Source organism: Budorcas taxicolor, chromosome 4 (genome assembly GCF_023091745.1).
Source record: "Budorcas taxicolor isolate Tak-1 chromosome 4, Takin1.1, whole genome shotgun sequence".
In the NCBI taxonomy this organism is placed as follows: Eukaryota; Metazoa; Chordata; class Mammalia; order Artiodactyla; family Bovidae; genus Budorcas; species Budorcas taxicolor.
In genome coordinates this window covers 95889389-95949750 of record NC_068913.1, presented here as the reverse complement: position 1 = coordinate 95949750, position 60362 = coordinate 95889389, and the positions used below count along the sequence as shown (strand labels likewise).

At 47.2% G+C, this 60362-nt stretch overlaps 2 protein-coding genes across 2 annotated transcripts; both read right to left on the bottom strand.

Moving 5' to 3' along the window:
- Positions 1–812: 812 nt before the first annotated feature.
- LOC128046716 (carboxypeptidase A1) lies at positions 813–7379 on the bottom strand. The gene is made up of 10 exons (XM_052638889.1): positions 7315–7379; positions 6789–6870; positions 6088–6321; positions 5741–5842; positions 4896–4997; positions 4556–4666; positions 3885–3972; positions 3167–3366; positions 2575–2659; positions 813–1000 (listed from the first exon to the last, which is right to left on the bottom strand). Exons 1-10 carry the CDS (start codon positions 7377–7379, stop codon positions 813–815), a joined length of 1257 nt encoding a protein of 418 aa, XP_052494849.1.
- A 10668-nt stretch (positions 7380–18047) lies between these two features.
- On the bottom strand, positions 18048–38384 carry LOC128046673 (carboxypeptidase A5). Its single transcript, XM_052638835.1, has 11 exons — positions 38269–38384; positions 37069–37150; positions 35951–36085; positions 25478–25576; positions 24801–24902; positions 23489–23590; positions 23032–23142; positions 22518–22608; positions 19063–19262; positions 18720–18804; positions 18048–18235 (listed from the first exon to the last, which is right to left on the bottom strand). The coding sequence occupies exons 1-11, from the start codon at positions 38382–38384 to the stop codon at positions 18048–18050; spliced, it is 1311 nt and encodes a 436-aa protein (XP_052494795.1).
- Positions 38385–60362: the final 21978 nt, after the last annotated feature.

The following is a 60362-nucleotide window of genomic DNA, read 5'->3' as shown; positions in this document are numbered from 1 at the left end:
GGAAGCCAGATTCTAGGAGCTGAGGAGGTGATGTATCAAGAGGAGAGTCTTCCGTTTGAGAAATTTTGCAAATGGTAAGGAGCGGCAGTAGGTGGGAGAGGAGAGGGGGCGCAGACAGTGTACTAGGAGATGCTAGAAAGCGTGTGGCCATGAGAAGTAAACTACTTCTGTCTCTAAAGGCAAAGTCTTTGCGATAAACTTCAATTAATAAAAATGCCTGGGATTGGTGTTTGTTCTTTATCTTTAAATGATTCCGTTTAATGCAATTGTTTTATTCCAATTTAGTTCAGGAGTGGGAGACCATATTTTGCTGTATAGAAAGCTTTGCCTGACTGTGACATCCATCTGGGAAAGCAGTGACCACCAGGATTATTCTATTTCATACTCAGGGTTATTGCTTTTGTAGATGAATGGATCCAACTAGCTAGACTATTGTACAAGCTGAATTCCTTACCACGGCAGGGTGCTGGGCATTTGGTTAGCAGCTGTGGCTGCTGCTTGCTCCTAAGGTATGAACAAATCACCCCACTGACGAGCTGAGCTCAGGGTGGTCTCATTAAAACAGATGCCACTTGGATACAACTTCACAGGACCTTGGAATGCAGGGAAGTTTAAGGGTCATCTAGTCCAGCCACCCACACATTTCCACTGCGATCTGCAGGAACTAAATGACTTCTGCCCCAGCTTGAAAAGGCAGGCATGCCACCTGCACCCCCACACGAGAGTCCACTCTGTTCCATGTACTCTCAGACTTTATTCAGTTGATTGGGTGGGGCTGAAGAGGAGGAGGAAGAGAGTGCTGAAGGGCTGGGTCAGTAAGGGTTATTCAGCGTGTGCTCCATGATGGTCAGAAGCCCCAGCCATGTCTCCTGGGCCGTGGGGATGATCTGGGAGGCTGGCAGCAGGAAGCCATAGCGCCCCGTGTCCCGGAGTTCAAAGGTGAAGGAGTACTTGATGCCTTGGTTGTAGGACCAGTCAATGCTGCCTCCACTGGCTTGGTCTGTGGCAGGAGCAGAACCGGCAGAACAAGGTCACTCCCTTGAAAACATTTGCGTGGGCCAAGCTAACGGTCCCAAGCCGAGAGCCTCATGCAGTGTCGACTGGAGTCAGCCTCTGCTACCTTCCCACTCTTGACCAAGCAGCCTGGCTTCCTCCCAAGATGCTCCCCTGAAAGACTGCAGTCCAAGAGGGCCAGAGAGGCAGACCAGCAATGGTTTTCCTCTCACTAGGGCGTGCAAGGAAGCTCCCATGATTTTGAAAGCCGCCTCCGTCTAACAGTGGCTTGGGTCAAGCCCCCACATATTGGTAACCAGGATTGTCCCCCAGGGTCCTGCTCTGCAGGGGGAAAGTGCAAAGGGCCAGAGTCATAGCAGGAGCCCTCGGCTGTCTTTGGCAGACAGCTCTGCAGTAAATAAACAAAGCTCCTGAGGAACTGGGCTGGGGAGGAGGAGGTGGCTCCAGATCAGAACTGAACCCCATAACACTCTGAACAAAGCAAAAACCTTTTCATTCAGGGTTGAAACAGTCTCCAAACAAACTTCAAACAGTCCAAAAGCAAGGCCAGCCAGAGGTGAGATTGCAACCCCACTTGCCCCCCAAAACCGGGCAATCAGGGCAGGAAGTCAGAAGTGTGCCCCTGTGCTCTGCTTCTTTAGGACTCTTCCCTGAAGAGTGAACCCCAAATTTGCTGTATCCCCTCAGGACCCTATGGAACCTCCTCCACCCCACACCTGTCTCTGCTGCAGCCAGTGAGTCTCTGCTCTTCCTGCTGTTCCCAAAGTACATCAAGCCAGAGCACGTGGTAGGGACTTTGTTCTAGAAGATTTCTCTGCCTAGAATCTCTTCCTCAAATAGCCTCTTGGCTCCATCCCTCATTTCCTTCAACACTTGCCCAAATTTTGCTCTCACTGAGGCTCATGCTTCGGTCCCACTTCCACCCCCATTACTTGAGTCCCCTCACCCTGTCCTGGGAGTTCTTTTTCTCCTTAGCATCGATCACTTAACACACCATATCATTTCCTTATTCATGTTTATTGTCTAGAATAAATGGTCTGTCCCTGACTAGAATAGAAGTCTGCTTATTTTATTCCCAACTGTGTCTCAAGCACACAAAACAAGCCCTAGTGTATCACAGGTATCCAATAAACATTTGTTGACTTAATTCCATTTGATGCATTGCATGGATAAGTAAGCTGAGAAAAGATAAGATATATTCTATAATAGAAGGGCATTGGAGGAGAAGTATTTTTTAAGTTGAATTTCTTGGGGGATCTACAAGGCCAGCAGAACTCTCTACCTGCTCCATGTATGAAGCTGGATTTAACCCCAAGATAAGGGGACAAGAGTTCTCAGAGGAACTGAAGTGTTTGTCTGAAGGTATCAAGGAAGGCAGAGTTCACATCAGGAAAGGGCCCTCTGCCCACCAAGCCAACAGTCAGCCGGGGCCATTCTCCTTGTCCATGCTCCCCACATTGGGGTACCCCTGGCTACTTCCTCTGGGAGAGACACTCCCGTAGGCAGGAAAAGTCAACTGAGCTTCCACCCAGGACCACCCACAAGACCGTGCACACTTACAAATTGTTGTGATGATGCTGCCATACTTATAGCTGGTCCCATACAGAGAGCTCAGGGCCTCAACAGCAGACTTAGCCACCTGATTCTGGAGAAAACGCCAAGCAGGATGACTTGTCACGGCCAGCAACCCCAGATCCCCATAACCTAGGGCCAGGGTATCCTGGGGGCTGGCAGGGTGACCCAGGAGCACACGCCCTGCAGAAGCCCACCCCCAGCAGACAGCATGGAGCCCACTGGGCCTTGCAGGGTCAGTCTCAGGAACTCAGAAGCCCTATAATTCTGAGCTTGTGGGCTGTCTGGCTGGTACTTCGCCGCCCTTTGGTCATTCTGCAGCCCCAAGTGTGAACTTGTGGTACTAGCTCAATGTCCAGCCCTGCCCTTTGCTCTGTCGTGTGACAAGAGTGACCAAAGCACTCTGTGCCTCAGCTTCCCAGGCGGAGAGTCTAATTGGCCTTGCTTGTCTTCCCAAGCCATCAGGAGTCCATGGGAGAAAGGGGTGCTAGGCACAGTGTAGGCCCTCACTAAGCACGTTTGATAGGCCCGCCCAAAGCTGCCTTTGGGATGCGAGGACAAGCAGGCATCAGGTACATACCAGCTCATTCTTGTCAGAGACTGATTGTGTTGTGTAGCCATAGGGATAGAGGAGGAGCTGGGAGTAGCTGTGGATGGAGAGGAAGGCCTTGAAGTTCCCATGGTCTTTCACAAAGTCCACAATGGACTTGACCTCCACTTCGGAATTGGCATACTTGCCGTGATAAGTCTCTGAGCAGGGGTTGCTGCTGGCTCCTGCCTCTGTGGGAGGGGAGAGAGGAGAGCTGGCATTCTTTACACCCAAGTAGTTGGTTTCCAGGGGCCTCTGGTCTTTGCAGGAGGTGAGATGTACGAGGCCTCACCCCCACCCCAGATAAGGAAAGGGCAGAGAGGCCTTTTATAACCTGGGGGTCCTGGGCCTCCCTCCCCAGCCAAGCTTGGACAGAGCTGACGAACACACCCAGAGAGGTAGGAAGGGTCCCCGTGTGAGCCTGCTCCCTGCAGTGCAGTGACCACGGAGGGAAGGGGCTGAAGTTATACTAGAAAACCCCTGGATGGGCTTCAGACCTCAGATCCATCGGGAAGGCTTTCCTTTTACTGGCAAGGAACAAGCAGGTCTCAGAGGCCACCTTCCTCACTGAGTACCTTGGAGGAGGGGCCAGCATTCCCCACATGCCCCCATGGCAGGGGCAGGAGTCGGGTGGGGCAACAGAACAAAGGATGGTAAAAAACCATTCTGGGGGTCCCACCCCTGCTCCCCAAACCACACTGGGCCTTACTCCCAAAGCCGGCGTCCCAGTTCCGGTTGGCGTCCACCCCAACACAGAGGGAGCTTGTGACAGATCGCGTCTTGCGCCACAATCGATTCTGAGAGAGGAGAATGGTTAGCCACCCCATAGGGGCCACAATCAACACAGAGCCTGGGTGTGGACACAGTAGGGGATCAGAAACCATTTTCAGCTGGTTTTCAGGGAGGAAGATCTGCAGAGGAGGCTCTTGGCTGAAGAAAGATGGAGGAGATGATAGATGGCACTTGGCAGAGGGTTCTACTGGTGGAAAGTAAAGAAGGCATGTGGCATTCCCCCAACCCCATACATAGTTGATTGCAAGTTGTCCCATAGAAATAAAATAGAACCAGGAAATAATTTCTGGGGAGTATGTCTCCACCGGGGACAGTTCTGTCCCCCACAAGCTGGAGATGTTTGCAGTCGTCTCATCTGGGGGCTTGAGGAGGTCAGAAAGATGTTTACACAGGACAGCTCCCGACACACCAAGAATTATCTGCCCAAACTGTCAAGAATGCCAAGGTCAAGAATCCGTACTCAAGGAGAAAAGGTCTGTTTGTCCTTCCCTCAACTTCTGGGGGCTGAGATTAGGGGAGAGTAGCTTGTGGGGGGCGGACAGAGGACAGAGGCTTGCCCCGCTTCCCCCAAGAACAGAAGGGCTATACCTGGCTGTGAGTGAAGACAAAACCATCAGGGTTGGTGACAATCTCCAAGAATATGTCCATGCTGTCAAGAATGGCAGTGAAAGTCGGGTCCTGGCCGTAGTCTTCTGTGAACTGGGGTTGGGGGGAGGGCGGTGTTAGGGAGCAGAGGGGCAGAGCAGGCCAAGCCAGGCATCTGCTGCGCTGGGCCAATGGATGCCTGCCCTTAGCCTCCTTCTGTGGTCACTGCTTCCGGATGGGAGGCAGGGGCCAGGGCTCCTGTGGGCCGTGGATACCAGTGCTCCCCCAGGTGAGAGCACCCTCACCCCCCCAGGTGAGAGCACCCTCACCTCCCCAGGCTCACCTTCTTTGCAAACCAGACCCCAGTGGCCTGGGTGATCCACTCCCTGGAATGGATGCCTAAGTCGATCCAGATGGCTGGACGGTTGCTTCCCCCAGTGCTGAACTGGATAAGAGCAGGAAATAGTTCAGCTGGGGCCCCATCTCATCCCCTGGAAAGGGAGTGCACCCTAGGCTGTCTGGTCTCTGTACCCCAGGTTGACACTCTGTCTGAGGGACCGTCACTCAGGTGGGAGGCAGAGGTGGGTCTGGACAGGGATCCTGCAGAGCCTAGCTTCCTGCCCTCAGCTCAAGCGAAAGTGAAAGTCGCTCAGTCGCGTCCAGCTCTTTGCGATGCCAAGGACTGTAGCTTGCCAGGCTCCTCGGTCCATGGAACCCTCCAGGCCAGTATACTGGAGTGGGCAAGCCATTTCCTTTTCCAGGGGACCTTCCCGACCCAGGAATCAAACCCAGGTCTCCCACGTTGCAGGTGGATTCTTTACCGTCTGAGCCACCAAGGAAGCCCAAGAATACTGGAGTGGGTAGCATGGGGCAAACATGACTTGGCCAGACTTCCGGGCCCCACCGTGTTCCCAGACCCACACATAGTTCTGTCGAAGGTCATGAGCATTTTATCTGGACTACCCAACTCTGGGATACTTTGCACAATGTGACACTTGACTAGGAGCAGGGAGTCACCTAAAAGTTTAAATTGTGTGTACAGGTATGTGTACACCTGTGCTACACACGGAGTCTGTATAACAGTGTGTTTTCTGTCACCCTGGGCTCACCCCGGGAGCCCTATTCACAAATGCGGGCGTCCATTCTTGCAGAAGTGCCCATGTACATGCACTGGCAGGCACCGGTTACCTTCAGCACGTAGATGGGACGGCCTTCATAGCTGCTGCCGATCTGGAGCTTGCTGACAAGCTGCGGGTGCTCGGCCACCAGCAGGTCCATGAAGTCATAGATCTGAAGGGGCAGAGGAGGGAAGGCCACCTTCGTGGCTTCCGAGGGGAGCCTGGATGCCTCCCTTAGCAGCTCCCTGAGCGAGCCTGCTGTGGGCCCTGAGTGCGGAGCAGCTGCCACCCCGAGCCTCCAGGCAGCGTGGAGACGGGGCAGAATCCACACACTTCCAGGCTGGCCCTGACACCATCTGCCGGTCTGACCAAGAGCTTGGCGCTCGTCGGGGGCAGCGCCCTCCCGGGGCCCCTCACCTCGTCCAGGGTGTGGTAGGTGGCATAGTTAAATGAGTTGGTGCTGCGGGCCCAGCTCTGGGAGGCGAACATCTGCTCCTGCTCCTCGTCTAGCAGCGACTGCACATCCTCGATCATGATCCTGTATCTGATGCCATGGGCTTCCAGGAAGACTTTAACAGCCTGGAGGCTGGGGAAGGGCACTCGGACGTCGATGGGGGAGCCTGGCTGGGCAGGGCCCCTCCAGAAGTCCAACTGGGGAAGACAAGAGCCACTGTCACTGCGGGCTGGGGAAGGGCACCCATGGGAGGGGGTGCTGGCGCCAGAATTTCCCATATAACTGGGGATAGGGCATGAATATGACAGGAAGAGGATGAGGGGAACCCCTGGGCACTGCACAAAGTCCAGTTTGGTCGGGTGAATGGCCCAGGAAGTGGAGTGGAGGGGCTCGGAGGCAGCAAGGGAGAGACGAGAGCTAGAAGCTGGGACAGGGGGAGGGTGGGGGAGGCCCTTTTCTCAGATGCACAAACGCAGCAAGATTCCGAAATTGGGAGGTTTAAGTCACATCCTAACAGGGATCATCAGTCCCGTAGCGCATTCCTGGGTAGCTGGGGAGAAAGAGCCCGGGTCCCAGGTGGCCCCGGGTGGGTGGAGGTCTGGGGCAAGCCCGTCTGCTCTCAGAGGTACCCTGGGGCCTTGGGGCTGCTCCCACGTCCTCTGACCTGCAGGTGCTCCAGGTCCTCCAGCTCCTTCACCGTCTGCACCTCGGCCTCATCGGCGGCAGAGATTCGGAGCACCTGGTGCCTGGGCAGAGCGGGAGGGGCGGCTGAGGGCCTGAGCAACTCCTACTGGCCATGCACGCTCCCCGGGTGGGAGCAGGGGGGCGGGGCCAAGTAGGGAAAGCACAGGGGATCCCAGCAATGGGAGCCCTGGGCCCCCTGGAAACTTCTAGACACTGCTGCCGTCACCGCCCCAGCTTCGACTCTTTCTCTCTCCAAAGACCGCCAGGCCTCCTCCTGCCTCCGCTTTTGAAAATTCCTCTACAGGGCTCAGATTCTCTAGGGCTCACGAGGCTGTCCTGAGAGACTGGACCCTTTCTCAGTCCTGGTCCCCGGTCAGCCTGCCTTCTGGGATGTGCTAATTTGCTGCCCTCTGGCCATCTTCCCATGTATCTCCCCCAGGTGCTGGCTGGCGGATGAGTGCTCCCCCATCTCTCCTCTGAGCACCCCCTCCTCTCCATGCTCCTACCCCACAAAGTCCTCTTTGCCGAGGGCAGCCCCCAGCAGCACACTCAAAATCAGCAGCCCCTGCATGCTGCAGTCAGTTGGGAAGGTCAGCAGATGCAGAGAAGGTCCTGGGGCCTTTTAAACTCTCCCAGGACAGATGTCTCCTGGCTGAGCCCAAGAGTAGTCCTTCTGCTCACACCTGGGCCCTCTCCCACGGGCAGTGGGGAGGGGAGTTCCGGGCTCTGACACCGGCCCACCCTCCATGATAAAGTGGCAGGGAACAGGGCAGCTGGAGAGATAAGCCAGGCCTCAACCTCTGGCCATGAGGGCCCAGCCTGGGCCTGACGGTCAGCTAGGGCTTGAGGCCTCCCAACTGGAAGCCTGCTTGCCCACAGATCCTCCAGTCCTATTACTGACCCGGCAATGGAGAAGAAGCTGGGACCCTGTAGCCTGGCTGCACCAGCTGGGGCCTTGTGTGGGGTGTCCCCTTCTCCCACGTTCCTGAACACCAGCTCTTTTGTTCCCACGAGAGAGCAAGCTGGGAGCCAGACTTGCTGGCTCCTCAACCACCCTGGTTTTGTCTAGGGTCGCCTGACCTGTAAGGGCACAGCCCTGGGAAGGAAACTTCCCAGCCCCACTCCCACCAGTCTCAGCGGCCTTGTGGGAATCAGGCCACAGCACAGGAACAGAAGTTCCCCTCCCTCCCTGCTGCTCTAGGGCTTTGGGAATCAAGGGTTGCCCTCGGTGGGAGCTGTAATCAGATGTCCTCTGAGCAGAAAGTGTGATGGTGGGAACCAGGGCCAGACCCCTATGGGGACTGCACAGTGTACAGGATGCTGACCTCACTGAAGAGACATCTAACACAAATCCACCCTAATCCACAGGGGTCAAGCGGTTCCCTCGCGGCATCTGGGGGCCCTGCTCTGCGTCAGGGCCTCAGGCTCGGGCACTGATGAAACAGCCAAGGCGGCCCTTTCTGGTTTCCATCTGTTCCTTCTGCCTCTCCAGCCTACCCCCTCCCTACCTGGGCAAACTTCCTAGGCCGAGGCAGAGTGACCCATTGTGTTTACCCACAACTCTCCTGAACATAGCTCCGGGAAGGTGATAAGACGCTGAATTCATCCTCAACAGATGCTGAGCCTCCATGAAGACTGTTCCTTTCTATACTCTGGCACCCTTGCCTGCCCTCCACACCCCAGGGAAATCTTACCTCCTTCCTGAAGCTTCCTCTGGCTTTTCTCCCACCTCTCTGTCCCACCTCTGAATGAACGCTCATCTCTTTGCTCATTCATCCTTCTGGGCCTGGTCCTCCGCTCCACCCTGACATGATGCCCAAGATAGATGGGCCCCTGATCTCATGGAACTTGGTCTGATGGGGCACACAGAAGTAACCAACTTGGTTGTGTTCTCTCAAGTTTTCCTAGATGCTGTCAGTCACCAAGACAGAATTAAACATGCATGACATTCACAGGGAGACATAGCCATGAGAGAGAAAGGGGAGGGGAGAAGAGCCTTCAGCTCGCCGCAGGACCGACACCTGGGAGGGGAGCAGGGAGAACGCAGACTGGGTGGGAGGAATTCGGGCAGCAGCACAGTCCTGAGGACATTTCAGCCAGGCCGATGCAGAACCTTGGGGCCAACACGGCAGCTCAGGGAGGCCTGCCTCCGACAGGAACGCTGCTGCCAGTGCAGTGCTATGCTCAGTCACCAGCTGAGAACAGCCCAGGGGACACGTGGCCTCGTCACACCTCAGCCATGGGGCCATCGGGCCCCTAGGCTCCCCAGTGACTTGTTAGGACGCTGACAGAGTTCTAGTGGGAAAGACAGAAATAACCAGCCAACGTGTTGGTTCTGCAATAGGTCTCCAAGAAGCCGTCATCAAGATAGGGTGACACATGCAAGATGCTCCTCGGGCCGCTCCCCTTGCTATAGGAGACCTGTACGCATTTTCCGTAACGTGGTGTGAGAGACATCGGTAGGGCTGCAGGCTCAGAACTGTGGACCCAGCCAAGAGTGTCCAGCGAAGACTTCACCGAGAAAGTGAAATCTGACCTGGGTCTTAATGACTGGATTTTGCCAGGTAGGGCAGGGAAGTGATGTTTATCACACTGTTTGGTGCTTGAACATAAACACAGTTATTTCTCCTTAATCATTCCTAAAGTGTTATTTCTGTCTCCCCAGTGAGACTATACACTTCCTGAGACCAGGAACCATGTCTACCCATCCCTCATAGTCCCCCTCATCTCTTAAGTGTCCTACAGGGCTCTCGAGCTGCTCTAATCAGTGCCCCCCCCGACCCCAGGAAAGTTTTGTAGGGCCTTTCTTTAGTTTGCATTATGAAAACAGTATTTCTCTTTCTAAGTCAAAAGCTGCCCTATAGTTTTTAATGTTTCATGCACACTACCCATGTTGAAGGGGGTGCTGGCTAATTCTTGGTCTTTTGTGAATTCCTTTCAGAAAAGACAAGCCCGTTGGAAAAGGGGGAGCAGAAAGGGAGGGTGCCACAAGCCGAAATTAGGGTCAGCACTGAGCAGCAAGCTGAGAGCACCGTGGCAGAGGAACGTGGGTCTCAAGTAGAGGTTAAGCCTAATTTCTGGGGTCCCTCCAAATGCTGAACATTGCCTTTTGGTAAAGACCAATTTGCTGGACTGGAACCAGGGGCAGAGGGCCGCAGCTCTGCCTTTCTACCCATGGGCATGCTTCACATCAGTCCAGAGTAAGGGCAAAGATGAGGGCCACTGGGCTGAAAGCTGGGGGAACAGGCAGAGCACCAAGACCTGGTCACATGAGAAAGAAACAGGCTGGCATCTAGATACAAGGACAAGCCACTGGGCAAGCGCCCGAGTGCAAACAGACAGCCCTGCTGTCACCACATCGACCAGTTCAGTGTCCCTCCCTCCTTCCTGCTGCTGAGCTGGCTGAGCTAACCCAGAGTATATGCGGGTGCCACCCCTCAGCAAAGTCACCCCATTCCCAGCTTAGGGATGAAGTCTAAGATTGAAAGTGAAAATCACTCAGTCGTGTCCGACTCTGCGAATTCTCCAGGCCAGAATACTGGAGTGGGCAGCCTTTGCCTTCTCCAGGGAATCTTCCCAACCCAGGAATCGAACCCAGGTCTCCCACATTGCAGGCAGATTCTTTACCAGCTAAGCCACAAGGGAAGCCCAAATTCTAAGATTGGTCTAAGACAGTCTTCAAAGGATCTCATTCTATTTTGCAAGTGATTGGTTAGAGGTAGGCATGTGACCCAGTTTTGTCAATGAGATATGAGGGGAAACCAGCAAGGAAACTTCTAGAAAACATTTCCCTATTCTTGAGAAGGAGATACATTTCTCTGGACATTGTCCAGTCTGTTGCCCCACCTTTGGACTATATAATATGAAAGAATATACATTTTGTTTTTATTAATTGGGATTTCTGTTGTTCCTGTAAAAAGCATTCTAACTGATGCACTTACTAAGGTAAGCATACAGCTATTTTTAAAGTACCTGTATTGTCAGAAGACAATAAATTTTGGCCCAGGAGAGCCTTTATGGGAAATGGAGAAAGACACCCCTCCCGCTCTGGACAGACATCATTCCTTGTCCTAAGCAGAATACCTTTGTGCAGTGCATAAGCTGGACACACATCCATGGCAGCCCTGTTGCCAGAAAACACCCAAGCATGGCCAATAGGAGCCCTAAGACAGTGCTTAGAGATCCCCACGGCAAAACCTGGAAAACGGGCTGGTGACGCAGCATAAGGAGATGCAGCCCCCCACGTCCACATTAGAGGTCCAAGGGGCACAGTGACGAGGGAGACCTTGGAAGAGGACAGATGGGCGCAGTCAGAGCGGCTAGAGGCAGAAAAGGACTGAGACATCAGCCGTCCCGCCTTGGCAGCTGTGTTTAAGGCTGTCGGTGCTACATACAGTGTGCATGGGAAGAGACGTCTGTGGGAATCTGGGGCAGCCAAGTGGTGGACTGTAAAGGACATCTCTTATTTGCCCACCCAGTATCCTCCTCCTTCTGATAACAGCACCTTCATTTTCCCTTAAGGTCCACCCTTCCCAACTCTGAGGCCATGTGACTCAGGCAGGGTGGATGGAGCCACCCTGCCCCCACCCCAGCTTTAGGGACGAGCCAACAAATTCTACTTCTTTCCCACAAGCTTTTTCAGGTTGGTTTTCTGTCACACGTGATTGAAAAATGTATCTAGCTATAAAATAGATAACTAATAAAACCCCACTGTATAGCACAGGGAAATTTACCCAATACTCTGCAATGGTCTGTACTGGAAACGAGTCTAAAAAGAGTGGAGATATATATATATATATACTGATTCACTTTTCTGTGTACCTGAAACTAACACAACATTGTAAATCAACTATACTCCAATAAATTTTGGTTTTAAAAAAGAACCCACCGAACACAGATACTGCCTAACTTCAGAAGAGAGAAAAATGGGACAGCAATGCCTTGTACAGTGATTGCCACAAACCCAGCATATGGTTTAGGGCAGCTCCCTGCACATTCCTGGACCTCAGTCTCTTCATCTATGAAATGAGGGAGTTGGTCAAAATGATCTCCACAGTCCCTCACAGCTGTGACCCTTTATGATTCTAAGACATTTATATTTTTACCCTGGGCAGAGTGGAGAGAGGTTTGCCAGGTTTGTGGGAAGGTCAGAATAGAGACAGAGGGGCCCTGGAGTTCTCAGTGGGTAAGTGCTCCCAGAGCAGTGTAGGTTGAGAGGGACCACATCCTGCTAAGGCTGTATTAGGGAGGGCGGTCTTGGTGGGGGGGCATGGAAGCCAAGGAGAAGAAGGTCCATCAGCAGCCCTCCTTGAGTTCTGCTTTCAGAACCGAGTGCCCAGTAGAGACTATTTGTTTGCTTTCAAGTTATGGAGCTGTCACTTTACCATAGCTAGCAGTGTTCATCCTCAGAATGGAGGCAGAAATTTTCTTTGGAATAAGAGTCACCTACAGAAAGAAGCACTCCAGTGGGTTTCTGGGAAAAATCAGAAGAAAAAAAAAAAAAGTCAAGATCAGAGCCCAAATCTCAGGACAGAGATGCAGAAGAGAGGGACAGTGAGCGGGGGTGCCCCGTGTGCACGAGGGAAAATGTTCCTGACCGAGCCTGAGAGAGAAGCTGGGGAGCACTTGAGGGTGCATTCCTACCCTTGGAGCCAGGATGGGCTGCCCCAGCAAAATAGGAACAGGCAGAGGAAACCACCTCTGAACCACCAACTCCAGTGGCAGCAATCTCCAGCATCCAATTTAGGTGTTTTATTTTCTACATTGCATTTCCCTTCTGTGTTCCCAAGTAAAATTTCGTGAGATGTTACCCCTGGTTTTGACTCTGTCTGGGGGAATTGAGGGAGGTGGGCTGATGGGTAAGGAGGTGAGGTGCAAATGGAGAATCACAGAACTTGGTGAAGCTAGTTAGGACAGAGCAAGAGGCCGAGCGCAGACCCTGGGGAGAGGTTAGCAATGGACAAACCAAATGAATAGATTTGCAACCGTGTCATCATTCTCAAGGATGGCCCCGAATCCTGGGGGGTGGACCCTCCAAAGGCAAACAGGCTGGAGTTGTTATTCAGGACACACACCCCACCAGCAAGAGGAACATGGCCTCGCCAGTTTATCAAGCACTGACAGATCCCACGTCAACTGGGTTCTCCCTCAGTTTGTACTGTGTGGCTGCCTGGGCCTTCTTGTTTTTCTAAGGAAGCTTTTTAAATTTTTACTTTATCTTTCAGTAAAGTCATTTTCTCTCTGACACTGTCGGGGGCATGCAGAGGTGAGAGGGAGGAGGAGGGGGGAAGTGGACAGCACCTCCCTGGACTCCCAGGACCCCAGCCATTAGCCCATCACCCTCGGCCCCTGCTGCCTGCCCTGCCCTCACACAGGACTCTTTCACATTCCAAACTGCCTGCCTAGTTTGTTTTTCTAAGAAAGCAATAACCACAGCACATTCACTGTGGTTCTTTATAGCTTTCCATATGTATAATCGCTCTTTCTCCCTTCAGTTTTTCCAATGTTTTTTTTCTTTCAAATAAATGCTCATAAATTTTTCTGGTGAAAAGGATGAAAAACATACCAAAAAAGGACAGTCTGTTGGGAGAAAAAAACAAGCAAAATGCAGGGGGAAAAAAGGTCTTGTTTAGTATTATATACCTAAGAAATGGGGCAGGGTGCGGGGGGTGGAGTTCAAGCTTTATGAAAAAGAGATTATTCTGTAATAGCTCCCAAACTTGCATGTCTAAGTCTTGAGCTTTTGCTTGATAAACCTAAACCGCACCCCCACCCCGCCATCACGCCCCAGGGCTTGCTAGAAGAGACCCCGCAGTCCCAGGGGGAGGATCCCTGGCTTCTCTCAGCCATTAGGTTTATGTGGAGCCTTGCATAAGTCGGATGATCCAAGGGCCTCCAATCTTTATAACTGCAAAGTGTTGGATTAGAAACTTTCAAAGGACTCCTTAAGCTGGAAAGTTCTATGGCTTTATGATTAAGTCAGTCACTTGATGAGCTAGAGCAAAGAAATGGATTCAGAGGCCCCTGAAAATCCTCTGCCCTCTCAGAGAAGCTGCAGCAGAGTCTGCCGGCCGCTTTTCCAATATCCATACTCCCCTTCCTCCTTGCCAGCAGAACTCCAAATCTGGGGGGAGGGTCAGCAATATCACCAGCTAGAAAGCAACTTTCCAGCCTCTCTTGCAGGTGGGCATGGCCACCTGACTGTCCCAGCCAATAAGACGTACATTTAAGTTCATGGACAGTCAGCTCAGCCCCTTACACTTTCTGTCTGGAATTCAGTCCTATGATGGCTACAGACCAGCGGTCAAGAGGATGACAGAGTGACAAGATGGAACAGGCCAGAGGGGTCAGTGTCCCCAGTACATCATGGATGCACTGAACTAGCCCTGGACTGCCCAGCTCAGATGACTTGTTAGGAGAAACAAAACCTTCATCTGGTTAAGCCACAGTAAGATGAGTTTGGAGAAGGAAATGGCAACCCACTCCAGTACTCTTGCCTAGAGAATTCTGTGGACAGAAGAGCCTGGTGGGCTGCTGTCCATGGGGTCACATAGAGTTGGACACGACTGAAGTGACTTAGCATGCATGCATGCATTAGAGAAGGAAATGGCAACCCACTCCAGTATCCCTGCCTGGAGAATCCCAGGGACAGGGGAGCCTGGTGGGCTGCTGTCTATGGGGTTGCCCAGAGTTGGACAAGACTGAAGTGACTTAGCAGCAGCAGCAGCAAGATGGGTTTCTGTCACCTATGCTAAACCTACACTAGGCAGAGAAAAAGAAACACCCCTTCAATACTGAGTACCTACCGTGTGCCTGACAGGAGCCGAGCGAGAGGGAAAAACCCAGACATGGTCAGTACCCTCATAGGCTCTCAAATAGCAGTAGACAGAACCACAGATAAAGAAGTCAACTAGTATCACTGCTGTCAAAGAAATTAATCAGTTCAGTTCAGTCACTCAGTCATGTCCGACTCTTTGCAACCCCATGGACTGCAGCATGCCAGGCCTCCCTGTCCATCACCAAGTCCCGGAGTTTACCCAAAGAAATAAGTAAGGTTTGAGAAAAGGAAACGATAGATCTACTTCCAGTGGGTGGTCTAAGGAGGACTAGTGAGGAAATTATACTGAAGGGGAAATCTTAAGGAGTGGGACACTTGAGGGAAGAAGAAGAGGACATAGTATTGCAGACAAGGAGGAGCAACACGTGCAAGGCCTCTGGTTGGGAAGGAGCTGAAGGAACGGAGAGAAAACTGGCGAGGTTCGGGCTGATGAACGAGGCATTAAAACAAAGGCGAGACATGGCTGGCCACTCGCAGGGCCTGGCAGGGCCTGCCAAGCAATACCTTGGGTGGGTTTTAAGTCATTGAAGGATTTTTAAGGGAAAAGTTACCTTTTAAGAAGACCACCCTCTGGAAAGCCGTTTCAGCGTCAACTTCGGAGGGCCTGTTGGCTGCACAGAGATCTCGCCAACGTGGCTATGAGAATGAGTTCCTGGCCCGGGTCCTGAAGAGCTTTGAGCATGACCAGGGTGACCTGCAGGCCTGTCTCAGGCCTGCCACTCAGTAGCTGTGTGCCTTTTAAAAGCCAACGTCCAGTCTGAGTCTGAGCTTCCTCTTCTGGAAAATGAAAGACAATACTAGTCCTACCTCTTGGAGCTGCGAGGAGGCAATGGGTTGAATCCTTGGAAACATGCCTGGTGCGTAGTGCGTGCCAGAAGAGAGCTGATTATTGTCACTGTTACTGGGAAGCCCATCAGCGTCCAGATCTGCTGCCTCTAGGACAGTGCTTCTCTGACTAGGCTTTAGCATCACCTGGGTCCCCTCCTCAGAGATCCTGATTCAGGACAGCTAAGGTGGCCAGAGAATCTGCCGTTCCAACAAGCTCCCAGGTGATGCTGATGCTCATGGTCTGCAGACTACTCTGCACTAGGCTAGGGTCAAGGCAGTCCCTGGGAAATATTTGGGAGAAGGGTGGCTGGATCCCCAGTGTTGTAGCCACCTTCAGCCCTAATAGCAGCAGAGGGTAGGAGGCCCAAAGCCCCAGGAGTCCCTGGGAGACTTGAACATGTTCCTTCAAGTCAGGGGAGCAGGGATCAGAGGTCCTCAGCCTTTTAGAAACCTCAGACCTCCTGGGCAGGATGGTAAAAAGGTGGATTTGGGGGCCCACCCTAGAGAGTCTGTTTCAGTCTGGAGATGGAATCTAGCCATCTTTATGTTAAATGACTCCCTACAGATTCTGCCCCGAGCCACACTAAGACAAATGGTGACATGGTGGGTTTGGAGTTAGACAAACCCAAGTTCAAATCTCCAACTTTCCATCTGTGTGGCCTTTTATGATCTTTAAAACCTCTCCAAATCATGTTCTCCTTATCTGAGCTTATTAATGAGTCTATACACCAGGAATATCCTCCCCTCAAGGCTGAAATAAAAATATTTGTGCAAAGGGCATAAAAGTTATAATCACAGACTCCAGTGTGCAAAAGTATGACTTGCTTTATTTATCTATAGCTTATATTAACTTAGCCCACAGCCTCGGGTTTCTGTTAATAGCAGAAAAATTCAGCTTGGAAATTCTAGGCCGCTTCCAGCTTTGAAAAACACACACACACACACACACAAAAACTCAAGTCTCTTTTAGGAAACTCTAGCCCAAGTCAGGATTCTTTCCACCTTTGTCGCTGGCCTTTTTCCTGGAGATGATCTAGGTACAGCTGGCCCTGGACACAGGTATGCCCACCATGCCATCACGGCCACTGGCTGTATGGCCCATCAGCTCAGCCTTCTCGCCTCTACCTTAGGCCTTCTCTCATGCCAACCTTCTCATTTCTTTGCTCAGAGCTCTCAACAGCTGCTTTACTGATGTGTACCCAGCCACATGGCTGCCTCTAACCACCTGTCCAGACTTCCTATCAGCCACTGTTAATCTTTGGCTCAGGCACCACATTGGACATGGCCCGTACCTAGAGCTTTGATCACCACTGATGCTGTCTTTCCACTAACTGGTCCAGCTTCTGTCTTCTTCTACAGGTTGGGTGGGAAGCAGAACTTGTTCTTGTTCCCACCATCCCCCCTTTTCTTCCCTGTCTGTAAAACCCTGCACTCTTTGTGTCCTGCAGGGGCTAATTCATGGGTACCCACAATTCTGGTTTTTTTTTACTTTTTATTTTATATTGGAGTTGTGAAAGTTTCAGCAGCATAGCAGAGTGACTCAGCCATACACATACATGTATCCATTCTTTGGTACCCACAATCCTTTAGCAACAACAATAACAAAAGTCTGACCCTTGCAAATGAAGGTCTTGCTTTCTGCCTCAGACTTACACAAGCCCACTCAGCTCTCTAGTTGACCTCCTGTTCTTGGGGATACCTACTTGCCCCTGAAGGCAGGGCAGACAGACCCACTATCCCTGCTCCCCAGTGATGGGGTAATACAAAAGGGACAAGGCAGCCTGAGGATGGGAGAAGGCAGCTCATTTGTGTCTTAGAATCTGTCCTTGAGATAAAGTTCTTTCTTAGTAAATGGCCTTGCCTGGACTAACTTCTCAGTGCGTGACGACTATGGTGAGGAGCTAACCTCTCTCTCTGGAAGTGCAGCACTTTGCTATACTGGCTCTGACGGACTGCAGCTCTGCTCCCAAGACCAAGGGAGCCTCTGAGGGTGCCCAGGAAGAGTAGGTCACAAACCAGCGACTTGTTCACTTTTGTTATCTGGGTGACGAAAGGGGGGACTCTGAACAGGTCTCTCCAATATAGGCAACTCCTCCCTACCCAGGATGGGAAATGCGGCAGGAAGAGGAGGTCACCTGTCTGTACCCACCTCTCACTCAGGGTGCCAGAAACGGCACCCCTGGAGATCCACTCCTTCAGATCGACCACTGCCCCTTCCAGGGTCCTCTTAACAGTTAAGTGCCAAAAGGATGATGTGGATATTAGTAGCTCCAAGGAGTGTGTTATCTGTTTTGGGCCCCGAGACCATTGTAAGAGGAGAAAAGGGAATGCCTGCTAGTCTCGCCTTTCTCCTGGGTACCTAGGAGGCCAAGAGGCATTTTCAAGGCCCCTGTCCCTTCCTGAACCCAAAGGAGTGGCAGCCAGCACCAGAAGCTACCAAGCCTCTTCAAATTTGTTTTTATTTCCTAAGGAGTCAGGGCAGGGATGGGGAAGGGATCCATAACTTGGATTTCAGGAGGAGCCCAGGCCTCAGAAAAGAAAACCACTCCCCTGGCTCTCCCCTCCGCAGTTCTGTCAGTAGGGATGATGCAGTGTGTGCTCCATGATGGTCCGAATGGCCATCCACGTCTCCTGGGCCGTGGGGATGATCTGCACGGCTGGCAGCAGGAAGCCATAGCGCCCCGTGTCCCGGAGCTCGAAGCTGAAGGAGTACTTGATGCCACTGTCATAGGCCCAGTCAACTGTGATCCCACTGGCCACATCTGGGGACAAAAGGGCAAAGAAATGCCCCCCAAAAGGAAGAACAGGGTGTGGTCACAAGGTACAGAGGCTTCCTGCAAAGACAATGTGCCTTGGAGACCAAACCCTCACTCATCCCAGACCACACCAAGCTTCCTGGCCCAGGCTTCAACCTGGGCCACACCCTGCTCACCCAGTGCATGCTCTGCTCTAGCAAAATGAAAGCTCCTGGAGGCCACCAGACTTGGGATATGTATGCCTAAGGGGCATCGCAGTGAGCCAGCCATCAGGGGCTGTGCACTAATTAACAGAGAAGTGGGTGCTGGGTCTAGGTACCACTATTCACCCTTGTACTCAGATGTGGAAATCAGCTCTGGCCCAGCCCCGCTGGATCTGTGGCACAGCCCTGTGGCCAACCAGGCCTGCCAGCCAGCAGAGCCTGCACCTGCCTGAGCCCAGGTGGATGTGGCGCCCGCAGGAGCAGCAGCCAGGGGACGGCTCACTCACAGAGGGTGGTACTGATGCTGCCATAAATGTACTCGATCCCGTGAACCTCATACAGGGCCTGCACTGCATCCTTGGCGAGATGGTACTGCAAGATTCAATCCAGGGAGTGAGAGGCAGTGGGTCCCCACTCCCCCATATCCTCACCAGCTTCTGCAAACCAAGGACTTAGGAGTCTTGGAAGTTGAATGTGTAGATGGCTCTTGCGGGAAGGAAGCACAGCATCTCCAGCTGTGAACTGGATCACATGTGAGAACAAGCCCCTCACCCCCACCCTGCTCCCTACCAGGGGGCCAGTTGAGAGTCTGCGGGATGCCTCCCCCAAGCCCTAAGCAGCCAATCTTACCAACTCCTCCTGGTTTGAAACAGGCTCCAGAGAGTGGCCATACGGGTACATGAGCATCTGAGAGTAGCTGTGGATGGAGATCAGAGCCTTGACGTTCCCATGGGACATGATAAAGTCCACGACGGCAGCCACTTCTGGCTCTGACTGAGGGGAGGGCCCATGATAAGTCTCTGAGCAGGGGTTGTTGTTAGAACCGTTTCCTGGAAGTAGAATAAAGACACCCACAGGGTTCAAATTCCCAGGCGTGGGAAAGACTCTCACAAAATATTCTGTATTCCTCTCTAATCCTAGTCTTCTTTGCAGTTTGGTTGAGATCATGTGGCTACTTTTGACCAATGAGAATGTGAGCAGTAATGATGGGTCACCTCTAGTTTGAGGCTAAGAGCAAGTATGACTTCTTGATACTCTCTTCTGTGTCATTAAAGCAAAAAAAAAAAAAAAAAAAAACCCTCTAAATGGAGAAGTGTCCTGGATCTCTCTGTCACCAATGGAAGACAGCTATCAAGGAGGGTCACCTACCCATAGTGGACTTTACGTACATGAAAAATAAATTTTTTACTGTGTTAGGCCACTGAGACTTGGAGGGATGCTTGTTACTGCTACATACCCTGGTCTAATACATCAGAGGAGTGTTGCCACACCACAACTCAGCAACTCTGTGCCCTGCAGAGTGCTCCCTTAGCTTGTCTTTTGGTTAAGTCCTGACTGTGGTTCCATTAGAAAGTCAGGCCTGCCTCAGCAGTTGCCGCTAGGTCTCCAACCTGGCTTCCCCTATGAGCAGTGACCCCTGTGAGCTGACCCTTCTCTGCCGACCCTCCACTTCCATGGGGAAGGCTTGGGTCAGTTGAGTGCTCAGATATAGTGTCTGCACAAGCTGTGCCAACCCAAGGGCAGCATGGACTTGGAGCTGGGAAAAGAGAGAATAGATCACCATAGTTGCCCAAGACTGCTCTGGGAAGCACAGATGCAAAAAATCCTTGAAAATTCTTCTGAATGGGTACCTAAGTCGGAAGGAGGGCAAAGAGTAACTGTTCCTCTACTTTGCTCACAAACTTAATTTGTTCCCATCTCCTACTAGATTCTTTGCTCCTCATCTCTTTTCTTCCTCTCCTGTTTTCCTCTCTTCCCCAGTGGCCAGTTGGTAGAGGGCTAGGCTGGGCTGGTCAAGATTTGGGGGTCAGGAACACATGAAAGAAGCATCCCAGGCCCTGCTCTCACTTCTCCCTGAAATGACTGCACAGAAGCCCGGTCAGAAGCCAGGGGCTGCCCAACTTCTGAAGCCTCCTGAGGATGCCAGAGCAGCCCCCTGACCAATGAGGGCAATGAGCTGGATGCAGACCTAGGTGGCTGGCCCATGGACTGGTTCAGATGTTGTCCTAGGACTGCAGCGAACAGGTCCTCCCCAAGGGTGCAGGTGAGGGCGGTATAGGTGGGAAGGATGATCTACAGATTACTCATTATGCAGAAATCAAATTCAGGCAATAATAAAGTCATAAACAAAATCTTCCCGCCTGAGTCACTAAGCAGATACTCGCTACTTCTGGCCACAGGCAGGCCCAGAGGCAATTCTGTCACCTGGAAGCGCATCCCCTCTTGGTCTGCACAACCTCACCAGGGGTGAGGACTGACCCTAGTTGGAAGGGGGTATGCCTGCAGGGAATGAAGGGGTAGGAGCAGCCTGGTGGGCTGGAGCTGGCCCAGCTAACAGCGGCCCTGTTTGTTGTGTCTGCTGGGAGCTTCTGCACCTGCTACACTTGATGAATGACAAATAGCAACAGATGAGCAGAGCGGGGGAGGCTGCAAGCTTTGTCTGCTTTTGCAGCCCACGCATGGAAAGCGGTTCCCCTGCCAACGACCAGGTGGCTTTGCCCAAATATGGAGAAACACTTCAGGCCATTAGTTCTGGTTTGAGCTAAGCAGAATAAACTAATCTTCCCCTGACCAAATGGGAATTAGCTGCCTGCCTCTCTCTGACGTTCACAAAGTCCTCCGAGCCTGCCTGTTTCACAAGTACCTGCTAATGGATTCATTAGCTATTTATTTTTCCTTCTCAAAAATGTAATTTGTAGCAAGGGGAACTCGCTGGAAGGACACGGTAAATTATTAAAAGCAGTAATCTTTGGGCAGTGGGATTATGGGAGCTTTTTGTCCCCTCTGGGCTTTTTTTTTTTTTCCACTTTTTTTTTCCACATTGTGTATATACTGATTTTTTCCCCCCTGTGGTGAAACCCACAAAAGATATTTTCTTTAAGAGGTAATTTGTCTTTCTTCTAGCCAGTGTGTCTCAGGGTAGATAGGCACTCACTTCAGCCAGTTCTAAGGGGCCCACGTGGATGCTTTCTTGGGACAAATGTCTGGTTATTTGGAGATGGAAATGCCTAATTTTACACAGCTGTGTTTCCTTACACAAGCAGTTACAAGTACAACCCAGATTCTCAGGCAACCCCTACACTGTGGGCTGATTGGCTTTGCTCTGTAGACTTCAGAGCTATCCTTATTTGCAAAGAACGGATTCAAAGAAGCCAGATTTTCGAAACAATGGGCATCTGGATCTAGAATGTTCTGCCTTGTCGGATTAGCCAACAAACAGGTCTGCAGATTTGTTTTTCAATAGCACTGTCTCCTGTGGAGCTAAACTCTGACTCCTGGTATAGTGTGGCAGCCACATCTGGAGGCCAAGGGCTATGCCTATTCAACCCTCTGCTTTGGAGACTGTCCTGGTTAGACCCAGCATCCCACCCATCAAGCTGCTGCATTCCCAGGGTTCACATACTGGTCTCTGTTTCAGTTTCCCCATGTGGTCCTTACGCCCCTGGCATGCCAAGGGAGATAATAAGGAAGAACACCAAGGGAACTCAGGAGGAAGCTGCCCACTCCTCCCTAGGATCACGGGGCCCTGTGGATACACAACAGCCGAGGGTCACAAAGTAATTGGACCGAAAATAAAAGCCAGGCTTAAGTCAGTGTTGATGATAAGAAACTAGCTTATTCTATATTTAAACCTTTGTCCCGGCCTCCCCAGAGGGCAAAATTCGGGTCACAGTTCTCAAGGAATGAGTTTTGAGACATTTTCCTGTGGCGTGCTCCCTTCAAGGAAGGGCTAGAGATATTCAGGGGGCACCATAAATCCTGGGTTTTAAATAACAAGCAAGACTACTTTGGACCTCCTTAAGCCTTTCTCTGCCATATTTAGGATCGGATGCCGTTAGTCCCCATTCAAGGAGCTGTTTCCCACGAAGGCTTAGCATATGCATACATTTAACAGACATATGCAACCTCTCCCCATAGACCACAGCCAATCCTAGGCACGTGCCCGCCTGTCCCTGGCCATGACTCACTCGCATTAGCTAAGTGCTCCGCCTCCCCGGTTATGCGTCAGCATAATCTGTGTGGGAGATGTGCCAAGGACCAAGTTCTCCCCAGCCCTGCCCTCGGGGTGCAGCAGACTGAGGTACCTCCAAAGCCTGACTTCCAGTTCCTGTTAAGATCCACACCAATGCAGAAGGTTCCCGGTCTGCTGGACTTGTTCTTCCGCCACAAGCGGTTCTGAAAAAGTGCAGGGCAGGTGACTGAGCCCTTTCTGGGTGGGAGCCTCTGACATCCTCGTCTAGGAAGCGGGTCTGCTGGGACAGGGAGGGATGCAAGGAAGGAATCTCTAGGGCAGGATGGGGCTGGCATACTGAGCCACGGCTGCAGATCAAATGCTTTCTGGTTAAAGCTGGGGTACGGCGAGAGGCGTGAGCACAGCCAAATAACAGTGGACTTCCCTGGGCAGTTGGAGGGCAACAGTTGCAACCACAGTACCTGAGCAGCCCGCCTGCCTCACGGAGACTCTGCAAGGAGCTCCCAAAGGCTCTGTCCCCAGGGAACCTCAGCAGAGCATCCCAAAGCCACCGTGACCTTTCTTTCCTCCATTACCCCCAGAGCTGACCCCTGATTCCTAAGCCCCTCCCTCTCAGGTGCTCTCACCATACTGTGGGTATAAGCAAACCCATCAGGATTAGAGACAATCTCCAGGAAGACGTCCATGGCGTTCAGTACATCTGTTACGATGCGGTCTTTGCCATATTCACTGACAATCTGCAAGAAAGGGCCGAGTAGGTACAGACTGAGGGACAGGAGGTCCTGGCGGGCTCTCCTCCAGAGTAGAGCAGGACATCGGTACAGCCACTGGCTACAGGCAGGGATGGCATCAGGTCATCAGGTTCATCCTTGTGCAGAACTGAAGGCTTGGATTTTCAACAACTAGAAGGTGGGGGCTCTGGGCTGCAAATGGCCAGAGCACATGGCAGCTGTTCCACAGGGCAGGTGTGCAGAAAGCACCCCAAGTCAGATGAACCAAGTAAGTTTTCAACTGGAGGTGCCCTTAAATAGTTGAGCAGCTCCAACCCTCCACCCCATCCCAGCCCCTACGGTCCATGCTGACCTTCCTGGCAATCCAGATGCCGGTGGCATGGGTGATCCACTCCCGGGAATGGATTCCAGAATCAATCCAGATGGCCGGACGCCGAGAACCTCCGGTGCTGAACTGGGGAAAAGCACCAGGCCCCACACAAGTTTGAACCACAACAGCTACAGGGCTGTCCCCAGACTGCCTAGAAGGAGGCCCCAGATATATCTTCAGTGCCTGGGGTGGCTCCCTGTTCCTGAGAGGGGGGTTATATGTGTGGGTACCTGTGTAGGAGCCCATGGAAAGTGCACACATGTGGGGACCTTGGCAACATAGTGATGCTCTTGCGGGGCAAAGTGATCTAGTTAGAAGCACAAAATTGCCCAGGTCTGCAAGTGTTTTAGACTAGTGCTTCGCAAACTTTCAAGGGCACGTGAATCCTCCAGGAATGTTACTAAAATTCAGATTCTGACGCAGTAGATCTGGAAGGTGAGGTTGGTAATTTCTAACAAACTCAGAAATGCTGTTCCTGTGGGTCCAGGGACCACCCTGAGTAGCAACAGCTTAGACAACATTAAAGAGAGAACACAGGCAGCCCTTATGAGAAATCAAAGCAGGCACAGGTGAAGTCAAGTCCCACGTTAGCCGAGGCCAAATGACCCTTCAGAAGAGTCCCCCAGGGCACTTCTGAGGACAGCTGAGTCTGTCTTCTCTGAGAGCTGCGTGTCAAATGACCTGCGAGGTCCACGCTCTCGAGTGCCCTCAGAGCACATACAAAGAATTGTTTTCCAGTATGCTTCACACTTCCACCTCTCCTGCTGCCTCCATGGCCAAGGGCACTGCTGCCGCCAAGTTTACTGGAACCCTGTTTCCAGTGGGCTCTGTGAAGGGCTAGAAGTTCTCCTCATAGACTCAGGCCTATCCATGGGGCTGCCTAAGCCAGAGGGCCTCAGTCATTTGTAAATGAGGCCTCTGTGTACCTCTTTTCCCACTGACCAGATGAAGCAGCTGAGTTAACAGGAAGAATGCTGATTCACTCACACTCACATCCCAAGTTCAAGCTGATGACTGCCATTCTGCAGTTCCATCTCCTTAACAAACCTCCCACCAGATTCCTGACCCAGAATATCCCCAGGTCACTGCACTACCAACTGTCCACACCTACAAGGGGTGGGTCCCTGAACATCACCATCCCAAAGCTTGTGCATCACCTCAGGACATGAGTGTACACACCTCTCTCCCTAAACGGACTGGCTGACTCCCCACCCAGCCACAACCCCACGTGAGCTCAGTCTTATGCCTGAGGCACTCACTGTACAGTCTAGTGGTCAACACTCCCAGGTTTTACCTTCAGAACAAGGATGGACCGATTTTCAAAGCTGTGGCCAATCTGAAGTTTTGAGACAATATCTGAATGCTCAGTTACAAAGTTGTCAATCCAGGTATAGATCTGAAAGGAAAGAAGTTTCTCAGATGGGCAGTTAAGCAGGGAGGGAGCAAACCCCAGGGTCTCTCTGAATATTCTCCTTCCCTGATCCTACCACCCTCTTTAATGCTTTCCCACCTCCCTTGAGAATCTAAAAGAACTGCAAAAACCAAAGACTACCTCCAGGTCTAAGGTAGGAGCTGTGGTCAGCCTGGATTCCCAGACTTTTCACCTCTGTGCAGTGCTATGCCTTTGCCTGGAAGAGCAGCATGTGCTGAGCCAACTCAGCCCCCTAGGGTTAGCCTGCAAGGCTCTCTCTGGTTGGAAGTTTCTCTTCCTTCCATTTTATTGGCCCCTTCCATCCACTTACAGATCTCATAGTCCTTGCAGTGTTGTTTTTAGTCATCCTGCCCCTTTTATATTCTAAGCTTCTTGAAGGCAGGATTATTTATCTCAGACATCAATAACTTCCTCCCAGTGTCTGCTCTACACTCTCTAGGCATCAGCTCACAGTCTCCTATATCCCCAGAGCCCTGAGTCTGGACAACCCGAGGGTCCAAGAGGACAGCAGAGTCTGGAGCCTGACGGGGAAGACCCACCTCCTCCAGAGTGTGGTAAGAGGAGTAACTGAAGCTACTGGTGCTTCGCTCCAACCGGCGGGATTTCGCCATGGCTTCTCTCTCCTCATCCAGCAGCACCTGGGAGGCAGAAGCACATATTGGAAGGGAAGGCGAGGCTGGGCCAGGCATGTCACTTCTGGGCCCTGCCTCAGCTGGCTGCACAAAGATAGCGTTGACATAGCAGAATGAGCCAGAATGAGTGTGAGCTGTGCAACAGGAGATGCCAGGTTGCTGGGTGATTCTTCTGCTTGGCAAGCTGGCATTCATCCTGCCTTTTCCCAAATGAGCATGGGTCAAGGAGTCTGGAGAATGTGGTCCTAAGTCTGCCACTGCCACTGACTTGCTGTGGAACCTTAACCTTGGTTTCCTCAGCTTGAAAATCGAAACTTGCCTTGCCCATTTCAATAGGATAAAATGTAATAACAGATACCAAAGTGCTTTGGAAAATATGCTCATGGGTGGCTGCCAACATTGCTTTTGCCCTCTGTGAACACTCTGTTGAGCGAAAGCCCAAGCTGAACTATGTACACTGACCCCTTGGAGAGCAGAGGGCTCACCTGGCCCACATCATGAACTCTACTCCAGGAAGCAGCCCTGACAGTTGACGTCCAAGCCATTTGAGAAACCTGTCCAAATCACTTTACTTAATGTGCCAACAGTCTTTCACTCACCATTTTAACTGCCTGTTAAACACAAGTACAGATGAGCCAAATCAGCATCCTTACTTGAGTGGCAATTGGGAGCTGGCTCTCAGTCCTTCTGTGGTACTTTGAAGTGACCTCCCACATCATCCTGGGGCATTTTCCCCACTTTTGGAGTCAGTGAAATGGGTAGGTGCCCTTCATCCTAAACTCATACCCTTACATTGTCACCCAGGGACGAAGACACCCCAGGACTCAGCGATGACTACAGCATGGGAGGGGTCTGGGCCTCTTTGCAACAAAAGGGAAAGCAAAGGCCCTCAACCCAAAGTCACGCTGATTTGCCTCTCTGTGGTTGTTGTTTAGTCACGTCAGGCTCAGTCATGTCTGACTCTTTGCGACCCCATGGACTGTAGCCCACCATGCTTCTGGGTCCACGGGATGTCCCAGGCAAGAACAGTGGAGTGGGTTGCCATTTTCTTCTCCAGGGGAACTTCTACACCCAAGGATTGAACCTGTGTCTCCTGCAATGGCAGGCAGATTGTTTACCACTGAGTCACTGGGAAAGTCCGTGCACCTCTGGGTCACAAGTAAATCCTGATGATGCCTTGCTTCAGGCCAGGGCCTTTTAGTTTACCAAGCATCTTAATACTCATCATCTCAGTTCATCTTATGACCTGATGACAGGACAAGAATTAACTATTCATGTTTTAGAGATAAAGCAAATTAGAGAGATAAACAGACTTAACAGCAAAGCTAACAAGGGACAGAGACGAGATAAAAATCCAGATACCCTAGTTTCTAGCACTATGTCCCTTAAGGCCAGCTAGCTAGAAAAATTAAAGGCAAATAAGAATCACACACACACACACACACACACACACACACACACACACATCTATGTATCTGTGTGTGTGTATACATAGAGGGAGAAAGAGAAAGCACATGTATAAAATATTAACAACAGGTGAAAAGCCCATCATACTATTCTTATAATTTAAAACTGCTTTAAAATAATAAAAAGGCAATACTCCACGCATAGGAAAACAAGACAGTAAAATGCCAAAAAATTTTACCCAAATGTTAACATGACTGTTAGGATAGAAAGCTTGTGATTTTAAGCAATTTTTCCTTTTCTCCATTTTTACATTTTTCTCAGCATGCTCATATTACTTCAATAAGTAAAATCTTCTGAATAAATAAATACAAAAACAAAGGCAAAAATGCCCCCAATGTCTGAAAATGAAGGAGCAGCCATCCATGGAGTCTCCAGTCCCAGGGCTAGAAGACAGCCCCTCTCCATCCCCACCTGCTGAGGCCGAGGTCACTGCCGGGTGACACTCTCACCCCACTCCCCCTGTCAACTTACTCACAAACCTCAAACCACAAATTTAAAAATGGGAGTGGAAATCAAAGCTTGGGGGCTCATTTCTTTTTGAGCACCAACTACACATGTGGCCTTTATAATGGTGACGTTTTCTAGCTAAACTGGCTGGGCTGGGGAATGTTCCCACTTGTGCAAAGCAGGGATTGCTGGTTTAGAGAGAGATGGCTGGAGGAGCCCCGATCTTCACTGACACAAGCACCATCCTGGGAAGTCCTAACAAAGGAAATTTGTCTTCTTCCCAGAAAATCAACAGAAACCTCAGCAGCCCCCATGACCGATGTGTGCCTGTCACCGTGGGCCAGGCATGACCAGCTGCAATGAGCAGCTGCAGAAAGAGTAGGGTGGGCCGACGTACCCAGAGTCAAGGCCGGTTCTGCCCCATGCTGGTCCCACCACCATGAAGTTAAAGGACTAACTTCCTAGGGGTGGAGGTGGTGGGTGAAGATGGAGGAGAGAGAAGACAGGACTGGAGGACCCAGGGACACCCACAGGAAGAGAGTTCACACAAGGTTGTCCTTTGTTCTACACAACAGCTTGGAGGCAAATGGGAAGTCGGCACCCAACTGCAAATAACTTTCCAAACACCCTCACAGCCTTGTGAATGGATGTGACACCCGCTTACAAATTGGAAATGCTCAGCCCTCACAGCTGGGCCCTGGATTCCAGGAACATGAATCTGTCCTGGCCTGAAAAATACACAGATGTTTGCTCCCTTCGTAGGGCTGAGGTAAGGGAAGGAAGGGGACGGGAGATCTAAGAATGCAGTCTCATCTCACCACAGCCCTGTCAGGATTCTTGAAGAAAAAAACAGATTCAGAAGTAAGCCATTTGCCTCCTGGAAGCCATAACCTGACAGAAAAAGTAGTACCTTGGTGTAAATTAATTTATGACAGGAGTAAGGAAGGATGGAGACATTAAGAAGTGCACCTCCAAGATGGGGGGGGGGGGTGCGGGGAGCAGACTGAGGGCCCCAAAGGTGAAGATGACACCTGAAAAGAACCTGCATTCACAGCTCTCTCCAACCACAGACGTGAAATGGAAGCAGCTCCCGGAAGCAGTGGGTGGGGGACAGGAGACGGCTCTAACACGGCTCTGTGAGGACGGCAGTCACTTCTCCTTACCCACCCCTGACCTCCTCTGCAGGCCTAACATCTCCAGTGGTAGCTGCATGGCTGGTAGCAACCACAGTCCATGCCTATGCTGGGATGTGGGGCTGGGAGGGTACAGATCTGGGACTGTTAGAATGAACCCTTCAGAAGTCAAAGCTGAACTGGGGCTTCCCTATCCTAAAAGGCAAAGTTAAAACACCATATGAACAACAGTGACACCCACTAAGGAGGCAGACGGCATAAGAGTAAAGAGTCCAGGGCCTGGAGTCAGGCTATCTCAGGTTAAATCCTTTGTTGTCACTGACGGGCAAATGACTAAGTTCTCTGTGCCTTGGTCTCCAAATTATGAATTTTTCTGAGCTTTCATAAAATGGAGGTCATGTTATCATGTACTTTCACACATACTTGAAGTGTTCTTGTGAGGATTAGAAGGGTGAATACATGTAAACTGCTTAGAACATTGCCTAGCACGCAGTAAATGCCAGCTATGATGACAAGGGACAACAACAGGATAACAGTAACTCTTGAGGTGACTCCAGGACTCCGAGGTGGAATAGGCATTACAGGGCACGACCAGGAAACCTGGGTTCCTCCAGAAACCTGGTGTCTGTCAGACTTGGACAGTAAGTGGACCATTAGTGGTCACTCGGGTGAGTCAGACAGTCCCTGCCCCTGCCCTCCGCAGGACCAACAGAGGGGCTGGCCCTTCTGTCCCCATCTCCCCACCCCCTGGACCCTCCTCAACCCTCACCCCCAGGCAGCTAGCCTCTGCCTCTCCCTCAGTGGCTTGCCCGTGATTCCTATCTTTCCTCACCTATTCCTGTCCTCCTCTCCTCTTTAGAGCTGCCACCCACCCCAACCCCGGCCAACACAATTCCCACGTTTTAATCTCTTCTGTTCAGCAGACTGGACTTCCCAGGTGGTGCTAGTGGTAAAGAATCCAGCTGCCAGTGCAGGAGATATGAGACTCAGGTTTGATCCCTGGGTTGGGAAGATCCCCTGGGGGAGGGCACAGCAACCCACTCCAGTACTCTTGCCTGGAGAATCCCACGGACAGAGGTGGGCTACAGTCCATGAGGTCACCAAGAGTCAGACATGACTGAAGCGACTTAGCATGCACACACATTCAGCAGAGTAATGTCTGTGACGCACACACTGGGCACTAAAGACACAACAGTCAACAAAACGAAACTGCCTGCCCTCATGGAGCCCTACAATCTGGTAGGGGAGACAGACGATAAACAAGACAAAGAAGTGAACCATATAGGATATTAGAAGGCCATAGGTGCCAAGAAGAAAAGTGAGGGAGGGAACTGGGGGAATGTGGGAGAAGGGTACAACTTAACATAAGGTGAAAAGTTGATATGTGAGTCAGGTTTTGAAAGCAGTGAGCCACCTGCTGATATTTGCAGAATCAGGATTCCAGCAATATAGGGCCAACAAGTGCAAAGGCCCTGAGATATAATCCTAACCAAAGGCATTGAGGCAAGGATAGCTCAGGCAAGCTGGAGGAATGTCAAGAAGGTGATGGTGCCTGGAGCAGAGTAAGCAAGAGTCAGCAGTGCAGGGCAGCACGTGGATCATGTAGAGCCTTACAGCAGTTTTAAGGACTTTGGCTTTTACTGTGAATGAAGTGGGGAGACATGGAGGGTTTTAAGCAGAGGACTGATATAACAGGATTTACATACTTTTAAAGAACACCTCTGACTGCTGTGTTGAGACTAGGCAATAAGGAGGCAAGGGTGGAATCATGGAGAACAGTTAGGAAACTACTAGAATAATCCAGGTGAGGGCTGATGGGGTATTGACCCATGGTGCTTGAATAGAATTTGCAAGATACATCTCTCTACATCTTACTATCAGAAGAGAGAACTGATAGGATTTGCTAATTTGTCTGTGGGACAGACCACCTGACCTGCCTCTTGAGAAATCTGTATGCAGGTCAGGAAGCAACAGTTAGAACTGGACATGGAACAACAGACTGGTTCCAAATAGGAAAAGGAGTATGTCAAGGCTGTATATTGTCACCTCGCTTATTTAACTTATATGCAGAGTACATCCTGAGAAACACTGGGCTGGATGAAGCACAAGCTGGAATCAAGATTGCTGGGAGAAATATAAAAAACCTCAAATATGCAGATGACCCCACCCTTATGGCCGAAAGTGAAGAAGAACTAAAGAGCCTCTTAATGAAAGTGAAAGAAGAGTGAAAAAGTTGGCTTAAAGCTCAGCATTCAGAAAACTAAGATCATGGCATCAGGTCCCATCACTTCATTGCAAATAGATGGGGAAACAGTAGAAACAGTGACAGACTATTTTGGGGGGCTCCAAAATCACTGCAGATGGTGACTGCAGCCATGAAATAAAAAGACACTTACTCCTTGGAAGAAAAGTTATGACCAACATAGATAGTATATTAAAAAGCAGAGACATTACCTTGCCAACACAGGTCCATCTAGTCAAGGCTATGGTTTTTCCAGTAGTCATGTATGGATGTGAGAGTTGGACTGTGAAGAAAGCTGAGCACCGAAGAATTGATGCTTTTGAACTGTGGTGTTGGAGAAGACTCTTGAGAGTCCCTTGGACTGCAAGGAGATCCAACCAGTCCATTCTGAAGAAGATCAGTCCTGAATGTTCACTGGACGGACTGATGTTGAAGCTGAAACTCCAATACTTTGGCCACCTGATCCGAAGAGCTGACTCATTGGAAAAGACCCTGATGCTGGGAAAGATTGAAGGCAAGAGGAGAAGGGGATGACAGAGGATCAGATGGTTGGATGGCATCACTGACTCAATGGACATGAGTTTGAGTAAACTCCGGGAGTTGGTGATGGACAGGGAGGCCTGGTGTGCTGTAGTCCATGGGATCACAAAGAATCGGACATGACTGAGTGACTGAACTGAACTGAAGAACTGTCTGGGGGATGTGAGAAAAAGAGTCAAGGATGACTCCAGGTTTCTTGTCTGAGGAACAAAGAGGACGGCATTGCCATTTGCTGCACTGGGGGAGGCTGTGGAGGAGCAGGCCAGGGGAGCTGGGTTTGTACCTGTGAAGTCTGAGATGCCCATTAGACACCCAGGTAGAAATGCCAAGTAGATGGTCAGAGATGTGAACCTGGAGTTCCGATCAGATATGAGAGGATGGCTGGAGATACCAACATGGGAGTGCTCAGGAGGTGGAAGGTATTCAATTCCATGATCTTGGATGAGGGGACAGAGAAGAGGTCGAAGGACAGAGCTGGGAAACAGAACAGCGTGCAGAGAAGCAGCCAGGAAGATGGGACGACCCAGGAGAGTGATGTCCCGGAAGTCCAGAGAGGAGAGGGTGATGGGTCAGGCTAAAAGCTGGAAGCACGATGCACACTCAGAGCTGACTGCTGAGGGAACCTGGGAGCTGTGTGACGCTGTGTGTGACGCTGTGTGTGACAACTGGGGTGAAGGTAGCGGTGGACAGTTTACCCGAAAAGAGGGATGAAGATGGCATGTAGAGTCAACATTTCCCCGAGTTCTGCTCTTGGAATAAGAGGAGAAGTGGGGTGATAGCTGGAGGTTGGGGGAAGGGATCAAGAGAGGACCTTTTTAAGAAGAGAGAAATAACTCTATATTTGTATGCTAATGGGAATGATCCAGGAGAGAGGGGAAAATTGGCCAAGCAGTATTTACACTAAATTGTATTTTACTCTAGAGCGTGCTCGGAGCATCGGTGATTTTTGTTTTCTCCTTTGTGCTTTCCCCTATTTTCCGAATTATCTACCATGAATATTTATTAATTTTGTAATCAGAAAAAAAGCCATTAAAATCCACAGAGCTGATTGCTCAAGTGAAGCCTTTCCATGGTGACTCATCCCAGGGAGGAAAAAAAGAAAAAAGAAACCAAAGGGCTAAAAAGAATGAGGAGGTGAAGAAAAATTAAATGCAAATAGAGCTCACTCAAAATCAGATAATTTCTTTCCTGGCCCACTGCAATTTCCTCACCACCCTCCTGCCTGTCAGTCTCTCCCTGCTCCTGTCCCCAACTCAACACTGTCAACATTGTCACTGTCAGAAGGATTTTTCTTAAATGCAAATCTGATCGTGTCAGAGCCCTCCGAAGGCTCCCCCATGGTTTTCGGGATTTTCTCTCGACCTTTTCACCTGGTGGAGGGTGCCCTTTGTGCTCTGGTCTGGCCTCATTGCCAATCATGGGCCCCTTCCCCTCCCCGGCCCTCCCTTCTCCCGGCCCTCCCTTCTCCCGGCCCTCCCTTCTCCCGCTCTTCAGCCACACCGTAATTGCCGCCTTCTCAGAGCCTCAGAGCGACCATGCAGTGCCTCTTGTACCCGCTCCCATAGCAACCTGCTCCACTCCATCAGCGCATCATCCACTCCATTGTAATCACTGATTTACTCCCCTCCGCTTCCCCACCCCCACAGCACTCCAGGTCCCCTGGATACAGGGACTGGATTTCTTTATCTTTGTTTTTCCAGTACCTTGTCTAATACCCAGCACACAGTTGGCATCTCTGTATCTGTGGGTGGAATGAATGAGTCCACCTAGTCTATCTCAAGCATCTTTCTGATCACAAGACAGGAGGGAGTAGGGAGCACGTCCCTTCCTCAAAAATCTCCAGTATCTCTGGCCAAGGTGAAAGCTGGGATCAAGGTTTTTCACACTTTCTCTCAGCCTGGTACTAACCAGCAAACACACCCTCTTTCCTTTCCTTCTCACAACCATTGAGTGAAGTAACATTTACTAGCGCTGTGCTGTGCTGAGTCACTCAGTCATGTCCGACTCTTTGCAGCCCCATGGACTGTAGCCCCCAGGCTCCTCTATCTAAGGGATTGTCCAGGTAAGAATACTGGAGTGGGTTGCCATGCACTCCTCCAGGGGATCTTCCCAACCCCGGGATTGAACCCAGGTCTCCCACATTGCAGGCAGATTCTTTACTGTCTGAGCCAACAGGGAAGCCCAAGAATGTTGGCATGGGTAGCCTATCCCTTCTTCAAGAGGTCTTCCCGACCCAGGAATCGAACTGGGGTCTCCTGCATTGCAAGCGGATTCTTTTCAGCTGAGCTACCAGGGAAGCCATTTACTAAGTCCTACCTAAATGACAGGCCCTATGGTAGATGCTGGGGTATAAAGATAGATAAGGCAAATGATTCTATACCTTGAGGGGCTTAGGGAGGGGACTCTTGAGACAAAGACCAATATATTAATCAGGTCTCTTTGGGCACGCTTTTCCTGAACCTGCCAATAGAGCAATTCATTCAGCACACAGTTACTGAGGGTCCCGTGCAGGAGACACTACGCCAAACACTGGGGTGAGAATATCCAGAAGACAGAAAGCAATCAGTCCTGTGCGTCAATAACTAAAACATGAGACTGGAGGCCAGCAACCTGAGTGGTGCAAACCCCTTCCCTTTTGTTAACACCTCTGAGTTTCCCTCCTCATGGACACCTTCCCCCATCATCACCACAAATCAGCTCAACACAGCAGTCTCTCCCCAGGCTCAGCTTCCTGGAAGCCAAAATGTGATCTCAAGTACGACCTTCAGAGCTTGATGCATTGCAGACAGAGCAAGTTGCTGGTGAAAATCCTGCCTGACTGGGTTAGCACCCAGAGTCCAGGGCACTCTACTGAGAGGCAGTGAAAAGCTCCCCTTTCCCTATCCTTAAAGGGAATCCAGGGCTGGGGGTGACAGGAGAGGACAGCCCCAGGGGAGCCAGTGATTCAGGGAGACTCCCAGGTGCCTCTGGGGCCACTCCTGATACACAGAAATCAACAGAAAAATTTTAGAGACCTCTTCATATCTGTTTGCCAAATACTGCAGAGTCTCCAGGGCAGGGCAGATGCAGGGAAATGCAAACTTAGAAATCCAGGCAAGGGCAAAAAATGAGAATTGAGCACTGAATTATTTGATGTGGTAGCCTCTCTTGTCTATGCGCGTTTCCCCATTTTTGTTTGTGGGGGATTAAACTGGACAAAGAGCCTACTCCCAGATGTTGACCAGGAAACAGATGTGCCCGAGGAGGAGGAAAGGTCTTTGAATGGACCACAGTACCCCAGCCCTGTCCTTGCATGAAAAGGAATGCACCTAATGTGTTTATTCCCTGGCAGGCGGTGAGTGTGTGCACTCTGAGGACTGTGCGTTCCCGCACTCAGAGCCCGTAGAGGAGACCAGCAGCAGCACAACATGGCTGGGCAGGAACCTGTGTGTATACAAATCTACAGGTGTGCAGCAGCATCTGCAGAGGGCTGTAGCCAGAGAGGTCTAACCCAGGGATGCCCCAGAAGAATCATTTTAGGAAAGAGGCTCCTTGGGGGTATTCTGGAAGACAGATCAACTAAAACAGAATTTCATGATGTTCCGAAAAGATGCCATTAAGATGCAGCAACGAGTGAGGCTGGGCAGAGAATGGGATGCCTGGAATGAAGTCTCCCTTCGCCCTAACCAAGGGCAGGTCTGTAGTCACTTCTCCCAGAGCTATTCTTCTGGGAGAGTCCTGCCCGGGAGAGACACCCGGTACTGAGAGCCGGCATTGGAGGCGGCAGGAAGGGAACCACAGCAGGGTTCACAGGAGCGGCTTCGCTCACCTCTTCCTGCTTCTCTGGAGTGAAGGAATTCCCTGCTATTGAATGGGTGAGACACACAGGGACAGGAAGGAGCAGTCAGAAAAGCAAAGAGAGCCGTCCAGAAGAGCCCTCCCTGCCGTCAGTGCCTAGGAGAGAGATGAGCTGCCCCCTCCAGCCTCCCTTCTCCCTGTTTTCTCCTTTGCCATGAACTACAGATTCCTCCATAAGAGAACTCTTAAAAACACAACAAACTAGTGAATATAACAAAAGAGAAGCAGATTCACAGATCTAGAGAACAAACTGGTGGTTAGCTAGTGGGGTGCAAAGGGGCAAGACAGAGGCAGAGGAGTGGGGAGTATAGACTGTGAGTGTAAGATAGGCCCTGTGATGTAGTGTACAAGGAATACAGCCAATACGTTTTGTAATAACTATAAGTGGAAAGCAACCTTTAAAACTATATAAAGTTAAAAAAAATTTTTTTCGTTGAAGAGGATTCCACAAGCTACCCTGACCTGTGAATTATGAACTCTTTCTTGGATTTTTCTTACATTTAAATTTTTTAGAAAGATCTTTCTTAGATTTAAATTTCCTTTGACTAGTGTGAGGTTTCATTCCTTTCCTGGAAGGTTCACAAAAATGCAGATGAAACTCCAGAAAGAAAACATCCATTTTAGCTTTGGGTATTTTTTTCTCCAGGTTGGGCCCAAACCTGCAAGGGATGTGAAGGTGAGACCCCCAACCTCAGTGTTGGGGCAGGACCTCACCTGGATGTCCTTTATCATGATGTTGTAAGCAAGGCCGTGAGACTCCAGGTAAGCTTTGATGTCTTTCAGTTCGGAGAAGGGAACCCTCATGTCCACAGGGAGGCTGGGCCTGGCTGGGCCACGCCAGAAGTCCACCTGGATCACGAAGGAGAAAAAACAATAGGCACGTGTGTCACACATCCTGCAGGCACCCAGAGAAGCGGTGACCTTCTCTTATACAGCTGAGAGGGCCCCGGTTCCAAAACGAAACCCTTAAGGCAGACCGCAAAGATGGAGACAAACAAAATCCCCAGGTCATGGAGTTTCCTTCCGTAACGCTAAGCACCTTTGTCTCCCAGCCTCACTCACTCCATGTAACTTCACCCAGATGCAAAGAGCCCACAATAGTTTTCTAAAGGTGAGACAGCTTATCATCTGGGACATTCACATGGTCAAGAACATTAGGGAGAAGAGGGAGACATCACTGCCCCCAAGCCCCAGAGGGGTAGGAGAGGCCCAATCCAGAGCCCTGTGCTGTCCGATTTTCATTTTGTAAAATGGAGAGAATTATTGTAAAGTGTTCTGAGTCCTGGTTGATAGGGGCACTCACACAAATAGGATGGTGGGCGTTGGGGCACATCCAGAAATATCTGGTTGTTTCAACAGCCCTCAGACCAAACTCTTCTATATTGAAGAAAACGTCTTGCCTAGTGGAATACTTGCGGAGGACACACATTCTCAGAAACCAGGGCTCAGGCTGAGGGACAAGCCCAAATAAAACAGGTTTGCCAAGCTAAGCCATTTCAGTCGGGAAGCAGATGTGTCCAGTGCGTGCGGCATGGCATCCCACCCAAGACTCACGTGCCTCTCATGTGGCTTTAGGACCTTCCAGCCGTTTTCAGAGCAGCCCTCCCTTACAGGGCAGAGGGGAAAGCCAAGCAGGGCTGCCCCACTTACTGGGCCAGTGTTCCCAGCCTCTCCTGAAGAAAAGCCTCGCTTGATTCTCCCCCGGTGCTGTCATCTCTGGCAGGCACACCCAGAGGGCCAGGTTTGGGGTGGAGGGAACGGGACAGGAGCCAAGGGTGCAGGCCGCTGTGAGGGAGGAGAGGACGTGGCCCCAAGCCCCGCAGATTCCTCACCTTCTGCGGCTTCAGGCCCTCCAGATCCCTGAGAAGTGAAAGCTGCTTCTCATTTTTAGCCAGGATTCGAAGAACCTGGTCACTGGAAAGACACAGAGGGGACCGAAGGGGCTTCTCAGAGGGGTTCCTGAAAGGCTGTGCTGCCTGGAGGACACAGAGTGGAAAAGAGAACCTGGCGGGATAGCTGGAAGGCTAGAGGACCCCTGAGCAGAAGGACCTGCAGCTCTGGGGAGTTCCAACTCCTCTAGCCTGAGGCCAAGGGGTCTCTCCAGACCCAAAGACAGACCACCTGGGGACTCCATAAAGCCTGTCAGTGCTGCTGATGAACCCACTGCCAAGACAGGGCAGACAGGACGCCTAAGGAATGGTGGTGGAGAAGGGAGGAAGAAAATAGAGGAAGGAAGGAGAGAAAGGGATAGACACAGGGAGCCAAGGTACCGATAGTGGCCCCATGTACTCTTTATACAAGGGTCCAGGCTATGTCTGCCCCAACCCCACTGCCTTCTCCCAAGAGCTGGAGGACATGGAAGAGATGAATCTCACCCTACCTCACAGGGGGAAGCTGAGCCCCTTCCCGGGCCCCTGGAGGGGTGGGAGCCGGGGCAACTGAGCAGCCTGCGGTGTGGCCTCTGGGGTCTGAGCCCGGATGGCCATGGCTCCCTCCCTGGCCGGCTCTGATACCCTGGATGATGAACCCCCCCTCTCTAAGCTTGTGTCTCTGCTTCTCCACTATGGAAATACTATGGAGTGCTCACTTTGCGGGGCCTTTGGAAGGCTGAGCAATCATGTCTGTAGAGGGCCTGGTATGTAATACTCATACTTAATTTTACTCAAAGGAGGACAATACCACACCCACACATTAGGAACACATAGTCTTTGGGGATTATGACTTTTTTGAGAATCAGAGGAAAGTTATGAACACTGGAGAATAAGTAGATACACACAAAATTTTACACATGGTTTCAGGGGATTCTTGGATTCTTGGGATTCACGCAGAATAAGAACTCTAGATTTGGGGAGGAATAATAAGAGACCTGCGCGTCCTGCCCTCACACGCGAAATTGGGAGGTGAAGGAGTAAGAAGTGGGTTCAGGATGGGAAATGAAATCCTGAATCCCTCTGCCCTTATCAGGTCCCACCGGGCCACCAAGTCACCCGGCTCCTGGCAATCCTCCCTCCCACTAAGGAGCAGCCACTCACCCTGTGAAATTCATCTGGCCCAAAGCTGCTGCCAGGATAAAGCTGCAGACCAGGAGTGTCCGCCTGCCCACAGGGGACCACTTGCGAACCACGCCTCCTCCAGGGGAACTCTGCATTCTTCTTCCTCCAGGCGAACTTCAGGGGTTTTCCTCGCACACAGGCATGGGCAGGCCTCAGGACAGCAGAGCACCTAAAAGCCGGCAGGCCCGGCAGAGGACGTGCGTTAGGCTCTCTCTGGGGAGACCCTGTGTGGGACCCCCACATGTCAGGCCTTCCAGAAGTGGGGCGTCCCTCCCCACTTCTAGGCAAGTCCTCTCCTGGGAAGGTGCAGGGGGCAGGGGTAGGGAAAGAGGAAGTCAAGGCCTTTAGCTGTTTTCCTTCCCAGAGGTTTACTGGGCCAGCCTCTCGTGAATATCGAATCCTCCATCTCCAGAGAAAGGCTGAGAGAAGTCATAGGCCCAAGGAAATCGCTCCTTTCCAGTCTCCTGCTAATCTCTTCTTTGAGCTCCTTCTCCCTCCCCATCCACTCACACATATGATCCTTGAACATAAGGGTGTGGAAGCCATTGAAACAACACCGGGTTTAGACACAGAGCTGGGTACTCACTTCCTGTCTACAGGGTCCGGGGCAACTGAGCTAGTCTCTCTAAGTCTCAGTCTACTCATCAGTCAAATAGGGTTAATAATGTCTCTCCTCCCTACCTCACAGGGTTTTCTGGGGGATATTAGATGAGACAACTTGGGTGAATTGGCTTGGCAAAGCCTGCAAAATAAAATGTCTTTATTATCTCAAAGCATTAGCTCTTAGTCACAGCTGCATCTTAGGTCAGGACTCTAGCTGCAGTGGAGAGAAGGGGAGAGAAGAAAATGGAGCGAAGAACAAAGGAAATGTCTATTCTGTGAGAAGGAATTCAGTGAAGGGTCCCTTTTTGCTGTCTTCAGGTGGTCACCATTATGCCTGGATAGCTAGTGCATTTTCTGCTAGACATGAAGGTCACTGCAGTCATTATTATAGTTCTCAACAGAGAGCAGAGTCAATGTCTCAGTCTGCTGAAGCCCCACACAGCCCCCTTTATGGTCTGGGAACAGTATGAATAAAGCAGAGTCCAGCATACAAAGCAGTCATATTAGAAGGAGAAAGTGAAAGATGATGCCTGAATGGTAAATGATGAATCTAACAGAAAATCTGCAGGAGGTGGAGGAAAGGCAGAGACTAAATCCAACAAAGTTGTTCAGCAGAGGACGTCAACAAAAGGCCACTTAACTGTCACCGGCGATTCTCAGAAGCCCCCCTCCCCATCCATGCTTTCCCAGAATGGCCAATTAACCGGCCATGTGTGCAGAGAGGAGAGCTCTTTTATTGAGAGAATGCCCTGCTCCCACACCCCGCCGGACCTACTCCATTATCTCGCAGTTCAGCTGTTCAGACATGCCAAACTCTCCTAGAACCCTGGCTTTGAGAACTCTCAGACTGAAACATTAGCAAAGAGTTTAAGGACCTAGAAAAGAAAGCAATTAGGCTTTCTACTCAAGTAACATTCAGCGTCAGTAGAAATTTGGAATAAAAGAATATACTAGTAAACAATAGCTCAGGAATTTAAAAGAAAAACAGTGGGATGGTACTAGTCACCCAAAGTACCCAGCATCTTCTTGTTCAAAAGCATCATTGTAAGTCACTAATAATAAGACAACCCCTGCACTTGCTTTAGGGGTGGGGAAAGAGACAGAGATAGATCGAGAGCAAGAGCAAAAGAGAGACAGAGGCACAGTTAAGAATTCTTGAGAATTCTACGGCAGCACACGCAGTAGAACTTTCTGTGATAATGGAAATGTTCTACGTCGGCAGCATCCAATAGGATAACCACCAGCGGCTAGCATGACTGACGAATTTCAATTTTTAATTAGCTTTAGTTGATTTAAATGATTTAAATGGCCACATGTGGCTAATGAGTGCCATATTATAAGACAGCACAGTTCTGTGGGAATTCACCAGCCCTAAGTACTGACTCCATGGCTGGATCTGAAGCAGACACACACAGCTGTGTTTAATACCTAACATCGGCTTCTCACTCAAAATTAATTGCTCATTAATTAATTTTTATTTGTAGACATTACTTAGACATTAGATAATGTCTAATTAAGTAGACACTATTTACTCAGTAGATGCTTACTGAAGACCTACTATGGGCCAAGCACTTGCTAAGGTGTGGAAATAAAATAGAGTGATACAGATCTGGCCCTTAGGTTTCTACTGGGGTAAGTAGACAATTGAAAGAGCATACAAATAAATGTGAAAATATAGCTGATGTATGTGTTACAAGGGGAAGGTACAATGTGCCAGAAGGACAGGTAACATAGATTCCATATTGACTGAAGATGCAAGGAGAGTTACTCTAAAGAAGTTGTTAGAAGGACTTTCACCTCCTGTCATATACCTGACCAATCCTGCCCAACTGAAATAAGTAAAGTGCTAGATAAAATATTTTTAATACAATGCCTCACTGGGTTGGCATGAAAGTAAGAATCCACAGATCCCAAAAGAAGTAAAAGCAAGACCCATGAGAGGTAAGCAAACTTTTCCCATGACGAGTAGAGGTCTTTCAACTCTATAGAGTTCTTAGTCTTCCTCCTTAGAAGAATATACCTTGTATCTAGGGTCATTTTCCTCCTACTTGAAGTATATATTCAAATGTTTCCTTTAGTGAAAAAAAAAAAAAGCTCTCTGTTTTTGTTTGAAAATTCTTTATTTGCTTTAATTCTTGAAAGAGTCTCACTGAGTATAAATTCTAGGTTGATTGTTTTTCTCTCAACACATTGAAAACATTATCCCCCAGTCTTCTAGCTTCCACTTTCACAGTTAAAAGGTAATCAATTAGTCTATTTACTGTTCTTTAGTATGTGATCTTACCTTTGGTTGCTTTGAAGACCTCTTTGTCTTTGATGTTCTGCAGTTTTATCTTCATGTATTCTTCAGATACACAATAATGTGTCTAGGCACAAGTTTCTTTTGGTTTACCCTGCTTGAGATTGGATTCCTGTATCTGGGGATAGCTATCTTTCCACTATTCTCATAAATTTTTCAGTCATTATACTTTTTAACGTTGGCTTTCACCCAATCTCTTTATTACCTTCTGGAATTTTATTAGGTATATGTTTTGTGCTCTCATTCTATCCTCTAAGATGTAGTCTTTCTGTCATATTTCTATTTCATTGTCTCGCTGGGCTACAATCTGGACAATTTACTTACACTGAACACTGTTTCTTTAGTCCAGTTAACTGATTCTCTCATCAGCTGAGCTTAATCTGTAATTTAATCAATCTGCTAGATTTTTAACTTTCAATTTATATAGTTCATCAATTCTGAAACAACTTTTCTCTCAGATTTAAACACCCCTGCAGCAGCCCAGGAGCATCTTATAATCAGTGGCATCTTGAATGATAACTGGCAGTGTTTTTGATGGCCCATAAAATTATGCTGGATCTTACAATCTTATTTTACAGTCAACACAATATGGTATTCCTTTTTCATTTTTTGGAATTTCTATTTGATTCTTTTTGAGCCCAAAAGACTTGCAATTATTATCTATTTTATTTTATTTTTTAATTTAATTTAATTTATTTTTACATGGTGAAATGACTTTTTTTTTTTTTTACTTTATTTTACTTTACAATACTGTATTGGTTTTGCCATACATTGACATGAATCCACCACAGGTGTACATGCGTTCCCAAACATGAACCCCCCTCCCACCTCCCTCCCCTATTATCTATTTTAGAATCTCTTGTTTGTTTTTTTAAACTTATAAAATTTAGTAATTTTAGACTCTGTGTCAGGTAACTGCAGTATCTGAAGACTGTAAGTCTATGTCTACCGCATATTATTTCTGCTGGTTCTTATTCAAAAAGTGCATTGTTTTCTTGTGCCATTTATCTGTGAGTCAATCATTTTCTTTGGACCTTTATCTGTGGAATTCCTTTGAGGCCTAGATTGAAGTTGAGTTCCTCCAGAGAGGATTTGTATTTACTTTTATGAGTTGCCGGTGGTGGGGGCGCAGAGGTGGGGGCACTACCAACCTGAGATCATGCTAAATTATTTGCTTGAGTTATTTTGGACAGCATAGTTAGCATAAATTTAGACCACAGACTCATGTAGAGGCTTACTTATTGTTATGAATTCTTGGAAAATACTTTTCTCTGGATTGCTTAACATCAATACTTTAAATCCTGCACAATAAAGCAAGTTACTTGCAAGTAGATAATCAGAGTTAGTGTTTAAGTGTTTTAACCTAGAACTGTTTGAAGAAAGGGTAGACAGTGATAATTTTCTAGACTTAGATTAAGTATGTATGTTCAATTTGCTAAAGCAGTAACTTCCAAACAGGTAGAAAGGGTAAAGATGAAATAAAATACTGGGGGAAAAATAAATCAAAAGATGAGAAAGGAAAGTTAAAAAGGCAGGGGGTAAAAGTATGACAAAGAGAGCATAAAAAGAAGAAACTTACCTAAATATATATTTCAGTTTAAATTTAAATGATTTTAACCCTCTAGTACAGACAAAAATTATCAGAATAGATTTTTTTAACCTAGCTATATGTGTTCACACGAGCTATGCTTAAAGCATAAGAACTAAAGAAACTAAAAGTCAAAAGTGGGGGAAAAAAGATATGTCAGGTAAATGTTAACCAAAAGAAAATATCTGTAGCTTTATTAAGAAAATATCTGTAGCTTTATTAATATAAGATAAAAATAAACATCAAGGCAAAAGGCATTATCAGAAACAAGACGGTCACTGCTGCTGCTGCTAAGTCGCTTCAATCGTGTCCGACTCTGTGCGACCCCATAGACGGCAGCCCACCAGGCTCCCTTGTCCCTGAGATTCTCCAGGCAAGAATGCTGGAGTGGGTTGCCATTTCCTTCTCCAATGCATGAAAGTGAAAAGTGAAAGTGAAGTCGCTCAGTCGTATCTGACTCTTCGCGACCCCATGGACTGCAGCCTACCAGGCTCCTCCATCCATGGGATTTTCCAGGCAAGAGTACTGGAGTGGGTTGCCATTGCCTTCTCCAAAGAGGGTCACTACTACTTTCAATTTCCCAAGAATTTTTAACATATAAACATATTTTGGAATTATTCTAGCAAATAATGTGCAATCCTCCCTGAAGATAATTATAAAGCTTTACTGAAAAATGCTATAATTCAAAATAAATCTAAAGATATACTTTATTGTAGGATAAGGAATTTCAGTTCTTCCCAAATTTGGGAATGTAATTTGGGAAAATTACATTCTTCCCAAATAGATTTAGAGATTCAATATAATTCCAATCAAAAACCCAACAGCCCATACAACTTCATAAGCTGATGTAAATGTATATGAAAAAATAAAGGCCATAAGAAGAGTCAGGTGAATCCTGGAGAACTAATTAGAACTTTCTATATCAGACACTAGTACATATTATAAAACTATATGAAACTGCTCTGCTGCTGCTGCTGCTGCTGCCAAGTCGCTTCAGTAGTATCCAACTCTGTGCGACCTCATAGACGGCAGCCCACCAGGCTCCACCGTCCCTGGGATTCTCCAGGCAAGAACACTGGAGTGGGTTGCCATTTCCTTTTCCAATGCATGAAAGTGAAAAGTGAAAGTGAGGTTGCTCAGTCATGTCCGACTCTTCGTGACCCCATGGACTGGAGCCTACCAGGCTCCTCTGTCCATGGGATTTTCCAGGCAAGAGTGCTGAAGTGGGGTGCCATCGCCTTCTCCGGAAACTCTGTTCTAGAGCCTGAGAACCGCAACTACTGAAGCCCATGTGCCCAAGAGCCTGTGCTCTGCAGCAGGAAGCCCCTGCAATGAGAAGCCAGGGCGCCACAGCTAGAGAGAAGCCCCCTCCCACCCAGCAATGGAGCCCCGGCACAGCCGAAAACCAACAAGCAAGCGAAAATTTAAAAATAACACAGAACTATAGTAATTGAGATGGCATGGTATTGGCACAGATAAACAGAACATAGCAGAAACACACCCAAGCGTATTTGGAAACTTTGGTTTTTTGCAGACTTGGCCCTGCACATCATTGTGGAACAGAAAGACTATTCAGTAAATGTTGCTGAGACAACCATAGATCTATATGAGGAAAACGGCATTAAATCTCAATCCTACCACAAACAAAAATCAGTTCCAGGTAGATTAAAACACTTAAATGTAAAGACAAATTATAACACTCTCAGAAGACAACATAAACAATATTTTATGACATTGGAATAGGTAATAATTTTTCTAAATAAGATGTGAAAGGCAAAAAATAAAAACCATAACTATAAAGTTTCCCATAAAGGGAAAAAATGAGTAAAATCAACTACATTATAATTAAGAACTTTGCAACAGACAATAGAAAATAAGCCTCAACCTGAGAGGATTTTTTGGTAATACATAAAACTGGAAAACAATATCCATGATATAAAAAGAACGTCTGTGAATCATTTTTTAACGGGCAAAGAACACAAAAATCCATTTCTCAAAAGAAGACTCACAAATGATCTATAAACATAGGAAAATTATACTTAGTATTTGGGGAAAAGAAAATTAAAACCACAATGAAATTACCATATCATACCACCAAATTGTCAAGAGTTAAATGTCAGTCAATACCAGGAGTTGAGGGCAAGAGCACCTCAAAGGATCATAGAGGTTAGTGGTTAATGGGTTCAGAGTTTCAGTTGGGGAAGATGACAGGTTCTGGAAATGGATGGTGCTGATGATTGTACAACATGTGAATGTACTAAATGCAAATAAACTATACACTTAAAAATGATTAAAGTGGTAAATTTTATGTTATGCATATTTTACCACACACACAAAAAATTTAAGCTCAAAACAAAAAAAGAGAGAGACTGGAATTTGAGCTAAGTTAGGCAGAGTATAAAGGAGTTAACCATCCAAGGCAGGGTGAAGAGGTTGTAGGAAATCTGATTCTTGCCCCGGATCTTTTCTTCATTAAAAGTATTAATTCCCACTCCTGGTTAGAAACCTCCCTAAGAATCTCCAGAGATCACATGAGGTGCTCCAACATAAAACTCACAAACTAAATTATGTTTAATTTCCAAAATTCCTCCTTGGGTGCTTAATGGAAATAAATACATCAAAAGTAATCTTAAAAAACAGAAAAACTCGAGTATCATTATTCACAGTACAAAAGGATTCTTTGACTAACAAGAGGATTTACTACAGTCTCTTAATATAACTCCCCCAGGACACTCAAAATGTGATTTAATTAACACAAAACACGCTTATCCCACCTTTCAGAAATATGCCAAACAGGTGCTTTCAAAGGAAATTGAGAACTGAAAATCCAAGAAAACAATGACCCACCATACAGTGGGTTAAGGCTGCTCTAGCCTAGAGTTTCTAAATCAACTTTATTATTGAAAAATCCCACACTGGGATCATCCCCACAAGGGAAGCTGTAGCTGACCAACCATATCTCCAATCATACCTCATGCGTCCCTCTATCATTACACAACCATATAAATTCTAATTCTTCACAAGAATCCGTCTAATATGAGACAAGCTCATCGTGGGCTGGGGCTGTGTCTTCCATCTGTATGACCCCAGGATATTTGCATATAGCCCAGGCACTGCCCAGGACCTACTTATTGATTATGTTGATCCACTCATTCTACCAACTGCCCAAAGCCTAGGAAAACAAAACCTTCTCTCTCGGCCTTTGTCCTTGCCTGCATCTACCAGCTCTGCATCCACAAGCTCAGAACCTAAATCTTTGCTCTGTTCTGCTCCCCACTTTTAGTTACTGGACTCCTTCCTTATGCACAGACACCTCACATGGTATCATACTTGAGTATAATCCTTGGATATCAGGGTCTTGCCTTCCCTTCCCCCAGAACTGGTGGCCATCCCCAAACCTAGGTCCAGCAGTTAATGACAGGCTCTTGGGGCATCCTCTGCCGCACAGCTGCCTCCACTTAGGCACCCAGCTGGCCTCCTCTCTATTGCAGTACACCCTCCCTCTGCCTTACCAGTTCAGCTACCTAATGGGGAGACCCCAGCTCTATTCCACCTCCACTCAGTCCCTGAAGGGGAGAGGGTTTGCCCAGTGACATTCTCTGGCCCTCAGTCCACAGGTCTCACCACACTGTGGCTGAGGGTCTGGCCACACCAGGACCACCCAGCAAATGATGATGAGGTGTCCCAGATCACAGGACAAGAGCTTGCTCCTCAGTGAGGCAGAGGGTTGGCAGCCACCACCCAAGAACCCACTTCCTACTCTTTGGAGGAAAGGCATCTGCAGCCAGGGACCAGCCCTACAGCCGGGGAGCCCCCTATATAGCCCTGGGAAGAGCGGGTGAAGACCCTACTGTGTGGAAGTAAGGCAAGGTGACCAGACACCTTCCCTATCTGCGGGCCAGCAGGACCAAATAGTAAATATTTCAGTCTTTGGCAGGGCGGGGAGGGGTGGGGGAGGGCATGAGGCAAGACAGAGTCTCACTGAATAGTCTTTCTTATATTTAAAACTCTAAAAAAGTTTTGGGGCTGTACAAAACTAAGTAGAACTAGATTTGGCCTGCAGGATGTAGTTTGCCCACCCCCTGGTGTGGTTGAAGAGGCAAGAATTCATTTACAAGACTATTAGAAGCTATTAGAAAGCTCAAGGGAAATCAGAGATGTGCGTTAGAACCCTTCTTCAATCAAAGCCAATGATTTCCAAAGCTATAGAAGCCTTCTTCAATCAAAGCCAATGATTTCCAAAGCTATAGAAGCCTTCTTCAATCAAAGCCAATGATTTCCAAAGCCAGGCATTCACTCCTACTGGGGAGAAAGGAAGAAATTAATGACTTCTAGTGTATTTTTATCTCATACTTTTTATTTCAATTTTTGTTTGTGTTTTATAAAATACATGATAATACAATGGTCTGTATACAGAATTTATAGATATGTAATTATATTGGGTGTGATGTACTAAAAACTTTTTAATTGTAGGAGGGCAGGGTAAAAAAACCTGAAGAATGCTGGCCTAATGATCTGGCACTAATTGATTTTGAAAAATCTCACACTGTCATGCCTTTATTTCTATGAGTACCTATTTTCTAACATAGTGTTGAGTTTTTTTTTAATTAAATTTTATTTAAATCAATGTTGACAGATACTAGAGGATTTCCCTGTTTTTGAAATCAACATATTACAAGGGGGGTAAAGCTATTTGAGCACTGCTATGAGCAAGGTTCGGGCTTCCCAGGTGGCACTACTGGTAAAGAACTCGCCTGCCAAAGCTGGACCTGAGAGACACGAGTTGGATCCCTGAGTTGGGAAGATTCTTTGGGGAAGGGCATGGCAACCCACTCCAATATTCTTGCTTGGAAAATTCCATGGACAGAGGATCGTGGCAGACTACAGTCCATGGGGTCACAAAGAGTTAGACATGACTGAAGTGACTTAGCATAGCACAGCATACATCAACAAGGTTCTGCCTTTGGAATCCAATGTGTGGTCAAGATATTGAATCTTCACTGCTCCTTTTTGTCGTGTTGCATTAGAACCATCTTCCCCTATGGCAGGCCTTGGGATCAAGACTTTTAAGACTACTTCTGGGTCCATGTTTACTTCATGAACCTTGAAGGACTGTGGTCAAGGATCATGCTCTCCTTGACTTATACCAATTACATAGTAATACTTTCTGTATGTGCTGAATTCAGCCTCTTTTGCAACAGAAGGAGTTGCTGGGGGTGGAGGTGGTGCCTGCAGTTTAGCTCCTCACCTTACCTGATTTTATCCAAATGGCATCATTTGTACATTTTGCCCACATTTTGTAAAAATGGAAAATAACAAACTGAAAATTGTAGTGCCAGTGATTAAACAGTGGAGATAAACATGAATGGAAATAAACATTCTGGAAACAAATAGCCTCACTTGGACACTCATTGCATAACCCAGGTAGCTAGGTATTGATTTGGACAGGAGAAGATTAAAACTATAGAAGACGTTGTCAAGGACACTGAAAGGCCAAATTTTTACCCCAACTTCAAATTAACTTGGCTTGCCACTGTTTCATGGATGCCAGCAAAAGACACAAAACCCTGGGTCACAGAGGATTTTATTACTCAGGGTAATATCAGCACTCGTGCCAATTCCCTGAGCCCTGTTTTCTACAAAGAGAGTCAAGTGACATCTGCCCAGGCAATACATCAAATTATAGGAGAGGAACCCTGAGTGTAGGGAACCTGAAATCTATGATTTCTAGTTTTTTTAATTTTTAAAGTTTTTTTAAAATGTTCTGGTCATACCATGGTTTGCAGGACCTTAGTTCCCTGATCCAGGATTGAACCTCTGTCCTTGGCAGTGAGAACATAGAGTCCTCGCCACAGGACCACCAGGTAATTCACCAGATTTTTTTGTGTATATGACCCAGAATGTGGCTTATCTTAGTGAAAGTTCATGAGCACTTGGGAAGAATGTGTATCCCATTGTTGTTGGATGAAGTGTTCCATAAATGTCAATTAGATCAAGTCAATTGATGGTGCTGTTTAGGTCAATCATATTCTTTCTGATTCTCTGCCTGGTTAACCTAAAAATTACTGAAAGAAGAATTTTGAAATTCCCAACCAGATAGCAGATTTTTCTATTTCTCCTTGCAGTTTTATAGTTTTTGTCTCATTAATTATAACACTGTTAAGGGAGAAGGCAATGGCACCCCACTCCAGTACTCTTGCCTGGAAAATCCCATGGACGGAGGAGCCTGAAAGGCTGCAGTCCATGGGGTTGCTGAGGGTCGGACACGACTGAGCGACTTCACTTTCACTTTTCACTTTCATGCATTGGAGAAGGAGATGGCAACCCACTCCAGTGTTCTTGCCTGGAGAATCCCAGGGATGGGGGAGCCTGGTGGGCTGCCGTCTATGGGGTCGCACAGACTCGGACTGAAGTGACTTAGCAGCAGCAGCAAGAGCAAACATGTTAAGAACTATTATATAGTCTTGGAAAGTTAAATTATTTATTGTTATATAATGCCCCTCTTTAATCCTGTTAAGTTTCCTGTTTCTGAAGTCCGCTTTGTCTGTAATTAAGACAGCTACTACAACTTTCTTTTTAACTAGTGTTAACACGGAATAGCTTTCTCCATCACTATACTTTTAACATATCTGAACCTTTATATTTAAAGGGAGGTTCTTGCAGGTAACTTAAAAGTTGGATCTTCTTTATACAGTTGACAATTTTGGTCTTTCAATTGATGTATTAGACTATTCACATTTAAATTTATTACTGATATAGTTGGAGTCAATATTACTCGAACTATCATTGGAGTGAACTATTACTGATATAGCTGGATGAATCACAAACTGGAATCAAGATTGCCAGCATAAATATCAACAACCTCAGATATGCAGATGACAACCACCCTTATGGCAGAAAGTGAAAAGGAACTAAAGAGCCTCTTGATGAAGGTGAAAAAGGGGAGTGAAAAAGCTGGCTTAAAACTCAACATTAAAAAAACTAAGATCATGGCATCTGGTCCCATCACTTCATGGCAAAGAGATGGGGAAACAATGGAAATGGTGACAGACTTTGTTTCCTTGGGCTCCAAAGTCACTGCAGTGACTGCAGCCATGAAATTAAAAGACACTCACTCCTTGTAAGAAAAGCTATCACAAATCCAGACAACATATTAAAAAGCAGACACATCACTTTGCCAACAAAGGTCCATATAGTCGAAGCTATGATTTTTCCTGTAGTCATGTATGGATGTGAGAGTTGTACCATAAGGAAGGCTGACTGCCGAAGAATTGATGTTTTGAACTATGATGTTGGAGAAGGCTTTTGAGAGTCCCTTGGACAGCAAAGAGATCCAACCATTCAATCCTAAAGGAAATCAACCCTGAATATTCCTCGGAAGGACTGATGCTGAAGCTGAAGCTCCAATACTTTGGACACCTGATGAGAAGAGCTGACTCAATTGAAAAGACCCTGATGCTGGGAAAGATTGAGGGCAGGAAGAGAAAGGGGTGACAGAGGATGAGTGAGATGGTTGGATAGCATCATTGACTCAATGGACGTGAGTTTGAGAAAACTCCAGGAGACAGTGAAGGACAAGGAAGCCTGGCTTGCTGCAGTCCATGGGGTCAGGAAGAGTAGGACACGACTGAGCAACTGAACAACAACAACATAGTTGTAGTGATATCTACCATTATTGTAACCATTTTCTATGTGTTATACTTGTTTTTGTTTCTTTTGTTCCCCTCTTTATCTGCCTTCTCTGGTTTTAAAAAAATATATTTATTTATGTATTTGGCTGTGCTGGGTCTCAGTTGCATCCTGTGAGATCTTTAGTTGTGGCGTGTAAACTCTCTGCTGTGGCATGTGGGATCTGACTCCTGTATTGGGATCACCCACCACTGGACCGCCAGAGAAGTCTCACCTTCTCTTGTTTTGACTGAGCCTTTCAAAGAGCTATCCTGATGGCTCAGATGATCAAGTGTCTGCCTACAACGCAGGAGCTCAGTTCAGTTCAGTCGCTCAGTCATGTCCGACTCTTTGCAACCCCATGAGCCACGGCACACCAGGCCTCCCTGTCCATCACTGACTCCCAGAATTCACCCAAACCCATGTCCACTGAGTCGGTGATGCCATCCAGCCATCTCACCCTCTGTCGTCCCCTTCTCCTCCTGCCCTCAATCTTTCCCAGCATCAGGGTCTTTTCAAATGAGTCAGTTCTTCGCATGAGGTGGCCGAAGTATTGGAGTTTCAGCTTCAACATCAGTCCTTCCAGTGAACACCCAGGACTGATCTCCTTTAGGATGGATTGGTTGGATCTCTTTGCTGTCCAAGGGACTCTCAAGAGTCTTCTGCAACACCACAGTTCAGAAGCATCAATTCTTCAGCACTCAGCTTTCTTTATAATCCAACTCTCACCTGGGTTCAATCCCTGGTTCAGGAAGATCTCCGGGAGAAGGAAATGGCAACCCATTCCGGTATTCTTGCCTGGAAAATCCCATCGATGGATAAGCCAGGTAGGCTACAGTCCATGGGGTCGCAAAGAGTCAAACACAACTGAGTGACTTTCTTTCTTCAAAGAATGCCACTTTCCCTTGGCGTTATCAAGAATGCTTCTTTTAAAAATTATTTTAGTAATTGCCCTAGAATTTGCAATGTACACTTTTAATTATTCTATGTCTGCCTTCAAACAACACAGCTTCACATGTGGTGTGGATACTTTAGAATATTTTCAGTTTCTTCCTCTTGCCCCATATAACATTGCTGAAATATAGTATGTTTCACATATCCATAAACTGTAATCTAATTGTTACTATTTTTAAAGTTATCTTTTAGATCACTTTAAGAGTACGAAAAATAAAATATTTTATTTTACCTTCTTTTATTCCTACCACTTTCTTTATATAGATACAACGTTTTGACCTATGTCATTTTCCTACTCCCTGAAAAACTTAAAAAAATATTTTTTCCAGAGCCGGCCTGCTGCAATGAATTGCCTCAGATTTTGTTTGTCTGAAAAAGTATTTCTTCTTCACTCTTTTTTTTTTAAAGAAATTTTCATCTTTATTTATTTATTTAATGTCTTAGGCCAGGCTCTGCACGGCATGCAGGATCTTAGTTCTCCAACCAGGAACTGAACCAGTGCCCCTGAACTGGGAACTCAGAGTCTTAACCACTGGACCTAAAGGGAAGTCCCCTTTCTGTTTTGTTTTGTCTTTTTTTTTTTTTTTTTTTTTGCCTCTCTGCTTGTCATCCCCTCACTCTTTTTTTTAATGTTGATATTTCATTATTATCCTGAAGAAGGAAATGACAACCCACTCTAGTATTCTTGCCTGGAGAATCCCATGGACAAAGGAGCTTAGCAGGCTACAGTCCATAGGTAGGCAAGAGTCAGACACGACTTAGTGACTAAACCATTTAATTATTATATAAGTTTCAGGTGTACAGCATTATAATTCAATCTGTATATACCATAAAATAAATGTCACAAATCTAGTTACCATTCATCACCATACAGTTGACCCCATTCCCTCTGTTTTACCCACCTCTCAACTCCCTTCCCCTCTGGCAGCCCCTAATCTGATCTCTGTTTCTATGAGTTTATTTTTGTTTTATTTGTTCATTTGTTTTATTTTTCAGATACAATATATGAGTGAAATCATATGGTATATATCTTTCTCTGGCTTCATTCACTTATTTCATAATATCTATCTATGTTGTTGCAAATGGCAAGATTTCTCTTTTTTATGTCTGAGTGTATTCCATTTTGTATACACACATCTTCTTTATCCATGCATCCATCAATGGACACTTAGGTTGTTTCCTTATCTCGGCTATTGTAAATAATGCTGTAATGAATATAGTGTTGCATGTATCTTTTTGAGTTAATGTTTTCATGTTCTCTAAAATAAATACACAGAAGTGAGATAGCTGGGTCAAATGGTAATTCCACTCTTAATTTTTTTTAGAAAGCTCCATATTGCTTTCCATGGTGGCGGTACCAATTTATAGTCCCACCAACAGTGTATGAGGATTTCCTTTTCTCCACACCTTCTGCAACATTTGTTATTTCCTGTCGTTTCAGTCATAGCCATTCTAATAGATGGGAGATGATCTCTCATTGTGGTTTTGATTTGCATTTCCCTGATAATCAGTGATGCTGAACATCTACTCATGCGTGTTGCCCATCTGTGTGCCTTCTTCAAAAAAATGTCTATTCAGGTCCTGTGCCAATTTTTTAATCAAGGTTGCTTGTTTTTTGGTGAATTATATGAGTTCTTTATATATATATTGGGTTGGCCTATAAGTTCATTCAGGTTTTCCTTTAAGATGGTACAGAAAACTTGAATGAACTTTTTGCCCAGCCCAATATTTTGCATATTAGACCCTTATCAGATATACGATTTGCACATACCTTCTCCATTCAATATGTTGCCTTTTCAATGTAAGACAGTTTCCTTCACTATACAGAAGTTTTTTAGTTTGGTGTGGTTCCATTTGTCTATTTTTGCTTTTGTTTCTCTTGCCTTTGGAGTCAGATCCATAAAACGTTACTGAGATATCACTACATGTCTTTGAGGTTGAGTGTTAAGTGTTACTCGCTCAGTCGTTTCTAACTCTCTGTGACCCTATGAACTGTGTAGCCAGTCAGGCTCCTCTGTCCATGGGATTCTACCAGCAAGAATACTGGAGTGGGTTGCCATTCCCTTCTCCAGGGGAACTTCCAGACTCAGGAATCAAAATCGGGTCTCTAGCATTGCAGGCAGATTCTTTACCATCTGAGCCACCAGGGACTACCTACATTTTCTTCTAGCAATTTTGTGGTTTTAGGTCTTACATTCAACTCTTTAATCCATTTTGAGTCAACTTTTGTGTACAGTGTAAGACAGTGAGATCACTATTTCATTCTTTCATTCTTTTTCATGTGACCATCCAGTTTTCCCAACACTACTCATTGAAGAGACTATCCTTTTTCCATTGTATGTTCTTTGATCCTTTGTCATAAATTGTCCTTACACATATAGGTTTATTTCTGAGCTTTCACTCTGTTCCATTGGTCTGTGTGTCTGTGTTTGCCAGTACCATACTGTTTTATTATTACATCTCTGTAGTATAGTTTGACATCAGGCAGCAGGATATCTCCAGCCGTGTCCTTTTCTCAAGACTGTATAGCCTTTTTGAGTCTCTTTCAGTCCTGAAGGATAATCTCACTGGGTAGGAATCCTGTTTGTCTTAATGTCTTTAAAATTTTAAATATTTCACTGCACACTCTTCTTGCTTTCACAGTTTCTGACAATTTCACTGTAATTCTTATGCTTGTTGCCCTGTCAGTAGTAAGGTCATTTTCCCCATTCTTGCTTTCAAGATTTTTTGTCTTTATTTTTATGCAGTTTGAACATGCTGACTATTCTACTATGCTGAACAGTAAACAACTGTTTCCTTCACTCCAGAAGGAACATTATCTCCATCCTCCAAAGCTATTTACTGTTCTAACATCCTTGAAAAGATCATCTGGATATGCAGAAAGATAAGAGATCCATGGAGAATTTATCCATGTGTAAAACATTGTGAAAATTGCACTGGAAATTGTGTTCAAAACAGTTTCCTCAGGGAGAATTCCCTGGTTGCCCAATGGTTAGGACTCGGTGCTGTCATTACTGTGGTTCTGGGTTCGATCTCTGGTCAGGGAACTAAGATTCCTGCAAGTTGCAAGGTGCAGCTGAAATTTTAAAGTGCTCTCAGCCTTGGTTGTCCATTAGTATCAGCTGAGATCTTTATAAGCCAATGTTCACAGATTCTGTTTCAATTGGCCTGAGGTGGAACCCAAGCCATCAGTAGTTTGCAAAACCCCTGGGTGAGTCTAATGTACAACCAGGGTGGAGAACATCTGTCTAAAAGATGCTGAGGTGAGGTATAGTTAGTAAATATATTTTTAGCTCAGTGCTTCTCAAAGTTTACTGGGCATGTGAATTACTTGAGAATCATGTTCAATGCAGACTCTGATTCAGTAGGTCTGGAGTGGAGCCAGGGATTCTGTTTCTGACAAGCTCCTGGATATAGCCTAATGCTGTCATTTGACTCTGAGTAGAAAGGTTACCGGGATTCCCTGCTCAGACGGTAAATCATCTGCCCGCAATGCGGGAAACCTGGGTTCAATCCCTGGGTCGGAAAGGTTATCACTATAATATGTGTCTACTGTAAACTTTTGTATATATACATGTTCAGAAATTTACCATATATGAAAGGAGAAGGCAGCTTGACTCTGGAAGATGGTTTTGCAGTAAGAGTGAGACCTTTTGGTTCCCAAGATCACAGAAACACCTTGGGTGTTAAGATCTTGAAAAATTTGACAGACAATTCAGGGTGTTAACAAAAACACAGAGATTTAGAATACATGGCCATTAAATCCTAAACAACAACTTTACTCTGAATCTCACATTGCTCAAATATGGATGGTGCTAATAGCTGAGGAATGGTCCACAAATTGGGATTCAAGTGTCAGAGAAATTCTGATACTACTAGAGCAAACAGTCCATCAGGTTTGAGCAACCCAGGGAAACACTGATCAATGTGTTATTATTTCTCCTTCTATGGGAGTATGAAAAATTATCTCTGGACTGCCTCCTCTCAATCTTTCAGTTTAATTTCCAAAGGTTATGATACCACTGACCTCTGAGCCCACAGAGCTGGCACTTATATCTCTCCCCCACCCTGCAGCCCTGGCAAAGAGTAGCAGGGGAAATCCCTCTTCCAGGGCCAGTGCTATTAGTTAGCAGGCCTTCCCCAGCCTCAGCAGTAAACAATCTGCCTACAAGGCAGGAGTCTCAGGAGACATGGGCTCAATCCCTGGGTCAGGAAGATCCCCTGGAGAAGGGAATGGCAACCCACTCCAGTTTTCTTGCCTGGAGAAACCCATGGACAGAGGAGCCTGGCAGGTTACAGTCCATGGGGTTGCAAATAGTTGAACACAACTGAAGAGACTTAGCATGCATGCATCCCAGCCTAGCAATTTGTCCACTTTCAGCCTGAACAAGTATCCTTCTGGCTACAGGAGTCCCTTATTTGTATTCCTGAGTAAACAGAAGGCTCCTAGACTTCCTGCCAGGGCTCAAGGAGCCTGGAGGACATAAAGAAGCATGCCTATAAGATATTTATCCTATTGATGGCCCTGGGGCAAGAGGGAGAGAGGAAGATATGGGGCCTTCTTTGACATGCCTCCTTAGCAAGTTAATACCTGCTTACCACCAACTGCTGCTAGAAGTATCTAGAAATACCACTTTAGGGACTTTCCTAGTGGTCCAGTGGTTAGGAATCAGCCTGCCAACGCAGGGGATGTGGGTACAATCCCTCACGGAGGAACGAAGATCTCATATGCTGCAGGGCAACTAAACCCGTGCACCACAACTCCAGAACCCACGTGCTTCAACTAAGACATGACACAGCCAAAAACAAATAATAAAATATTGAAATACATATATATTGTTTTAATTTTAAATAAAGAAATAATACCACTTCACAACAATGAGATAGGTCATCCTTCCTTTCCCACTGAGCCTGACTTCTCTGAGTTTTCTCATACAGATTTGCTGAAATGAGAGCAGGAGGTCTTCACTTTCCCTGACCTCTGGGCTTCTTACATCCATCAGAAAAGAAAAATACCATGGCAAGGTACTCAGAGCCAAGGAAGGGAGACTGCCTCAGCCCATTAGCCAAGTGGATCAGATGTGAAAATGACACTGCTGTAGGGGTCACCAGTTTTTGCTCACGTACTATGGACCCAAAATAAATAAAACCTTGGCTCTGCCCTTGAGAGTCCAAAATCTGAGTTAATGGTTTTCTAAGGTTAGGTCAACTCTTTGCATGAGGTGGCCAAAGTACTGGAGTTTCAGCTTTAGCATCATTCCTTCCAAAGAACACCCAGGGCTGATCTCCTTCAGAATGGACTGGTTGGATCGCCTTGCAGTCCAAGGGACTCTCAAGAGTCCTCTCTAAAACCACAGTTCAAAAGTATCACTTCTTCAGCGCTCAGCTTTCTTCACAGTCCAACTCTCACATCCATACATGACCACTGGAAAAACCATAGCCTTGACTAGACAGACCTTTGTAGGCAAAGTAATGTCTCTGCTTTTTAATATGCTATCTAGGTTGCTCATAACTTTCCTTCCAAGGAGTAAATGTCTTTTAATTTCATGGCTGCAATCACCATCTGCAGTGATTTTGGAGCCCCCAAAAATAAAGTCTGACACTGTTTCCATTGTTTCCCCATCTATTTCCCATGAAGTGATGGGACCAGATGCCATGATCTTTGTTTTCTGAATGTTGAGCTTTAAGCTAAGTTTTTCACTCTCCTCTTTCCCTTTCATCAAGAGACCTTTTAGTTCCTCTTCACTTTCTGCCATAAGGGTGGTGTCATCTGCATATCTGAAATTATTGATATTTCTCCTGGCAATCTTGATTCCAGCTTGTGCTTCTTCCAGCCCAGCGTTTCTCATGATGTACTCTGCATATAAGTTAAATAAGCAAGGTGACAATATACAGCCTTGATGTACTCCTTTTCCTATTTGGAACCAGCTGGGAGAGATTTGGTGCAGGAGGAGAAGGGGACGACAGAGGATGAGATGGCTGGATGGCATCACCGACTCGATGGATGTGAGTTTGAGTGAACTCCGGGAGATGGTGATAGACAGGGAGGCCTGGCATGCTGCGATTCATGGGGTCGCAAAGAGTTGGACACGATTGAGCGACTGAACTGAACTGAAGGTTAGGTCAAGTTGTTTAAATACTCAAATAGAATGTATCTGTTTGTTGAGAGCAGTAGGCATTTTGTCATCCAAGGTTTCAAGAGGCTAATAGTTAAAGATGGGAGTAGGTGGTTCCATAGGCTGTCTAATCTCTATGAAAGTGCACGAAGTCCCTAATGTATGGAAATAGTGTCTTTGGTCCATTCCAGATGTTTCATAATAATTAAAATATTGTCCCTTGATGACAATGTTAGGTGCAGGCACAGGGGGCAGACCCATGGGAACCACACAATGCCCCTCAATTGTGGGTGTCATCAGCCAGCAATGGTAGCCGGAGAGGGAGAATGTGGCTCCTGTTTCTTCCCTAAACTCCCTCTTATCGCTGCAAACCTAGAAACTCAAAGCTATCAGAGGTCAGGAAGGTAGTATAGGGTTGTGAGACCAAAAGAGCTGGAGTAACTGTGCATTTTAAAAGCATTCAAATTGCTTTCTCAGCAACAATTTCTAGAGCTGGCCTAGAGAATCTGCTTCACCATTTCCATCTGTTTTTGTTTGGACAGGTTACTTCACCTCTTTAATTCTTTGACTCCTCATCAGTAAATAGGGACAGGAATACCCAGCTTGCATGTATCCCCAGGTGGTTGTGATAATTTAATTATCCAGTATAAATAAAAGCATTTTTTAAATATAAATCATTACAAAAATGCAAGCAACTTAATATCAAGTCTTCCTTATCTCTGAAGGCTTAATTTATGTTCTGTTTCTCTTAGAACTGAGGGATACATTCCTATCTATTTTCCAAGAATTCCACTGATAATATTTGTTGGAAAAAGTACTTTTTTTCTGCTGCCTGAACTTGTTGAGAGTACAGCTTATGCAATTGTTAACTTGCTGCCCTACAGCAAATCAAATCGACAAATATTTACTAGCTGCTGAGCTCAGCTTTGTAAGAAATACAAAAACTATGAGATTCACTTTCTGAGTTAAAGGAACAAATTGCCCAGCTGCACACGGTATCCATATATTCTAAGGAGGAAAAAACTGCCTATGCTCTCTGGATGCCACCAGTACACCTGGAGCTTTACTTCAAATACAAGAAACAGCTGGTGCTCATGATTTAAGGCTCAATACAAACAGTAGAGAGAATTTATTTTACAAGCTGTCTGGTTTGGCAAAATTCCAGAATTCATCAACTAGAAAGATAAGGATGATGATGATAATGATAAAAATGATTCTTCATAGTTGGTCTGAAGATAGTGACATAAAAAAAGTACAATCTACATAAGACATTCCAAAACTGGAACATATCCTCAACTTCACCCAAAATAGACTTATAGCAGGCAGCACCTGTAAAAACCAATGGTAACCCTACACACTTGACATGGCTGTGCGTGGAAGCTGGACCTATGGAAGTTTCAGGCCATGTTCCTTTGACTAATCCTTTTACTTAAAAGGGCATCAATATCTGTTTAACACAGAAAAGCTCCAAGAGAAAGAACCCTGCAATTTCAAAACCCAAATAATACTCAAAATGGAAACATCCAACCAGTGCTTTTCTGTGAATTATTGAGATCTTTAAGTCTTAAGACTAGTCTAAAAAAAATATATGGCTTCTATGGGACTTTCCTGGCAGTCCAGTGGCTAAGACTCTGTGCTTACACTGCAGGGCACAATGGTGTGATCCCTGGTTAGGGAACTAAGATCTCACATGCCACAAGGTGTGGCCAATAAATAAATAAGGGTTCTAATAAGGGAAAATGCCAATGCCTCATTCATAAATGAATTTTTAACATTTGGTGAGAATAATAATTCAAGCTAACACATATGGAGTACTTCCACCTGTAGGTAAAGTGCTGAAGACTTTCATGCATTAGCTTACTGAATCCTCTTCATAAGTTACTATAAATACAGTCACTATCCTCATCTTAAAGAAAAGGAAACTAGGGCTCCCCGAAGTTATAGCAAGGCCCAAGGTCACATGACTGAGTGAAGGAGTTGGGCTATTTGGCTGCCCCTTGCCATGTGTAACACAGACAAGTGGATATGGTCTGCCTTGAAGTCCCCAGATGGCTGCAGTTCAATAAGCAGCTCTGGTTTCAAGTAGCTAATTCCATCCACAGCCATGGACTATACCCCTACCCCATCCTATTATTTACTTCATAGAAGGTCTTCTTTTGGTCCCCAACAGGACTGGGTATAAGATTTGAAAATGGCTCAGCGAGCCCCTTCCCAGTACTACAAAAAAGAGAATTTAAAATACTTTTTTTCCATTATCAATGGATTATCCCTTTTCTATCCTCTTCCATGTCCTTAATAGTGAAAAATTCCATGGAGACTGGTTTGATGAGGTATGAGAGCCTTTTGAACTGAAATGTGATTCAAAAATTCAAGTTGTGTCCATGAATGTTTATGATTTAGATCTTCTCTTTTGCAGTGGGGTCTTCACTTAGGGAACAGAAGATATTGTTTTGGGCAAGAACCTTATTGCTCTTCAGATTTTCCGCCTGTAAAATGTGGATAACATTAGCCCACATTTTTCACGTGGTTTGGGGGAGTATAATAGAATACAAGGAAGAGAGGTAAGAATAATATTATAATATTATACAAGCCAGATGCCATCTTCTCTAACATTTCCAACCTAGAGGCCCCACAACCACCCATCACTCTCCTGACAGCAGCTGGTTTTATTTATAGCATCTCTCATTACCCAAATTAAAATTTATTTTATTTGGCTGTGACAGGTCTTAGTCTCAGCACATGGGATCTAGTTCACCAACCCAGGCCCCCTGCATTGGAAGCAAGAAGCCTTAGCCACTGAACCATTAGGGAAGTTTCCCAAATTAAAATTTTAATTTAACAGTTC

Excerpts from the sequence above, each read along its gene's own strand:
- LOC128046716 (XM_052638889.1), bottom strand. The coding sequence starts at position 7,379 with ATGCAGGGGCTGCTGATTTTGAGTGTGCTGCTGGGGGCTGCCCTCGGC. Across the intron at positions 6,871-7,314 it reads GGCAAAGAGGACTTTGTGGG|GCACCAGGTGCTCCGAATCT; the intron begins GTAGGAGCATGG and ends CGCTCTGCCCAG. Across the intron at positions 1,001-2,574 it reads CAGCATCATCACAACAATTT|ACCAAGCCAGTGGAGGCAGC; the intron begins GTAAGTGTGCAC and ends CTCCTGCCACAG.
- LOC128046673 (XM_052638835.1), bottom strand. The coding sequence starts at position 38,384 with ATGCAGAGTTCCCCTGGAGGAGGCGTGGTTCGCAAGTGGTCCCCTGTG. Across the intron at positions 36,086-37,068 it reads AGGGCCTGAAGCCGCAGAAG|GTGGACTTCTGGCGTGGCCC; the intron begins GTGAGGAATCTG and ends TTCGTGATCCAG. Across the intron at positions 24,903-25,477 it reads CTTACCACACTCTGGAGGAG|ATCTATACCTGGATTGACAA; the intron begins GTGGGTCTTCCC and ends CTTTCCTTTCAG.